We start from the raw sequence: 72,089 nt of genomic DNA on the forward strand, positions 1-72,089 counted from the left end.
GATTCTGTCAGTGTTTTGATCTGTTCACCATCAACATTGCGTGCAGCAGCAACCACAGCCTCCCAGACACTGTTCAGAGAGGTGTACTGTTTTCCCTCCTTGTAAATCTCACATTTGATGATATACCACAGGTTCTCAATGGGGTTCAGATCAGGTGAACAAGGAGGCCAATGTCATTAGATTTTCTTCTTTTATACCCTTTCTTGCCAGCCACGCTGTGGAGTACTTGGACGTGTGTGATGGAGCATTGTCCTGCATGAAAATCATGTTTTTCTTGAAGGATGCAGACTTCTTCCTGTACCACTGCTTGAAGAAGGTGTCTTCCAGAAACTGGCAGTAGGACTGGGAGTTGAGCTTGACTCCATCCTTAACCCGAAAAGGCCCCACAAGCTCATCTTTGATGATACCAGCCCAAACCAGTACTCCACCTCCACCTTGCTGGCGTCTGAGTCGGACTGGAGCTCTCTGCCCTTTACCAATCTAGCCACGGGCCCATCCATCTGGCCCATCAAGACTCACTCTCATTTCATCAGTCCATAAAACCTTAGAAAAATCAGTCTTGAGATATTTCTTGGCCCAGTCTTGACGTTTCAGCTTGTGTGTCTTGTTCAGTGGTGGTCGTCTTTCAGCCTTTCTTACCTTGGCCATGTCTCTGAGTATTGCACACCTTGTGCTTTTGGGCACTCCAGTGATGTTGCAGCTCTGAAATATGGCCAAACTGGTGGCAAGTGGCATCTTGGCAGCTGCACGCTTGACTTTTCTCAGTTCATGGGCAGTTATTTTGCGCCTTGGTTTTTCCACACGCTTCTTGCGACCCTGTTGACTATTTTGAATGAAACGCTTGATTGTTCGATGATCACGCTTAGGAAGCTTTGCAATTTTAAGAGTGCTGCATCCCTCTGCAAGATATCTCACTATTTTTGACATTTCTGAGCCTGTCAAGTCCTTCTTTTGACCCATTTTGCCAAAGGAAAGGAAGTTGCCTAATAATTATGCACACCTGATATAGGGTGTTGATGTCATTAGACCACACCCCTTCTCATTACAGAGATGCACATCACCTAATATGCTTAATTGGTAGCAGGGCCGTCTTTAATATTGACTGGACCCAGGGCGAAAATTTTCTTGCCCCCCCCCCATGCAATTTCGCTCTCCACCCCAACATCCCAAAAAACAACTAAATCAATTTTTGTTTTTTAATTATTAGCCCAGCAGTGGATTATCCACTGCTGAACTAATCATTTAAAAAAATGAAATAAATTGCAATATGTGAAACTGGACCTAAGCAGTACTAATAAGTAAATAAATATATACATTCCTCCACTGTGGATTCATTTAATATTCCTTTGAATGCGATTCTGTTGTGAGGTTAGCTGGTTAAAGAGATTTAGGGCAGCCAACAGGAGCAAAGCAAGGTAAAGACTGAGGAGGAAGCATGGAGGTGCAGTATAAGTTTACTGACTGGAACAGAAAAACTACTATGGAAATCTGTAAAATCTGAGACAGAGAGAAAACAAAAACTATAAAAATAAACCTTACATTATTGCGTGAAGTATCAGCATGACACTATACATCAGCCACAGCAGCACATGTCACTTCTTTGCTAGGAACAAGTTCCCTTTCACCTTGCACTAGACAATGCTGCATGGGGAGGGGAGTGTGTGCACTCACTTATTCTTCTCACTGACACCTTTCTACAAAGCACTGTTCCCCTAACAAACTCTCAGTTAGTTGATCTTAGGGCCACAGCAGAAAGAGCAGGGCTAAGGGGACGAGCAGACTGGATGCCGTCTGTCCAAGGCTGCATGGATACAGTGTGAGATGAGTCACACAGCCTCAAGACTGAAGAGAGCAGTGTATGCAGCTGCACAGATGCTCAAATCCTCACGTGCTTGTCACTCCAGCTTTCTGCTGCATGCGCCTACAGTCAGCCCTACCCAGAAACAATCCCTACCACCAGAGCAGTTACCTGGTAACAGTGGTAACCCCAGTAGGACCTTTTATGATGCAGTGGGGATGGCTGGATGCTGAGTTAGGGCTTTGCATTCAGTGCTGCACAGTGCACATCTAAAACAGCACATGGCAATAGATTGGCATATCACATGACACCGGCACGGTCTGGCACAGTTTAAAATATATATATATATAAGCAGAGTACTTTTGACTGTGACAGTATTAGGGCTGAATGTGTGTGTTCCCCATGTCACATCAGCAGTCTGGTATGAACCTAAAAAAAAAAAAAAAAAAAAAAAAAAATTTTTTTTTTTGTTAGGACTCTTGGGCCCCTCAACAGAAACTGGGCCCTGGGCAGCTGCCCCTTTTGCCCTGTGTTAAAGACGGTCCTGATTGGTAGTAGGCTTTCGAGCCTATACAGCTTGGAGTAAGACAACATGCATAAAGAGGATGATGTGGTCAAAATACTCATTTGCCTAATAATTCTGCACTCCCTGTATGATTGAAAATGTACTGAATGAGACGATGACAATAATGTGGCCAGCCACAGTATGGCTGCAGGAAGTACTGCTATTGAGGATCACACGCCTGTTAACCCAATCCTACCATTACCTTAAATTGAGATTGCACTGGGATGTGAAAAGCTGTGAGATCTTAACATACACAAGGTCTCCCCATGGAACATCCTGGCCACAAGATTTTGGTTTGGGATCTTGTGGCTGCAAGTACCTAGAACCACAGTTCTTCTCAAATCAAGTCAACAAGTAGCCACACATTTGTTCATATCTATAAAAGTAAAGTAATCAAGACAGGCTGGCTGACCATATTTTCTCAAACTGTCCAAATAATATGGGATACAAGATGGTATTCTCTCTTGATAAGGAGGATATTTCTTTCATACAGGTGGTGAGAGTACTAAATTCATTATTCCTGGGAATTACTCTACCCTGCCACTAGGAGGAGGCAAAGATTCCCAAACCCCAAGAGCTCTATAAAACTCCTCCCACCTCACTGGAAAACAAGTCTTGTCTTTGCCTCCACTGGTGGAAGGTGAATAATGAAGATGTGCGTGATACTCTTCTGTGAGATGGGTCCTCAGGCTGAGTTGAGGCCCATTTCCCATCAGAGTGCAGTGTTTGCCAGAGGGTTGTGTATGAAGTATGGGTAGTGACTCTTTTTTTATCTCATGGGAAATGAATCACAAGCCTCCCAGGGACCTGTCCTTTGCCTCTTCCTGCTTGGTCTTCAGTATTCTCCTATTCCACTGGCTTCCTACTGGTTTTACAAGTAGATGAGGGTCTCCCGGTAAGTAGTGTTTTTCTATTATTCTGGTCTGTGCATGTCAGGTTAGCACACCTAAGCCCACGGGATTGCGTGCGTTGAGTTTTACCTTGCTTTCTCTTTATTCGCCATTGGATTTTGTGCACTTTCCCTATTAGCTCGCTCTTCCGTTGTCATTTTGTCAGTAATTTTTTTTTAAAGAGCTACTTTTGGAGGAGGGACATTTTCCCTTTCTTAAAGAGCTTTTCTTGTGAGGATATAACTTTTCATTTATTTATGCATTTTCTACTTTTTGTAGTTTTCAGCATGTATGGAACTTTCTGATTCTGTACCTAAATTTTCCATGGAAGCTGTACCCTCTGAACACGTTTTTACTGTCCCTGATGCTGTCTCTCAGATAGTTTCTAGGGAATAGTCTAAAACAGACAATTCTTTTAATCCTTCTGCTAGGTTTAAGAAACTGTATCCCTAATATTGAGCTTTGGGAGACTGTCCCTAAGGTGGATGAGGCCATTTCTACTTTGCCTAAGCGTACTACAATTCATTCTCAGCTATCTCAGGAGATTTTTCTGGATCGCAGAACAGGTCGATCCCTGTCTTGGTGGCTGAATCATCAGTTTATTATGCAGTGGGCTTCTTTTGCTAGCCCTGCTTGGACTGTGATCACTACAGATGCAAGTCTTTCAGGTTGGGGAGCACAGGGGGTAAGGTTGCCAATAAATATTTTAGAACTCTGTGCTATAATCATATAATGCCACAGTAGTGACATTTATCAATATTTAAGGGGCAACTCACAGTTCTCCAGCCATGAGGGAAGTGTCTTGATTTCTCTCATGGGCAGAAGCCAATAATTGTCTAATTTCTGCTGTTCATGTTCCAGGAGTGAACAACTTAGAAGCAGATTGTCTCAGTCATCAGTCTCTACATCCAGGGGAATGGTCTCTTAAATTAGGATGTTTTCTTTTAGACGTGGATCTTTTGGGTTCCCTAGAAATAGATCTGATGGCTTCTTGGTTAAAAAAACAAACTCCCCAGGTACTTTGCAAGGTCCAGGGGTCCTTAGGTGGAGTTTGTGGATGCTCTAGTAGCATCTTGGTCCTTTCAACTTGCCAATGTGTTCCCTCCTTCCCAGGAGCAGGCAAGAGGAATCAACAGTAATTCTGATTGCTCCAGTTTGGCCTTGCAGGGTTTGGTATGCAGATCTGGTTCAGATGTCCAATTGCCAGCCTTGGCCTCTTCGTCTGTGGCCAGAGCTTCTGCAAGGTCTATTTTTCAATCCAGATCTCAAGTCTGTAAGCTTTATGGTTTGGAGATTGAACAGTTAGTTCTTAGACATAGATGTTTTTCAGATTCTGTGGCTAAGACTTTGATCCAAGCTCGTAAGCCTGTGACTAGGAAAATTTACTATACGGTCTGGAAGGCCTTTATTTCTTGCTGTTTGGATCATGGTTTTTCTTTTAGAATTCCTAGGATTCTGCAGTTTTTACAGGATGGTCTGGATAAGAGCATATCTACCAGCTCTTTGAAGGAGCAGATGTCTGCTCTTTCAGTTTTATCTCATAGGAGGATTGCCAAAGTTCCTGATATTCATGGTTTTGTTAAGGCTTTAGCATATTGTAAGCCTGATATTAAGCCAATTTCTCCACCTTCAAATCTAAATTTTGTGTTGAAGGTTCTGCAGGCTCCTCCGTTTGAGCCTATGAGGCCTATTTATCAAATGTCTGCCGGACCTGATCCGACAGTGCGGTCGCTGAATGAGGAGAGCAATACACTCTCCGTATTCAGCATTGCACCAGCAGCTCTTGTGAGCTGCTGGTGCAACGCCACCCCCTGCAGACTCGCCGCAAATCAGCCGCCAGCAGGGGGGTGTCAATCAACCCGATCGCGTTGAATTGTGGTGATTCCTGTCCGCCTGCTCAGAGCAGGCGGACAGGGTTATGGAGCAGCGGTCTTTAGACCGCTGCTTCATAACTGCTGTTTCTAGCGAGTCTGAGGACTCGCCAGAAACACAGGCCCACAAGCTCCATTCGGAGCTTGATAAATGGGCCTCTATGCATAAGGTGGATATTTAGCTTTTTTCTTGGAAAATTTTGTTTCTTTTGGCTATCTCTTTTGGCTAAAATAGAGTTTCAGAATTGTCTGCACTTTCTTGTGACTTTTTGCCTAAGGTTGTGTCTTCAGACAATATAAGTTGGGAAACTGTTTTCCTTTCTTTGTGCCCTAATCCTAAGAAATTTTCAGAAGTGCTTCTTCACAATTGGATGTTGTTAGAGCCTTACAGTATTATGTTGATGTTACTAAGGATTTCAGACAAACTTCTAATTTGTTTGTCCATTTTTCTAGTTCCAAAAGAGGGCAGAAAGCTACTGCGGTTTCTTTTGCTTTTTGGTGGAAAGTTTTGATCAACAAAGCTTGCTTGGAGGTGGGACAACCACCATCTTAGCAGATTACTGCTCATTCTACAAGATCAGTTGCCACTTCTTGGGTTTTTGAGAATGAGGCTTCTGTTAACCAAATTTGACGGCATACTTTTACTAAGTTCTACCATTTTGATGTTTTTGCTTCTTCTAAGACAGCATTTGGTAGGAGTCATTCAGACAGTAGTCTCAGGCTATATTTTTGGGGGTGGGGGTCTGTGTGTCATTTTAAGTGTATTTAATGTGTGTCATTTTAAGTGTATTTAAAAAAAACTTCCAATTTATTTTTTGGATTCTAAATGAGTTGTGAATTTTGCTTTCTCTGTGAAAAAAAAATATTTTTATTCTGCCACTTTTTATTACTTGTGGACTCCACAGCTTGGATATTACTTCCCAGGAGTAATGGATCATGGACTATGACTACCTGTATGAAAGAAAACATAATTTATGCTTACCTGATAAATTAATTTCTTTCATGGTGGTGAGGGTCCACAAGACCCCACCCTGTTTATTTTTTAGTGATGGTTTATTTTTGTGCACATCTGTTTTCCCTAGTCCTATTTCTTTCTCCAAATCTCTTGAGAAAGTCCACTGAGTGGACAGACGAAACACTTAGAGGAAGAGAAGAGGGGTGGGATCAGGAGGAATCCCAAGTCAAACGGAAGCTCTGACCCTTGTGTTACAAAGGGAAAAGACAGGAGGAGGAACTGTGAGACGGAAAGACTCATGTACTTTACGTTTCTGTTTGCTTTTTATTAAGTGCAAGCACAATATTTTATTTGAATAAATATAATTGAGATGTTAACTTGAATCGGGGTGCACTTTTGTTTTGCTTATTTCCTCTGCATTATTTGTATCCCTCCCTTATTTTACATTACTTGTGGACTCCACAGCTTGGGTGTTAGTTCCCAGGAGTAATGGATTGTGGACTCTCACCACCTGTATGAAAGAAAGCATAAGTTATGCTTACCTGATAAATTCATTTCTTTCATGGTGGTGAGAGTCCACGAGACCCCACCCTCTTTATTTTCTGGTGACGGTTTATTTTTGTACACATCTTTTTTCCCTGCTCATATTATTTTGCTCTTATTACTTTTTCCTACCTCTTTTGCTTGGCTATAGCATACCTTCCAACATTTCAAAATTCAAAAGAGGGACAGCCCCCCAGGCAAAAAATTTAAATGTGGTGGGCAGGAGTAGGGATGGGGCTTAAAAAAAATCATAAGACCAAAGTAATATAAATACAATTCTAAATTAAGTCATATCTTTTAATACTCTTAGTATAGCTATGTGCGCTCTGTATTTAATTAGCCTTTGCAGAGACAGTGCTACATATTTTTAACTTAATTGGAAATTTAATAATAGATTCTTTAAAACTGCTCTCTGCATTCCCCATTAATATTCTAGATTAGCAAAAATGCACAGTAACACACTACATAGCATACACTTACACATGTAGATACACACACACTACATAGCATACACTTACACATGTAGATACACACACACTACATAACATACACTTACACATGTAGATACACACAATATATCATACACTTATACAGGCAGATACATACACACACACTACATAGCATACACTTATACATGCAGATACACACACACACTACATAGCATACACTTATACATGCAGATACACACACACTACATAGCTTACACTTATACATGCAGATACACACACACACTGCATAGTATACACTTACACATGCAGATACATACGCACACTACATAGTATACACTTATACATGCAGATACACACACACACTACATAGCATACACTTATACATGCAGATACACACTTATACATACAGATACACACACTACATAGCTTACACTTATACATGCAGATACACACACTACATAGCATACTTATACATGTAGATACACACACACACACTTATAGATACAGAAAGACACACACACACTACATCATATATGGGTATCTGTAATTCATTGTATGGGGTCCTGGGGTTGGCAAACACATTAGCTGGCAGTCTGAGGCTGCCACTGTTCATTACCCTGGTGTTATCACTGCTCATTGTATAAAACTGAAGGCATGCTAGTATTATCACCAGGGGTTAGACTGTCCCACGAAAATCGGGACAGTTGGGGGGTATGCTATAGTTTTCCAGTGTGGTGGGAGGGTTTTTATAGAGTTCTTTGGGTTTGGGAATCTTTGCCTCCTCCTAGTAGTAGGGAAGAGTAATATCCAGAAGTAATGGATTGTGGACTGTCATCACCACTAAAGAAATTAATTTATCAGGGAGCATAAATTATTTTTTTTACAAGATTTACGATTATATATAAATTTTTTAACAATCAATAGAAAATGTAAAGCAAACTTGCTTTAGTTTTCAGAAATATAGATGTGGAAGATGTATAATTATATCAAATAAGAAAAGCATGGTAAACCCAACAAACAAGCTGCCCAACTCCACCCAACCATTGACACGAGCCACCAAGATTTGGTCCCTGACTAGAAAGAGCCTCACAAGCTCGTTTTGCAACAAACTATTTATATTCATTTTGTCAAATGATTTGTACACTTCTTCAAAATTACTCAAAATACTCTTATTAGTTTAGGCCCTAGGAACTAAATCACTCATTGGACTATTTGATTCCGATATAATGTTTACTGGTTAATTAACTTCTAAAGACCTTTTAAAATGAGAAACTATGTTGTGGTCTTATCAACTGTACACGTCTTACCTGGCTACGACAAGGAAGTTGGTTTCTTATTCGTGATATTCTGTTTCTTATTCATGGAAGTTGGTTTCTTATTCAATTTTTTTTGTCAGTGCTTAAAATTAACTTTAAAATAAAAATATAGGTTTTATTTAAATAACCATCAGATAGATTACGAGTTTTGAGCACTATAGGGAAATTAACAAACGCAACAAAAGTGGCGTTATTTAATCCCCTATAGCGCTGCCATTACAAGTTTTAAAAAACCTGCTTGTGCGTTGCGTTATGGCTGCGTTGAGCTCCATACCGCACCAAAAACAAGTGCTGATTTGACGTGCTCGTGCACGCTTTCCTCATAGACATCAATTGGGAGAGCGGGTCAGAAAAAAACCTAACACCTGCGATTGCGGAAAGAAAAGCTACGTAACGCAACCCGATTGATGTCTATGGGGAAAAAAAAAATACGGTTTAAACCTAACACCCTAACATAAACCTTGAGTCTAAACACCTCTAATCTGATGCCCCCAACATCGCAGACGACTGCCTACAGTTATTAACCCCTAATCTGCCGTTCCCGATATCACCGCCACCTAACTAAAGGTATTAACCCGTAATCTGCCGCTCCCAATATCCTTGCCACTATACTAAAGTTATTAACCCCTATTCCGCCGCACCCCAACATCGCTGCCACTATAATAAATCTATTAACCCCTATTCCGCCACTCCCTAACATCGCCGCAACTAAATAAAGCTATTAACCCCTAAACCTCTGGCCTCCCACATCACTACCACTAAATAAACCTATTAACCCCTAAACCACCAGCCCCCCACATCGCAACAACCTAAATTAAACTATTAACCCCTAAGCCTAACGTAACCCTAACATTGTAATTTTAATATAACATTAGGGGGGGTGTTAGGTTTAGGGGTTACTAGTTTAAATTAGTTTATTTCGATGTGGGGGCTTCCGGTTTAGGGGTTAATAGTTTTATTTATTATATTTCGTTGTGGGGGGCTTTCGGTTTAGGGGTTAATAGGTTTATTATAGTGGCGGTGGTGTAGGGCTTAATAACTTTAGTATAGTGGGGGCGATGTGGGCGGACAGCAGATTAGGGGTTAATAATATTTAAATAGTGTTTGCGATGTAGGAGGGCGGTGGTTTAGGGGTTAATAACTTTAGTATAGTGGTGATGATGTCGGGGAGCGACGATATAGGGGTTAATAAAAAAATGTGGCAGCGATATTGGGAGTGGCAGATTAGGAGTTAATACGTTTAATATAGTATTTGCGATGCAGGAGGGCCTCAGTTTAGGGGTTAATAGGTAGTTTATGGGTGTTTAGTGTACTTTGTAGCAGTTTAGTTATGAGTTTTATGTTACAGATTTGTAGCGTAAAGCTCATAACTACTGTACTGACTTTAGATGGCATTACGGATCTTGTCGTTTTAGGCAGTAACACCGTTTTTTTAGCCGGAACGCAAAACTCGTAATACCAGGGCTATGGGAATCCCATGAAAAAATTTCATTTTTAAGAGTGCGGTACTGACGTTGCGTTACAGGCTAAAAGGCTTGCGGTACACCTATACCGACAAGACTCATAATGGCTGCAGTACTCTTTAAACGCTGAAAAAAAAACATAATTTATGCTTACCTGATAAATTCCTTTCTTCTGTAGTGTGATCAGTCCACGGGTCATCATTACTTCTGGGATATTACTCCTCCCCAACAGGAAGTGCAAGAGGATTCACCCAGCAGAGCTGCATATAGCTCCTCCCCTCTACGTCACTCCCAGTCATTCGACCAAGGACCAACGAGAAAGGAGAAACCAAGGGTGTAGTGGTGACTGGAGTATAATTTAAAAAATATTTACCTGCCTTAAAAAAACAGGGCGGGCCGTGGACTGATCACACTACAGAAGAAAGGAATTTATCAGGTAAGCATAAATTATGTTTTCTTCTGTTAAGTGTGATCAGTCCACGGGTCATCATTACTTCTGGGATACCAATACCAAAGCAAAAGTACACGGATGACGGGAGGGATAGGCAGGCTCTTTATACAGAAGGAACCACTGCCTGAAGAACCTTTCTCCCAAAAATAGCCTCCGAGGAAGCAAAAGTGTCAAATTTGTAAAATTTGGAAAAAGTATGAAGCGAAGACCAAGTTGCAGCCTTGCAAATCTGTTCAACAGAGGCCTCATTCTTAAAGGCCCAAGTGGAAGCCACAGCTCTAGTAGAATGAGCTGTAATTCTTTCAGGAGGCTGCTGTCCAGCAGTCTCATAGGCTAAACGAATTATGCTACGAAGCCAGAAAGAAAGAGAGGTAGCAGAAGCCTTTTGACCTCTCCTCTGACCAGAGTAAACGACAAACAGGGAAGACGTTTGTCGAAATTCCTTAGTTGCCTGTAAGTAAAACTTTAGGGCACGAACTACATCCAGATTGTGCAGAAGACGTTCCTTCTTCGAAGAAGGATTTGGACACAAAGAAGGAACAACAATCTCTTGATTGATATTCCTGTTAGTGACTACCTTAGGTAAGAACCCAGGTTTAGTGCGCAGAACTACCTTATCCGAATGAAAAATCAAATAAGGAGAATCACAATGTAAGGCTGATAACTCAGAGACTCTTCGAGCCGAGGAAATAGCCATTAAAAATAGAACTTTCCAAGATAACAACTTTATATCAATGGAATGGAGGGGTTCAAACGGAACACCCTGTAAAACGTTAAGAACAAGGTTTAAACTCCATGGCGGAGCAACAGTTTTAAACACAGGCTTAATCCTGGCCAAAGCCTGACAAAAAGCCTGAACGTCTGGCACTTCTGACAGACGTTTGTGTAACAGAATGGACAGAGCTGAGATCTGTCCCTTTAATGAACTAGCAGATAAACCCTTTTCTAAACCTTCTTGTAGAAAAGACAATATCCTAGGAATCCTAACCTTACTCCAAGAGTAACCTTTAGATTCACACCAATATAGGTATTTACGCCATATCTTATGGTAAATCTTTCTGGTAACAGGCTTCCTAGCCTGTATTAAGGTGTCAATAACTGACTCAGAAAACCCACATCTTGATAAAATCAAACGTTCAATTTCCAAGCAGTCAGCTTCAGAGAAGTTAGATTTTGATGTTTGAAAGGGCCCTGTATCAGGAGGTCCTGTTTCAGAGGTAGAGACCAAGGTGGACAGGATGACATGTCCACCAGGTCTGCATACCAAGTCCTGCGTGGCCACGCAGGCGCTATTAGAATCACTGATGCTCTCTCCTGTTTGATTCTGGCAATCAATCGAGGAAGCATCGGGAAGGGTGGAAACACATAAGCCATCCTGAAGTCCCAAGGTGCTGTCAGGGCATCTATTAGGACTGCTCCTGGATCCCTGGATCTGGACCCGTAACGAGGAAGCTTGGCGTTCTGTCGAGACGCCATGAGATCTATCTCTGGTTTGCCCCAACGTCGAAGTATTTGGGCAAAGACCTCCGGATGAAGTTCCCACTCCCCCGGATGAAAAGTCTGACGAATTAAGAAATCCGCCTCCCAGTTCTCCACTCCCGGGATGTGGATTGCTGACAGGTGGCAGGAGTGAGACTCTGCCCAGCGAATTATCTTTGATACTTCCATCATTGCTAGGGAGCTTCTTGTCCCTCCCTGATGGTTGATGTAAGCTACAGTCGTGATGTTGTCCGACTGAAACCTGATGAACCTCCGAGTTGTCAACTGGGGCCAAGCCAGGAGTGCATTGAGAACTGCTCTCAATTCCAGAATGTTTATTGGCAGGAGACTCTCCTCCTGACTCCATTGTCCCTGAGCCTTCCGAGAATTCCAGACGGCGCCCCGTTGTTACAATTGTCCAGTCTGGTCTGCTGAATGGCATCCCCATGGACAGATGTGGCCGAGAAAGCCACCATAGAAGAGAATTTCTGGTCTCTTGATCCAGATTCAGAGAAGGGGACAAGTCTGAGTAATCCCCATTCCACTGACTTAGCATGCATAGTTGCAGTGGTCTGAGGTGTAAGCGAGCAAATGGTACTATGTCCATTGCCGCTACCATTAAGCCGATTACCTCCATGCATTGAGCCACTGACGGGTGTTGAATGGAATGAAGGGTGCGGCAAGCACTTTGAAGTTTTGTTAACCTGTCCTCTGTCAGGTAAATCTTCATTTCTACAGAATCTATGAGAGTCCCCAGGAAGGGAACTCTTGTGAATGGAACGAGTGAACTTTTCTTTTCGTTCACCTTCCATCCATGTGACCTTAGAAAAGCCAGTACTAACTCTGTATGAGACTTGGCAGTTTGAAAGCTTGACGCTTGTATCAGAATGTCGTCTAGGTACGGAGCTACCGAAATTCCCCGCGGTCTTAGTACCGCCAGAAGAGCACCTAGAACCTTTGTGAAGATTCTTGGAGCTGTAGCCAATCCGAATGGAAGAGCTACAAACTGGTAATGCCTGTCTAGAAAGGCAAACCTTAGATACCGGTAATGATCTTTGTGGATCGGTATGTGAAGGTAAGCATCCTTTAAATCCACTGTGGTCATGTACTGACCTTCTTGGATCATGGGTAAAATTGTCCGAATAGTCTCCATTTTGAACGATGGAACTCTTAGGAATTTGTTTAGGATCTTTAAATCCAGGATTGGTCTGAAAGTTCCCTCTTTTTTGGGAACCACAAACAGATTTGAGTAAAACCCTTGTCCCTGTTCCGATCGTGGAACTGGATGGATTACTCCCATTAACAACAGTTCTTGTACGCAGCGTAGAAACGCTTCTTTCTTTGTTTGGTTTGTTGACAACCTTGACAGATGAAATCTCTCTCTTGGAGGAGAGTATTTGAAGTCCAGAAGGTATCCCTGAGATATTATCTCTAGCGCCCAGGGATCCTGGACATCTCTTGCCCAAGCCTGGGCGAAGAGAGAAAGTCTGCCCCCCACTAGATCCGATCCCGGATCGGGGGCCCTCAATTCATGCTGTTTTAGTGGCCGCAGCAGGTTTCCTGGCCTGCTTGCCCTTGTTCCAGGACTGGTTAGGTCTCCAGCCTTGTCTGAAGCGAGCACCAGATCCTTCTTGTTTTGGAGCAGTGGAAGTTGATGCTGCTCCTGCTTTGAAATTCCGAAAGGAACGAAAATTAGACTGTCTAGCCTTAGGTCTGGCTTTGTCTTGAGGCAGGGCGTGGCCCTTACCTCCTGTAATGTCAGCGATAATTTCTTTCAAACCGGGCCCAAATAAGGTCTGCCCTTTGAAAGGTATATTAAGTAATTTGGACTTAGAAGTTACATCAGCTGACCAGGATTTTAGCCACAGTGCCCTGCGCGCCTGAATGGCAAATCCGGAATTCTTAGCCGTAAGTTTAGTTAAATGTACTACGGCTTCCGAAATGAATGAATTAGCTAGCTTAAGTATTCTAAGCCTGTCCGAAATGTCGTCCAGCGTAGCTGAACTAAGGTTCTCTTCCAGAGACTCAATCCAGAATGCCGCTGCAGCCGAGACCGGCGCAATGCATGCAAGGGGTTGCAATATAAAACCTTGTTGAACAAACATTTTCTTAAGGTAACCCTCTAACTTTTTATCCATTGGATCTGAAAAGGCACAGCTATCCTCTACCGGGATAGTGGTACGCTTAGCTAAAGTAGAAACTGCTCCCTCCACCTTAGGGACCGTTTGCCATAAGTCCCGTGTGGCGGTGTCTATTGGAAACATCTTTCTAAATATCGGAGGGGGTGAGAACGGCACACCGGGTCTATCCCACTCCTTAGTAATAATTTCAGTTAGTCTCTTAGGTATAGGAAAAACGTCAGTACTTGTTGGTACAGCAAAATATTTATCCAACCTACACATTTTCTCTGGTATTGCAACTGTGTTACAATCATTCAGAGCCGCTAACACCTCCCCTAGTAATACACGGAGGTTTTCCAGCTTAAATTTGAAATTTGAAATATCTGAATCCAATCTGATTGGATCAGAACCGTCAGCCGCAGAATGAAGCTCTCCGTCCTCATGCTCTGCAAGTTGTGACGCAGTATCTGACATGGCCCTAGCATTATCAGCGCACTCTGTTCTCACCCCAGAGTGATCACGCTTGCCTCTTAGTTCTGGTAATTTAGCCAAAACTTCCGTCATAACAGTAGCCATATCTTGTAATGTTATTTGTAATGGCCGCCCAGATGTACTGGGTGCCACCATATCGCGCACCTCCCGGGCGGGAGATGCAGGTACTGTCACGTGAGGCGAGTTAGTCGGCATAACTCTCCCCTCGTTGTTTGGTGAAATTTGTTCAATTTGACTTTTATTTAAAGTAGCATCAATACAGTTAGTACATAAATTTCTATTGGGCTCCACTTTGGCGTTATTACAAATAGTACAGGTCTCATCCTCTGAATCAGACATGTTTAACACACTAGCAACTAAACTTGCAACTTGGAAATATTATACAATGAAAAGCGTACTGTGCCTAAGAAGCACAGAAGATATATAACAGTTGAAAACAATAAACTTTGCAAAACAAAACACAATTTTAGCAAAGGCTTGTTCCCATTAGCAAAGAATAACTAACCCTGATGGCATAAAAAAGTTAAAGAATAAACGTTTCTTTATCACAGTCAACTACAATCTCACAGCTCTGTTAGATTACTTCCCTCAAATAAGCTTTGAAGACCCCTGAGTTCTGTAGAGATAAACCGGAACATGCAGGAAAAAACAATGAGCTTCTGACTGAAATTTTTGATGCGTAGCAAAAGCGCCCAAAAAAGTCCCTCCCCCTCACACACAACAGTGAGAGAGATCAGTAAACTGTCATAATTAGATAAAGCAACTGCCAGGTGGAAAAATAGTGCCCAAACATTTTATTCACCCAGTACCTCAGAAAATGAAAACGATTTTACATTCCAGCAAAAACGTTTAACATAAATTAGTAAAAAAACAAATAGGCTAGAGATTATATACACAGTGTAATTCTAGTGAAGTACCATTCCCCAGAATACTCAAATGTAAAAAATACATACATGATATTATGTCGGTATGGCAGGATTTTCTCATCAATTCCATTGTCAGAAAATAAAAACTGCTACATACCTCTTTGCAGATTAAACTGCCCGCTGTCCCCTGATCTGAAGTTTACCTCTCCTCAGATGGCCGAGAAACAGCAATATGATCTTAACTACTCCGGCTAAAATCATAGTAAAAAACTCTGGTAGATTCTTCTTCAAATTCTACCAGAGAAGGAATAACACACTCCGGTGCTATTAAAAAATAACAAACTTTTGATTGAAGAAATAAAACTAAATAAAATCACCATAGTCCTCTCACACATCCTATCTAGTCGTTGGGTGCAAGAGAATGACTGGGAGTGACGTAGAGGGGAGGAGCTATATGCAGCTCTGCTGGGTGAATCCTCTTGCACTTCCTGTTGGGGAGGAGTAATATCCCAGAAGTAATGATGACCCGTGGACTGATCACACTTAACAGAAGAAAACATATTTTTAGCGTTAAAAGACGAATGCACAAACTTGTAATCTAGCTGCATATGATTTATATACAAACTGGAAAAAAGGGCATACGTTGGCACCAATACAAATATTACAATTTTGAATAACTGATATTTTCAAAGGGTTAATGACCATTGGGCCACTGATTTTACTGTTAATATATGTAGGGTAGATCCCCCTCCATGACATACAATTGTTTTTAGCCTGGCCCAATGGTGTTTTGGGCACAAAAATGAATGCCAATCCTGGCATAGATGCTGTAATTCCCATTTTTGAATAAGTAACTGATATTTTGAAAGGGTTAATAACCATTGGCTACTGATTTCACTATAAATATAGACAGAGTAGATAACTCCATTAAATGCAATAGTTTTTAGCCTGGCCCAATGATGTTTTGGGCACAGAAATTGATGCCAACCCTGGCATAGGTGCTGCAATTCCCATTTTTTAATAAGTAACTGATATTTTCAAAGGGTTAATGACCATTGGGTCACTGATTTTACTGTTAATATATGTAGGGTAGATCCCCCTCCATGACATGAAATTGTTTTTACCCTGGCTCAATAGAGTTTTGGGAAAATATATTGATGCCAACCCTGGCCAAGGTGCTGTAATTTCCATAGTTAAATAAGTAACTGATATTTTCAATGGGTTATTAATAACCATCGGGCCACTGATTTTACTGTTAATATATGTAGAGTAGATCCCCCTCCATGAGATGAAATTGTTTTTATCCTGGCCCAATAGAGTTTTAGGCACAGAAATTGATGCCAACACTGGCATAGATACTGTAATTCCCATTGTTGAATAAGTAACTGATATTTTCAAAGGGTTAATGATCATTGGGTCACTGATTTTACTGTTAATATATGTAGGGTAGATCCCCCTCCATGACATGAAATTGTTTTTACCCTGGCTCAATAGAGTTTTGGGCAAATACATTGATGCCAACCCTGGTCAAGGTGCTGCAATTTCCATAATTAAATAAGTAACTGATATTTTCAAAGGGTTAATAATGACCATTTGGCCACTGATTTTACTGTTAATATATGTAGAGTAGATCGCCCTCCATGAGATGAAATTGTTTTTATCCTGGTCCAATTGAGTTTTGGGCACAGAAATGGATGCCAACACTGGCATAGATACTGTAATTCCCATTGTTGAATACGTAACTCATATTTTCAAAGGGTTAATGACCATTGGGCCACTGTTTTTACTGTTAATATATGTAGGGTAGATCCCCCTCCATGACATGCAATTGTTTTTAGCCTGGCCAATGGTGTTTTGGGCACAGAAATTGATGTCAACCCTGGCAAAGGTGCTGTAATTCACATTTTTTAATAAGTAACTGATATTTTCAAAGGTTTAAAGCAGGGGTGTCCAAACTTTTTTGGAAGAGTGCCAGATTTCATGAAGTGAACATGTGCGAGGGCCGACCATTTTGCCTGACATTCTTTGAACCATTTTAAAATAAATGCAAATTAACAATTTTATGCAAAGTTTATTGAAAACTGCATACTTTTACATTTTGTGACTTTTAAACTTTAAAAGCATGTATTTAAGACAGTTATTTAGCCTATGTGAGAATTTCAATATGCACCCTATGTAGCATCCATCTTCCTATCTATTTATAACCCACAGCATATGACTAAAACAGGCCGCTATTTCTTGTGTATTGTATGCCAAAACTGAGCAAGTTCTTTAGATTTTAAAACATTTGATTAACTTACTACACAGGAAGCCAAAAAAAACTCTGTAGAGATCAGCAAGATGGTGGAGGAGTACTAATGTGGCTCAGTACGGCTGAGCTTCCTGTGGCGTGTGACGTCAGACGGATAACGTCCGATTGCCGTGCACAGAAATAAAACTAGTTACTAGTCAATGCAGTTTGGGACTAAACTGAGCGGTGGTCGGGGACTCACTGGGTGTGAGCGGCGGTCGGGGGACTCACTGGGGGGCCGTATAATGTATATTTTGAAAATTATCTGTGGGGCCATATCAGTCCGGTACTCGTGCCGCAATTGGCCCGCGGGCCGGACTTTGGACATGCCTGGTTTAAAGGGACAGTTTACTCAAAAATATTCTCCTCTTTAATTTGTTCTGAATGATCCACTTTACCTGCTGGAGTGTATTAAATTGTTTACAAGTATTTCCATTACCCTTATATTGGCAAGTGAAATAGTTTATTTAGCCTGTGGTATCCCCACCCATCCTGGCCCAATAGAGTTTTAGGCACAGAAATATATGCCAACACTGGCATAGATACTGTAATTCCCATTGTTGAATAAGTAACTGATATTTTCAAAGGGTTAATGACCCTTTGGTCACTGATTTTACTGTTAATATATGTAGGGTAGATCCCCCTCCATGACATGAAATTGTTTTTACCCTGGCTCAATAGAGTTTTGGGCAAATACATTGATGCCAACCCTGGTAAAGGTGCTGTAATTTGCCAAGGCTGGCATCAGTTTCTGTATCCAAAACACCATTGGGCCAGGCTAAAAACAATTGCATGTCATGGAGGGGGATCTAAGTAGGAATCGAGGTGGTCTCGAGGCCATGCTGTGTTAACACTGCCAGTAGAAGAAATTACACTCCCAGTGGGTTATAGAAGAGATAAGGTAATAAAATGTTAATTTTCCTTTGTTCTCTCCAAGTATTGGTGATTGGTTTATGGACAGATATAAGACAAAGAAGCAGGTATATTTACACAATGTGATAAAATAATGAGATCTGATTATACCTACAAGTTCAACCCATTGTATTAGGTTGTGGCTTCAAAACACAAAATCAGCTAATTCATATACACAAATAAGCCTTAGAAAAGAAAATCTCATACATTTTATAATCTGCAGCTGGTAAAGTAATTGGAAACACATTAAGGGAAAAACAATGTTATAGTATACTGTCCCTTTAATAACCATTGGGCCACTGATTTCACTATGAATATACACAGGGTATATCCCCCTCCATGACATGCAATTGTTTTTAGCCTGGCCCAACAGTGTTTTGGGCACAGAAAGCAATGCCAAACCTGGCATAGATGCTGTAATTCCCATTTTTGAATAAGTAGCTGATATTTTCAAAGGGTTAATTACCATTGGGACACAGATTTTACTGTTAATATATGTAGAGTGGACCCCCCTCCAAGACATGCAATTGTTTTTAGCCTGGCCCAAATGTGTTTTCAGCACAGAAATTGGTGCCAACCCTGGCATAGGTGCTGTAGTTCTAATTTTTGAATAAGTAACTGATATTTTCAAAGAGTTAATAAGCATTTGGCCACTGATTTCACTATGAGTATACACACAGTAGATCCCCTTCCATGACATGAAATTGTTTTAGCCTGGCCCAATGGTGTTTTGGGTACAGAAATGAATGCCAATCTTGGCATAGATGCTGTAATTCCCATTTTTGAATAAGTAGCTGAAATTTTCAAAGGGTTAATAAGCATTTGGCCACTGATTTCACTATGAATATATACAGGGTAGATCCCCCTCCATCACATGCAATTGTTTTTAGCCTAGCCCAATGGTGTTTTGAACACAGAAATGAATGACAATCTTGGCATATATGCTATAATTCCCATTTTTTAATAAGTAACTGATATTTTCAAAGGGTTAATAACTATTGGGCCACTGAATTTACTATGAATATACACACAGTAGATCCCCCTCCATGAGATTAAATTGTTTTTAGCCTGGCCCAATGGAGTTTTGGGTACAGAAATGTATGCCAACACTGGCATAGATACTGTAATTCTCATTGTTGAATACGTAACTGATTTTTTCGAAGGGTAATGACCATTGAGCCACTGATTTTACTGTTAATAAATGTGGGGTAGATCCCCCTCCAAGACATGTAATTGTTTTTAGCCTGGCCCAATGGTGTTTTCGGCACAGAAATTAATGCCAACCCTGGCATAGGTGCTGTAATTCTCATTTTTAATAAGTAACTGATATTTTCAAAGGGTTAGTAAGCATTTGGTCACTGATTTCACTATGAATATATACAGGGTAGATCTCCTTCCATGACATGCCATTGTTTTTAGCCTGGCCCAATGGTGTTTTGGGCACAGAAATTGATGCCAACCCTGGCATAGGTGCTGTAATTCTCATTTTTTAATAAGTAACTGATATTTTCAAAGGGTTAATAACCATTGGGCCACTGATTTTACTATGAATATATGTAGGGTAGATCCCCCTACATGACATGAAATTGTTTTTAGCCTGGCCCAATGATTATTAACCTTTGAAAATATCAGTTACTTATTCCAAAATGGGAATTACAGCACCTTTGCCAGGGTTGGCATCAATTTATGTGCCAAAAACACCATTGGGCCAGGCTAAAAACAATTGCATGTCATCGAGGGGGATATACCCTACATATATTAATAGTAAAATCAGTGGCCCAATGATCATTAACCCTTTTAAAATATCAATTACTTATTCAAAAATGGGAATTGCAGCATCTATGCCAGGGTTGGCATCAATTGCTGTGCCAAAAACACCATTGGGCCAGGCTAAAAACAATTGCATCCACAGCACCAGGAATGTATAAATAAAACTTTATTGGAACATCGGAGTCAACAGAGAATGCAACGTTTCGGGTTATTCACCCTTAATCATGCATGATTAAGGATGAATAACCCGAAATGTCGCATTCTCTGTTGGCTCTGATGTTCTAATAAAGTTTTGTTTATACAGTCCTGGTGCTGTGGAAAAATATTAGATTTGGATGCAATTGTTTTTAGCCTGGCCAAATGGTGTTTTGGGCACAGCAATAATTTGGGATTTGAATACGAATTGGGAGCGTATGCAGTAGCTCCCCTCTGCGTGCACAGAACACGTAGTGAGGTGCTGTGTCTATTGTGACTTTAAAAACAATTGAATGTCATGGATGGGGATCTACCCTACATATATTAACAGTAAAATCAGTGTCCCAATGGTCATTAACCCTTTGAAAATATCAGTTACTTATTCAACTATGGAAATTACATCACCTTGGCAAGGGTTGGCATCCATTTCTGTGCCGAAAACACCATTGGACCAGGGTAAAAACAATTTCATGTCATGGAGGGGATCTACCCTACATATATTAACAGTAAAATCAGCGGCCCAATGGTCATTAACCCTTTGAAAATATCACTTATTCAAAAATGGAAATTAGAGCACCTATGCCAGGGTTGGCAACAATTTCTTTGCCCAAAACACCATTGGGTCAGGCTAAAAACAATTGCATGTCATGGATAGGTATCTACCCTGTGTATATTGATAGTGAAATCAGAGGCCCAATGGTTATTAACCATTTGAAAATATCAGTTACTTATTAACAAATGGGAATTAGAGCACCTATGCCAGGGTTGGCATCAATTTATGTGCCCAGAACACCATTGGGCAAGGTTAAAAACTATTGCATGTCATGGAGAGGTATCTAGCCTATGTATATCCATAGTGAAATCAGTGGCCCAGTGGTTATTAACCCTTTGAGAATATCAGTTATTTATTAAAAAATTGGAATTACAGAATCTATGCCAGGATTGGCATTGATTTCTGTGCCCAAAACAACATTGGGCCAGGTTAAAAACAACTGCATGTCATGGAGGGGGAATCTACCCTTTATATATTCATAGTGAAATCAGTGGCCCAATGGTTATTAACCCTTTGAAAATATCAGTTACTTATTAAAAAATTGGAATTACAGCATCTATGCCAGAATTGGCATTGATTTTTGTGTCAAAAACATCATTGGGCCAGGCTAAAAACAATTGCATGTCATGGAGGGGGATCTACTGTGTGCATATTCATAGTGAAATCAGTGGCCCAATGGTTATTAACCCTTTGAAAATATCAGTTACTTATTCAAAACTGGGAATAACAGCATCTTTGCCAGGTTTGGCATTGATTTCTGTGCCCAAAACACCATTGGACCAGGCTAAAACCTATTGCATGTCACGGAGGGGGATCTACCCTATTAATCAGTGTTCCAATGGACATTAACCCTTTGAAAATATCAGTTACTTATTAAAAAATGGGAATTGCAGCACATATGCCAGGGTTGGCATCAATTGCTGTGCCCAAAACACCATTGGGCTAGGCTAAAAACAATTGCATTTCATGGAGGGGGATCTACCTTACGTATATTAACAGTAAAATCAGTGGCCCAATGGACATTAACCCTTTGAAAATATCAGTTACTTATTCAACAATAGAAATTGCAGCACCTATTCAATTGCTGTGCCCAAAACACCATTGGGCCAGGCTAAAAACAACTGCATGTCATGGAGGGGGATCTACCCTACGTATATTAAAGGGACATTATACACTCATTTTTTCTTTGCATATATGTTTTGTAGATGATCTATTTATATAGCCCATAAAGTTTTATTTTTGAAAAAAATGTATAGTTTTGCTTATTTTTAAATAACATTGCTCTGATTTTCAGACTCCTAACCAAGCCCCAAAGTTTTATGTGAATACCGTCAGCTACCTTCTCCAGCTTGCTTCTGTTTGTGTAAAGGGTCTTTTCATATGCAAAAGAAGGCGGAGGGGGCGAGTGCCTTATTTCCCACTTGCAATGGGCTTTTCAACAGAGCTAAACTAAGTCTTTAAACAGTTCTATACTGGATTTTTATATCAGTATCTGAGCATCCTGTTCTTTATAGTAGTGTCTATTACATGCAGTTATATAAAAATGAGTGTATACTGTCCCTAAAATCAGTGGCCCAATGGTCATTAACTCTTTAAAAATATCAGTTACTTATTCAAAATTGTAATATTTGTATTGGTGCCAATGTATGCCCTTTTTTTCCAGTTTGTATATACAATTGTATAAAGAGAATTCACCTCTGTGTAACTACATTATAGGAATCATATTGTTATTTAAATAAAACCTATATTTTTATTTTAAAGTCAATTAAAAGCAGTCTGACAAAAATAATGAATAAGAAACCATCTTGCGTGAATAAGAAACAGATTATCACGAATAAGAAACCAACTTCCTTGTCGTTTCGTAGCTGAGCTTATTGACCTTTATCAGACCCATTTGCTCACCTCTATCAATCCTCATTATTTCACGCTTACTCTCATTATCTTACCACCCTATCAAGTAGTGTTTTTTTTCAGCAATGAAGCAAGACTATTTTATAGCCTGTCAGATATTTTTTTTTTTAACTTGACAAAACCTACAACCTAAAATATTATAAAGTAAAAATTTTTAGAGAAATTAGCTAATGTCTCACAGCAAAATAACACTAAGATCATAAACTTCAGCACTAAAATTGTTAATCTCTTGTCTGCCAGAAAAGGCTGCAAATAACAGATTGATAATATTTAGCAGTGTTAGTAAACAAAACCTCAACCCTCCTTTACTTTGTAACCACGGTACGACCTCTACACAGACATATGCGGGTTACTACGTGACTGAGGCAACTACAACAAACGTTGCTGTTGCCCTACCACACCCTAGCAACGTACTGTAAACTGAACGATGAACTATACAGGGAGGAAAACCGTACCCAAGTCAAGTTCCGGGGAAAAAAAGATATAGGAAGTGACGTATATCTCGGGAGGAGAGAAGGACGGGCGAGGTGAGAGCGATAAAGGAGGGGTGTGTGACGTCACGGCGGCCATTACACAGTACAGGACAGCCTGGGAAAGCTGCGAGCCCGGTCTCCTGACGTAGCCGGTCAAAGCACTTCAAGCACGGGTCATTGGTTTGCTTTCATCTGGTATCCCTACTTCTTTTATAAACTCTTTCGGGGGCGTACTAGGTGACGGTTTGATTGCCGCCCCCATCTTACTTGCTGCTTATTTTTCCATTCATCACACACTTCTCTCTTTGGAGGGCCCCCCGGTGCCCAGTCACCGGCTACCTGATCTGTCAAAATGGACGAGAAGGTGTTTACAAAGGAACTAGATCAGTGGATCGAACAGCTCAATGAGTGCAAACAACTAACGGAGAGTCAAGTCAAGACCCTGTGCGAAAAGGTGAGGACGACAGGGTAATGGTTAGATGTAGGCTTATGACCAAGGGATCTGGGCGAGCTCTAATGTCGTGGCGCTTGCAGAACCGCACTTAATAGTAGGTACCAGTGCAGAAGTAGGTACCGATGACTGTATTTGTAGTAAGTGGGCTACGCTATATATCCATCGGTTTATTATAAACCGTGTAGCATTTAACGTTGCGAGAATGCTGCGATATGTCTTTTTTATTATACAAAGCATTCGTGTCTGGCTTGTGGCAGTTCAGCGTCTTCCATGTGTGCTTACAAATGTATCATGTATGGTGTTCGACCGTTCCCTCACAAGGAGGGCTGCAGTGCTTTTTAATCAGTTAGTAACCAGAGTCCAATAGGTTCACAACTAAACTGATTGTTTTTTTGTGTGTATGTTCTGAAGTGTTTATGATTTATTTTTTATTGGGTATTATGTTAACATCAATATAAATGTGATAATTTCTTATAGCGCACAGGTTCATGGCGGCGTTTCGTAAGATGGCGGCCGCTCCTCCCTCGCCTCCCGTAGGAATGTACGGGGTCGCGCGCGCGTCCATGTAATGCGCATCTCTGGCATGCAGTGTCGCTTAACCAGTGCGGTGCTACTCTAGGCTCTACGATCTGCCTGTTTGCACGTACTGTTGTCTTTCAATTAGGAATTCCTCAGTGTTTATGCTCGATTATGTCACCTACGTAATGTTTAGGGATTTAAGTGACAGGCGAAGTTATATTTTTTTTAGTATTGTGTACTACAAGGTTAACTTTTTTTTTTTTTTAAATTTACGGTATTAAAGGTGAAAAAGTTAAGCCTTTGGGGCCTTCTGTTATTGCGTGCATAACTGTGGAAGCGTTAAACCTCCCTCTGAAGCTTTAAATGTACAGTGTACCCTAAAAAAATGTTCTCGTTCCCAATTATCTATCTTACTGGATTGTAGTAAATTGTTTACAAATAACTAATTTACCCTTTTTTCATTTGAGTTGATTCTGCCTTTGTATCCCCACCTAGACTGAACATTTCTGAGCTTAGCCGGTGAAGTTTTGATTAACTGGCTCCTCCCAAACATAAGGCATGATATCCCACCCAGTACCAAACTTAAAGTGAGTCAATTTTGATGCTAAAATGCCCGGTTTTTAAAAAGTCTATTTAAAAACGGGCAATTTAATTTAAAAAATTTACATTTCACTCCTGTTGAGAAAAACTTATCTTTTTAATCTTCACAGCAGCTCCAGCTTCCTCCACCTGGGTCTAAAATGAGGAATCCGGCTTCCTCCAATCACGGTGTTGAATCAGACACTGATTCCCCTGGGGGGAAGCTGTGTTTGGAGGATGACCTATCCATCATTTCTGACGTCAGAAATGGCTTGCAACGACCAGAGGAAGCTGGAGCTGCTGTGAAGATTAAAGGGACACTAAACCCAAAATTTCTTTCATGATTCAGAAAGACAATACAAATTCAAACAATCCAATTTACTTATATTTATTTTGCTTAATTTTTTAGATAACCTTAGTTGAAGAAAAATCAATGCACATGGGCGAGCCAATCACATGAGGCTTCTAAGTGCAGCTACTGAGCCTATCTAGATATGTTTTTTTCAGAAAAGAATATCAAGATAATAGAAGTAAATTAGAAAGTTGTTTAAAATTGCATGCTCTTTCTATATCATGAAATAAAATAAATGGGTTTCATGTCCCTTTAAAAGTTTTTTTTTTTGTCTCAACAGGAGTGAAATGTAAATTTTGATGAATTAAAGTGCCCCTGTTTTTAATTAAATTTTTAAAAACCGAGCACTTTAGCATCATAATTGACATTCACTTTAAAGGAACATTCAACACACAAATTGTTTTTTAAAAAAAGATAGGCAATTCCTTTACTTCCCATTCCCTAGCTTTGCACAACCGATGGTGTTATATTAATATTCTTTCTAAGCCACTAAAGACCTCTTATCACATGCTTTTTTTTGTACTAGTTCATGTCATCCATATAGATAACATTGCGCTCATGCCCTGTTGTACATGTTCTGTCATACTAGCGAATTCATCAGACTAGCGAACGGAAGTGATGTTTTGTCATCTGTCTGATAAAAAAATCTCATAGCAATCCAAATGCAACTAAGTCACAGCCCTTCAGAATAGTGAATGAAACGGCCGAGCGCACTAGCAACATTTTCTATTTGTAAATATAATAGTACATACGCTGCATGTTAACAGCTGTCACGTGTAATTGGTATTGTGCGGTACAGATTAGTACACATGCTGTCCTTCGTTGTTTTTTACCTATATAAAAACATTCTAACTATTGTAGAAGTCTACAATTTCTTGTTCTTCTGAACACAACTGTCTGGTCTCCACAAGCATTGGGCATACCTATCTTGAAATGTTACAGGGACAAGAAACCGTAGACTTCTATAAAAGGTGGAAAGTTTTGTATAGGTACGAAACAATGCAGGTCAGCGTGTGTACTAATCTCTACCACACAATGCCAATTGTACATGTGACAGCTGTTAACACGCAGCGTGTGTACTATATTTACAAATAGAAATGTTGCTAGTGCATGCAGCCGTTCCATTCACTATTCTGATGGGCTGTGACGTAGTTGAATTTGGAATGCTATGAGAAGAGCAGCGCATGCGCGGTATGGATTTTTTTATCAGACATCTGACGGAATGTCACTTCCATTCGCTAGTCTGACAGAACACCGCCCAACACAGCACTATTGGCTGAAATTCAATAGATAACCATGTGATAAGGGGGCTGTGAGAAGAGTCTTGGATACAAGGTAATCACAAAGGTAAAAAGTGTATTAATATAACAGTTTTCTGTGCAAAACTGGGAAATGGGTAATAAAGGGATTATCTATAGTTTTAAACAATACATTTTTTTTTTTTGAGTTGTGTCCCTTTAAAGGGACAGTGAACTGTAAAAATGTTATTGTTTAAAGATAGATAATCCCTTTCTTACCCATTCCCTAGTTTTGCATAACACACAATTATAGTAATTCACTTTTAACCTCTGATTACCTTGTATCTAAGATTCTTTTGACAGCTCCTTGATCACATGGCTATTTATGATCGATCGACTTGCATTTCAGCCATTTAGTGCAGTGTCATCCACAACCCACGGGCGTGAGCGCAATGTTATCTATATGGCCCACATGAGCTAGCAGTCTCCTGTTTAAAGGGACAGTCTATCTTATAATTTTTATTTTAAGATACATGATCACTTTATTGCACATTCTCCAGTTTTGCACAACCAACAGTTTTTATTTAAGTACATTATATTAATATACTTTTTACCTCTGATTACATTGTATCTAGGCATCTTCTGGCAACCCTCTGATCACATGACTTTGTATTTATTATCTATTGACTTTCATTAAGTGTCGTTGTGCTAACTCTTAAATAACTTCCTGTGCCTGAACACAGTATCTATATGGACCACATGAACTAAGTCTCTTGTGAAAAGCAATAAAAAAAGAAAAGCATGTGATAAGAGACAGCCTTCAAGGGCATAGAAATTAGCATTTGAGCCTACCTTGTTTTAGTTTCAACTAAGAATAACAAAATAAAGCAAATTTGATGATAAAAGTAAGTTGGAAAATTGATTAAAATTACAAGTCCTATCTGAATAGTCAAAGTTTAATTTTGACCAGACTATCCCTTTAAATGTTATAAAGTGTATTAATTTAACATTGTTGTTTTTGCAAAGCTGGGGAATGGATAGTAAAGGCGTTATCTATCATTTTAAACAATAATTTGTTGTTGACTGTCCCTTTAAAGTGATTGTAAAGTTACTTGATATGCTTAACGGGATGTGTAAGGAGGAAGCAAATTTAGAGTAACTTTCATTTACCAGCATCTTCTAAATTGAATATTTTTGAAACACAAACTACTTTATTTTTTTATACCCTCTGCCTGCAAAGCACTGGCTTTTATTTATTACAAATCGGTCTCTTTATCCAATCCTAGCATGCCACCTTTGGCGTCCATTGAGTTAGTAACACCCATGGTTTCTTTTGCACATGCACTTTTAATTCCCCCCCCCCCCCCTCACAATTCTCAACTGCGGGCGGCGTTACTGACTTGATGTGGGTCAAAGGGGGCATGCTATGATAGGATAAACACTGATTCGTCTTTATAACCAAAAACAAATATTTGTTTTCAAAAATATGTGATTTAGAAGATATTGATGAATGAAAGTTACCCTATCTTGCTTCCTTACACAACCCGTTAAGCATATCAAGTAACTATACAATCACTTTGCTTGTGTGGTGCACTATTAAGGTACAATCACTTTAAACACGCATACAATTGTACACAGTCTCAAACATATACAATAACATGGACAGACATTTTCACACGTGCTTTTGCACACATTCATGCTCTAGCAAGCATGCTAAAACACACGCACATACACCCATGCACATTTTCCCATATAAATATACTCTGTCACGTACACACATGCTCAAACACAAAACAGGGTTTATAGATCTAGCTCAGGAGATATTGGAAGCTCTGCATACTTTATTGTAATAAAGTATGGGTTGCAGTTCATAAACTTTCAATGCATTTATTGCAACAGTAAGGAACAACTGGGAACCTTTCATATAAAATGTTACTCATTGATGCTGCATCTAATAGGAACTAGTTTCTAATAAACAACCTCTATCCCTTGGATCTTTAGAGGGGCTGCATCTATAACGTCCAAAGCATAGTGTGGAGGATGGCTGGAGAAAAAAATAGGTGAAATTCTTTACACTGTTATACACCAAATGATCCCAAAGTAGTTGCTCTCCCTTTGACATCTATATATGGAAAAACTGATTCTGAACTCACTATTAGAGTGGTTACTGTATCTTGGATATGTCAGTATTTTAAATAAAACAGGATTTATTTGTACTATGCATTAACGGAATTTAATGTAGAACAAAGGGAGAGTAACTGCTTAATGCTAACATGCTGCTCTGTTTTCTGCTCCATGAGTATATATACAATCCATTGGAATGACAGTGACAAGTGGATTGGGGGACTCAAAATGCTATGAGTAATAGACATGGACACTTGTCAAAATTAATCGAGAGCATTAATTAATCGAGAGCATTACATTTTAAACAACTTTCCAATTTGTGCACATTTTAATGGAAGTACTCTTTATATTTACACTTTGAGTTACAAGCTGACACTGAGCATGTGCAAGAATTCACTGAATATATGTATATGCATCTGATTGGCTGATGGAAGTCACATGATACAGAGTGAGTGGAAATAGATGTAACTTAGAAAAAAGATCTACTCATTTACAGTTAAGGCTAACCTATTTCAAAGTGCTATTGCATTGTCTTTTTTATCATGTTTGATTATGCAAATCTACTGTATTTACTGGTCCTCTTAGCATTGAACAATAGCAATGAAAAAAAAACTTGCTGTGATCTTCAGCCATTTTTTTTTTCTTCCAAATTCTCCAGTTAAACATGCACTACAGCTTCCAATCATTTATTGCATACAATTCAACAATCACTCAGGGTTTGCATAGGATGCACTATGCAGTGTTTTAATGTTATTAAACACATCTGTGTACTTTTACAGTGACTGCATATTTTCTTTGTTCCATATGCTTTACCGTGAGCATATGGCTTTCTGTAAAATACAAATTAGTGATTACAGTGGTCAGTGGTGTTTCACTTTTCCCCCGCAATGTCGGAAATCACTGGAATGTTTCTATGAGACGAGTCTGCTGTCAATCTGTTGTGGACATCCAATCAGCAGCTGACTTACTGAGACATGCACCCGGGCAGCTGTGACAAGACAAAGCATTTTAATCTGCTGCTGCAGCACATGCTGTATGTTTGCTGTACATTTTTGTTGATGCCTCTTCCCTCTCTCCCCTACACTGCCTACTATAGTATGGTTAGCTTGCTTGTTGCGCCCTTCCCAAGGTACTCTCTTTGCAGAAGGGGTAATGTCTCCTTCACTTCCCCTGCACCTCTGCCAGCTTAGAAACTTTTTCTTTTGATAACATTCCCCACCCTCTGGAGACTGCCCCTTCTCACTCGTGCACCATTGTGACACGGACAAGTTACCCATGGCACCCAAGTAGAGGAGCAACTATAAGTGGATGAGATTGCAGCCCTGCTTGCCTGTTGTGCTATTAAAAAAAATAAAAAAAATCACCTGTTGGATGCCCAGGACTTTATGTCCTGGGCATCGGGTGATACAATTCACATGACCCTGGTGATGAGGTATTCTCTACAAGATCAGCCCGTTGTATTGGGTTGTGGTTTGTTAGAAACGGCTATTTCATATTCCAAAATATAACCAAAATTAACAATTCTAATACATTTAAAACTATTCAGTTTGTATAATAAGTTATTGGGAAAACTTTGCGAAACCAGTTTTACTGTACACTGTCCATTTTAATGCTCTGCTACCATGATCAGGGCCGCAACCATTGTTTTGACTTGTAAAACCAGTTAACGGGAATTAGAAGCATTGTAAAATGCTCCTTTAGCTTTGTGTTAGAAGATGCTGGATTTAATCTCACTCTTTACCCAAAGCCCAGTACTTGAGTGGTGGCTTCTGTTAGCAAAAACAACTATTTTGGTTTCTCAAATAAATGTAAAGTAACAATTTTCCATACATTAAATGCTCTCCTGATGGTATAACTAGTTTGGAATGCATTCAAGTGATGGTAAAGGATACAGTGTAACACTGAATATTATAGTAGTCCTTTTTTTCCCTTATGAAGCACTTAAAATATAAAAACTATTTTCAAGTATAGTAAAACAATACATTTTTATATAAATTTGGCCCCCGCTGCCTTCCCCCTTGTAATTGTTTTTATTTTTTCTCCCTTCGAAAATTTGCAAGTTGCACATCCAATGAGGTATATGTGCCGCATGGCTGATTCAAACCAATGCAGGTAGGCTCCTGATGGTCAGCAGTCACAAAAGATCGCTCCATGTGACTTAGATTTAAACTGAATCAGCAATGCATATTTTGATTCACTGCTTACATCGGAGTTGTCTTGACAGTGCTAAAGACAAACTGCACATGCACAGCTAATCTTCTTTAGACTGGTGCACATAAAGTATAGTTTATGGAGCAGGTGGGGACTGCTCCATATGTAATTATTCTGCATCAAGGAGATTGAAGGGGCGGAGGCATGACTTCTAGATAGAAATATTTAAGTTTAACCCTTTAAGGACACAGCTTTCTGTTTGTTCAATTGTTTTATGACGGAAAAATTCCGTCATATGTCCTTAAGAGGTTAAAACGTATGTTTTTTGTTTGTTTTTTTGTTAAAGGGACATGTAACCCAAAAATTCTTTAGATGAATACAATGTTAAACATTCCAATTTACTTCCATTATCTAGTTTGCTTCATTCTTTAGATAACCTTTGAAGTAATGGCAATGCACATGGGTGAGCCAAGCATATGTGGCATCTATGTAAGCCACCATTCAACAGCTATTGAACATACTTGGTTATGCTTTTCAGTAAAGGATATCAAGAGACTGAAGCAAATAAGATGATAGAAGTAAATTGGAAAGTTGTTTAAATTGCACGCTCTTTCTAAATGAGAGAATTTCTTTTTCATGTCCCTTTTAAAGAATGCATATCAACTATTCAGTTTTGCATGCTTTACAATCACGTTACAATATGTCCTGCTAGTCTGAAGTCTAAAGAGGTGAAAGTGAACCAAGCGCAAGACACAGTGCCTTAAGCCAACTCTCAAAGTCCCCTAGCGGACTTCGGACAAGCAAATTATACAAAACTGAGTGAGCGCTAGAAAGCTAAAAAGGCTGAATAAAAAGTATATAATTTAATGAACAATATAACATTTAAAAACAGTATATATAAAACAATATTAAAAGAAGCATGGATCCATGTTAAGTCTAAACAGCTGAGAATCTACAATTAGAAACGGTGTATGAACTTTTATCAAAAATCAGTAATAACTAAGTGAGGTGTAACACTAAAAATCAGTAAACCCTATGTAACACTGGAAACAAATATATTATTCAAATATGTAAAATACAGTGACGGTGTAAACAAATATAGAAAGTATATACAAATCTAATAGTCCAAAATAGCAATCCAAATGTGAAACTAGTGGAGCTGGTGTGTGGTCTGTTTTCCTTCAAAGTACCGTTATGGTGTGTTGAGTAGTGAGCAATGCTCCAACAGTGTGGTCAAAAATAGAAAAATAAAATAACTTGTGGCCAAGTGTAATTCCAAAATCAAAACATGTTGTGGTGGTGTAGACCAAAAAGAGCAAATCGGTGCAAAAATAAAAATACACAACAAAGATAAAAGTATCCAAAAAATGAACCTGTAATAAAACAAAAACAAATAGTGCAAAACAGTTTGTACACAGTTCGGAATGACTGAAAATAAGCTCACCAGTATGTCAACACGTTTCGGCCTTTAACAGGCCCTTTTCAAGACTATCTAGTCATAGTCTTGAAAAGGGCCTGTTAAAGGCCGAAACGCGTTGACATACTGGTGAGCTTATTTTCAGTCATTCCGAACTGTGTACAAACTGTTTTGCACTATTTGTTTTTGTTTTATTACAGGTTCATTTTTTGGATACTTTTATCTTTATTTTTTATTTTTGCACCGATTTGCTGCTCTTTTTGGTCTACACCACCACATGTTTTGATTTTGGAATTACACTTGGCCACGAGTTATTTTATTTTTGTATTTTTGACCACACTGTTGGAGCATAGTTCACTACTCAACACACCATCACAGTACTTTGAAGGAAGACAGACCACACACCAGCTCCACTAGTTTCACATTTGGATTGCTATTTTGGACTATTAGATTTGTATATACTTTCTATATTTGTTTACACCGTCACTGTATTTTACATATTTGTATAATATATTTGTTTCCAGTGTTGCATAGGGTTTACTGATTTTTAGTGTTACACCTCACTTAGGTATTACTAATTTTTGATAAAAGTTCATACACCGTTTCTCAGCTGTTTAGACTTAAAGGGACAGTCCACCAGAATTTGTATTGTTTTAAAAGATAGATAATCCCTTTATTACCCATTTTCAAGTTTTGCATAACCAACACAGTTATAAAAATATACTTTTAACCTCTGTGATTATCTTTTATCTAAGCCTCTGCAAACTGCCCCTTTTTTCAGTTCTTTTGACAGACTTGCAGTCTATCCAATCAGTGCCTGCTCCCAGATAACTTCACGAGCAGTGTTATCTATATGAAATATGTGAACTAAAACCCTCTAGTGGTGAAAAACTGTTAAAATGCAATCTGAAAGAGGTGGGCTTAAAGGTCTAAGAAATTAGCATATGAACCTCCTAGATTAATCTTTCAACTAAGAATACCAAGAGAAAGCAAAATTGGTGATAAAAGTAAATTGGAAAATTGTTTAAAATTACATGCTCTGAGTCATGAAAGTTTATTTTGGCCTAGACTGTCCCTTTAACATGGATCCATGCTTCTTTTAATATTATTTTATTTATACTGTTTTTAAGTTATATTCATTAAATTATATACTTTTTATTCAGCCTTTTTAGCTTTCTAGCGCTCTGTTTTTGTATAGTCTGAAGTCTAAAGGTGGGGATACAGCTTTTTGGCACTGAAACTATTGGTATGTTTACTATTACAAACCATTAAAGGGAGATAAAATGTTGGTACAGACCAATCATGGTTACATGCCTATAGTGTTTAACAGTGAGCAGCACAGGTGCTGATTCAGTGTTTTAAGGGGAAATTTTAGTTGATACTGATGTTAATCCGTGTATTAATTTCTCAATACGGAATTCTGGACTTGGGGATTTGTGTGTGTATTACACACACCTATACGTGACTTCACCTTAAGGTGTCCTTGAGTTCTCTCACTCGTTATAATTATTCATAACATTTGTGAAAGTGACTTTTTGCACTGCTTATGTGCCACATTTTTGTTTTGCATCCTGGGTATATTTAGTTTTCACAAATGTTGCCGTTTGCGTGTGTAGTAAAACACTTTTCAATATAATATTTTCTGTTTGTATATGGTACTTATTGCCCTGACACTTTTTTTTGGTAATCTTTATTTCTTTTTAAAGACCCGATGAGTCCACGGATCATCTTCATTACTTATGGGATATTCACCTCCTGGTCAGCAGGAGGAGGCAAAGAGCACCACAGCAGAGCTGTTAAATAGCTCCTCCCTTCCCTCCCACTCCAGTCATTCTCTTTGCTTACGTTAGTGATAGGAAGAGGTAAAGTGAGGTGTTAGAATAGATTCTTCAATTAAGAGTTTATTATTTTTAAAGTAGTGCAAGATTGTGCTGCTTTCTTCTAGGGTGTAGCCGTAGTCCATATCATTTTTTTCAGTAGAGCTTTTGGTGGCTTTAAAGCAATGGGAACTGGTGGGACATAATTCTCACTGCTCCTCCCATACATTTATGCTGCCCTTATCCTGATGGCCTAAGCAAGTCTAACTCAGGCCTTATTTTCCACTGGGCCATAGGAGGGAGAGGACCTCTTAAACCTGTTGGGCTGTCCTGCTGTCGGACAGCATTAAGGTAAGTGCTGATTTTTTTTTTTTTTTATTCTGGGAAGGAATACACACTCGGAGAAAATTGGCCACTTTGATTTTACTTCTATCTCATATAGTGCTCAGAAATGGGGCTCTTTATGAAGGGACTCAGGCTCTCTGTGTATGGAGGGTGTTTTTTCTGACTGCTTAAGTACAGGCACTGGGACTGGGAGTTAAGCTTATTTTTCCCTATCGGTTTATTTGTCTAAAGATGAAGCCGGTCGGGTTGTGTGTAGTATTAACGCCCACGATGGGCGGGGCTATTTTAACGTGCTTGATGATTACGCTGCGCAGTTTTTCAGCTTGTCTGGTACACGGAGCTCTTCTGGGTTGGCTATGAGGCGACTTTACTTCCCAAAGAAACAGGACAGTTGGAGAATCAGTGTCGCACTAGAACCGCATGGTTTTCAGTAAACTAGAAGCACTATAGCGCTATAGAGTCCTTATCTGCACTGCTGGGACATTGCAGTGAGACTGGTCGGCAGGTAGGCACCTCAGCAGAGCTGCTGAGTTGTCTGAATTTTGTAATTTTTATGAAGATACGTTTTTTTCTTTAAAGCGGAAAATAGTTTTCTGTTTAAAATTTAAAGACACATTATTGTTTTAGACAAAATTTGAGTTAAGGTTATCTGTATATATTTTTTGCCTTTCTTTTTGGAACATTTTTTCTCCCTGCAGTAAAAACGTTTAGTTTTAAATTTTAAAGGGCCAGTTACAGTTTATTGTAATAAAAAAATATTTTTGTGATTTATTGCATTGTTTTTCTGTTCATCATTATGGATATAGGAGCTGTGCAAAATGTTACTTGCTCCATGTGTTTGGATGCCAATGTGGAACCACCAATTCCTTTTTGTCCCTCATGTATTGAGGGCTTTAAGTTACAGAGAACAAATTTTCCATGAACAAAATTTTTCAAAAGCGGATGCTTCTCAGGAGTCTAATGATGAGAATCAGAGTATGCCGCAGCTTTCGCCCCAAGCGTCCCAAACTTTAACGCCCGCACAAGCATTGTCCTGTACTTCTGCTGCTCTAGCACCTGCTGGAGTTACCTTAAGACATAGCTGCGCTTAGGTCTTCCACAATTTCTGATGCATTATCTGCTTTTCCTATGTTACAAGGCAAGCGTAAGAGGAAAGACAACCATGTTATCAGTGAGGTTTCTGTTGCCATGGTGGCAATCTCTGATGTACCCTTCCAGTTCATTGCCTTTGACTGATTCAGAGGTTGTCTCTTTCAGGTTTAAACTAGAACACCTCCGCTTGTTACTCAGGGAGGTTTTGGTTACTTTAGACGACTGATTCCACAGTAGTGGTCGCTCCGGCGAAGTCTAGTAAATTGGACAGATATTTCGAAGTTCCTTCTTACTCTGATGTTTTTCCAGTTCCTAAGCGAGTTTCGGAGATTGTTTCTAAGGAATGGGAGAGACCAGGAATTCACTTCTCTCCATCTCCTATTTTCAAGAAGATGTTTCCTATAGCCGATGCTGTCAGGGAAGCTTGGAAATGGTTCCTAAGGTGGAAGGGGCTATTTCCACCTTAGCAAAGTGAACTACTATTCTCATTGAGGATAGTTGTGCTTTTAAAGATCCCATGGACAAGAAGTTGGAGGGTCTACTTAAAAAGATTTGTTCACCAAGCTCTGCTATTGCAGCTGGCTGCGTGCATTGCTACTGTCACTAGTGCAGCAGCTTATTGGTTTGATGCTCTGTCAGTCTCTCAAGACAGACTTCCTTAGAGGAGATCCAAGATAGGATTAAAGCTCTGAAGTTAGCTAATGCTTTTATTACAGATGCTTCTCTGCAAATTACTAAATTAGCAGCTAAGAGTTTGGGGTTCTCTATCCTAGCCCGCAGAGCCTTATGGTTAAAACCTTGGTCTGCGGATGTGTCATCCAAGTCTCTAAGCTTCTAGCGATTCCTTACAAGGGGAAGACCTTGTTTCGACCTTGACTGACAGAAATTATCTATCACGGAGGTAAGGGTCATCTCCTTCCTCAGGATAAGAGAAACAAAGGGCAGAGTAATTTTCGTTCCTTTCGTAATTTCAAGAGAAATTCTTTCTCTTCCTCTTCTAAACCAGAACAATCTAAGCCTACATGGAGACCCAACCAGTCTTGGAACAAGGGTAAACAATCCAAAAAGCCTGCTGTTGAATCCAAAACAGCATGAAAGGCATGCCCCCGATCTGGGATCGGATCTAGTAGGGAGCAGACTTTCCTTCGTTCAGGCTTGGATTCGGGACGTTCAGGATCCCTGGGCAATAGAAATAGTTTCTCAGGGATACAAACTGGAGTTCTTCTTTCAAGATTATCTGCAAACCAGATAAAAAGTGGCGTTCTTACATTGTGTAAGAGACCTCTCTTCCCTGGGAGTGATTATTCCCGTTCCAGTACAGGGGCAGGGTTTTTATTCAAATCGGTTTGTAGTTCCCAAAATGGAGGGAACCTTCAGACCTGTCTTAGACCTCAAGAGTCTAAACCTGTTTTTCAGAGTTCCATCTTTCAAGATGGAAACTATTCATACTATTCTTCCATTGATCCAGGAGGGTCAATTTATGACAGTGGATTTAAAGGATGCATATCTTCATGTTCCTATCTACAGAAATCATCACAAGTTCCTGAGTTTTGCCTTTCTGGACAAACCTTTTCTGTTCAGGGCTCTTCCTTTCGGTCTGGCCACAGCACCCAGAATTTTCACAAAAGTTCTGGGGTCTCTACTGGCGGTTCTAAGACCGCGGGGCATTGTGGTGGTGCCTTATCTGGACAGTATTCTAATCCAGACGCCATCTTGTCAACAAGCAAGATCTCATACCGATGTGCTATCCTTCCTGGGAACTCACGGGTGGAAGGTAAATCTGGAAAAGAATTCCTTAATCCTGAAGACAAGGGTGACTTACTTGGGAACTCTAATCGATTCTATATCTGAGGATTTTTCTGACAGAAGTGAGGAAATTAAAGATTCTAGATACCTGTCGAGCCCTTCAGTCCACTCCTCGGCCGTCAGTGGCTCAGAGCATGGAAGTAATCGGACTGATGGTGGCAGCAATGGACATCATCCCGTTTGCTCGTTTCCACTTCAGTCCTCTGCAGTTAAACATGCTCAGGCAGTGGAATGGAGATCATGCAGACTTGTCTCCTCGAATAACCCTGGAACAGGAGACGAAGGACTCTCTTCAATGGTGGTTGTCTCTGGATCATCTATCCCAGGGAACCTGCTTTCGCAGACCGTCCTCGGTAATGGTGACAACAAATGCCAGTCTTCTAGGTTGGGGAGCTGTCTGGGGTTCCCTAAAGGCTCAGGGAGTGTGGACTCAGGTGGAGTTTGTTCTTCCTATAAGCATACTCTAACTAAGGGCGATCTTCAATGCTCTTCTCGCCTGGCCTCAGTTAGCCTCGGCCCAGTTTATCATATTCCAGTTGGACAACATAACTTCAGTGGCTTACATCAATCAGGGAGGCACGAGGAGTTCCCTAGCGATGACCAAGGTAGCCAAGATAATCCGGTGGGCGGAGACCCATTCTTGTTTGTCAGCGATCCACATCCCAGTGGTGGACAACTGGGAGGCAGACTTTCTATCCGGAAGTGTTCTCCAAACTGATTCTCAAATGGGGTCGGCCGGAGTTAGATCTCATGGCATCTCGTCAGAATGCTAAGCTCTCGAGATACGGTTCGAGGTCCAGGGATCCCCAGGCGGTACTGATAGATGCTCTGGTGGTTCCTTGGTCCTTCAGCCTTGCATACCTATTTCCTACGTTTGCGCTTCTTCCTTGGGTCATTGCTTGAATCAAGCAGGAGAGGGCATCAGTGATCCTCATTTCTCCTGCTTGGCCTTGCAGGATTTGGTATGCAGATCTGGTGGACATGTCATCTCTGCCACCTTGGAGACTTCCTTGAGGATGGACCTTCTAATTCAAGGACAATTCCTTCACCCAAATCTAGTTTCTCTGAAGCTGACTGCTTGGAGATTGAACACTTAATTTTATCCAAGCGGGGTTTTTCTGACTCTGTCATAGAGACCATGATTCAGGCTCGTAAGCCTGTAACTAGAAAGATTTATCATAAGATATGGCGTAAATATCTCTATTGGAGTGAATCCAAGGGCTACTCATGGAGTAGAGTTAGGATTCCCAGAATTTTGTCTCCAAGTTTTTTGGAGAAGGGTTTATCGACCAGTTCCCTAAAATGTCAAATCTCTGCCTTATCGGTTTTGTTACACAAATGCCTGGCAGAGGTCCCAGATGTACAATCATTTTGTCAGGCCCTGGTTAGGATCAGGCCTGTGTTCAAATCAGTTACTCCTCCATGGAGTTTGATTTTAGTTCTTAAGGTTCTTCAAGGGGCTCTGTTTTGAGCCTATGCATTCCTTAGATATTATCTTGGAAAGTTTTTTTGTTTCTTGTTATTTCTTCAGCTCGTAGAGTGTCTGAACTCTCGGCGTTGCAACACACTTCGCCTTACCTTATTTTCCATTCAGATAAGGTATTTTTACGTACTAAACTAGGTTTCCTTCCTAAGATTGTTTCAGACTGGAACATTAATCGGGAAATTGTTGTTCCTTCCTTGTGTCCTAATCCTTCTCAGAACGTCTTCTGCACAATCTTGACGTTGTTCGCGCTTTAAAATTTTTATTTACAAGCGATTTAAGGACTTTCGTCAGTCCTCTTCTTTGTAATTTTCTCTGGGAAACGTAGAGGTCAAAGCTACGGCTACCTCTTTTTGGCTGAGGAGTATCATCAGTTTTGCATATGAGACTGCTGGACAGCAGCCTCCTGAGAGGGTTACGGCTCATTCCACTAGGGCTGTTGCTTCCTCATGGGCATTCAAAAATGAAGCTTCCGTGGAACAGATTTGCAAAGCTGCAACTTGGTCCTCTCCACACTTTTTCGAAATTCTATAATTTGATACTTTTGCCTTGGCTGAGGCTGTTTTTGGGAGAAAGGTTCTTCAAGCAGTGGTGCCTTCCGTTTAGGTTCCCTGTCTTGTCCCTCCCGTATCATCTGTGTCCTCTAGCTTGGGTATTGTATCCCATAAGTAATGAAGATGATCCGTGGACACATTGTGTCTTTAAAAATACAATTTATGCTTACCTGATAAATTTGTTTCTTTTTAGACACGGGTCCACAGCCCGCCCTGTTCTTTTACGACAGGTTATTAATTATTATAAACTTGAGACACCTCTGCACCTTGGCTTTTCCTTTCTCTTCCTAGCTTTGGTCGAATGACTCGAGTGGGAGGGAAGGGAGGAGCTATTTAACAGCTCTGCTGTGGTGCTCTTTGCCTCCTTCTGTTGACCAGGAGGTGAATATCCTATAAGTAATGAAGATGATCTGTGGACTCATCGTGTCTAAAAAGAAACAAATTTATCAGGTAAGCATACCTTTTTCTTTTTCCTGTTGCTTCTCATTTATGACATCACTCTTGGTTGGATTCAGATATTTTTAAATGTCACATCCATTTTTATTTTTTTATTTTTTGTTCATCATGCATTGCCCTTACATCCTGAGCTTGCTTTCTTCTTGATCAGCTGTATGGCTAATAAGAGCAGTTTGTTTGACCTGTGGAGGGTTGTTGGTCTTGCTGGCTGTCTATTTCTCTCTCTTTTCTATAAAATAAGGGCTTGACAAACACAGGGATCCACTAGTTTCCAGGATTCCCTGTCCATAGACACCCATGGGTGGTCCCCACTTCTGCTAAATGTATTTTGTGTATATACATAGAGCTATGAAAATACTATAATACAGGGCTCAACAAATCAAGGAGCCAGGGAGACTCTGGCTCCTATTAGTTTACTCCTGGTTCCTAAAGTTTTGGGGTTTTCTTGATATATCGATACACAAATACCTGTCTGGCGCCTAAATTTTAAACCAATATAATATAAATGAGATTATAATATGTCACAAATAAAGCGCTGCATTAAAGTACAATGTACTTTTTTTTTTTTTTTTTTTTTTTTTTTTTTTTTAAGATTTATATACATTGACAATTGGTAATAAACCACTTGAAACCTTGTATGTTTTGGTGTCAAGTTAATGCACAACTCAGTTAGCCCTTAACCCTTTGAGTGCTAATGACGGCTCTGAGCCGTCAGTTTCTCACTCTGGTGCTAATGATGGCTCAGTGCCGTCATGAGCACTCTCCCACCTTGAGGGAGATCTGGGGGCTCCTAACTGCTCCTACCCGGTGATCGTGCCTGTAGAGTGACAGGCATCGCCAGGGCTTTACGTGATGCGCAGTGACGTCACGAGCAATAACGTGATGACGTCACTGCTCAACTTTATTTATATTTAACAATGTTAAGTATAGGAGGGGGCATGCTGCATAGAAGCCTGTATCTCAGGCATCTAAGCAGCTACAGACCCCAAAGACCCGTTGTTTGAAAGGTAATCGCTTAAAGTGGATGTAAAGTCACTGATAGTAGACAATCCGAACTGCTGTATCTGTCAAAATTAGCATAAGTTTAAGTCATCGTTTTTTTTAAAAGTCTATATTTTATTGATGTATATACTTAGTTTGTCCAAATCGTCTTGCTCTCTCCCTCCGCCCGGCATTTTGGTCCGCGTTTATTACATTGATTGACACATCAATAAACTAATGATCGGTCTTACCCCGTGGCGTCCAGCCCCCTTTTCAAAACGTCACTATAACATTATGCGCATGCGTCCTTTGTATGCGCATGCGTAAACAAACTGTGGTATTTTGGAGCGCTGCGCTCACACGTTGTTAGCATGCGCATAAAAAGCTGAGAAGATTAGCACTCTGTACGCATGCGCTATCAAATTTCCAGTCAGGATCGCGAGTACACCAATGTTTAACAACGCATGCGCAATTTTGGATGTAGAAAGTAAACGCATGCGCAAAATCGAAAGTTGATTTGAAACGCATGCGCACAAAACGGGAGATCGTGAACGCGCTTTGGTAATACGTCATAGAGCGGATGGGACCGCTCTAGACGTTATGTGAAGGAAAGACAGGAAGTAATGGATGGGAGGAGCTCCAACTGAAAACGGAGCTAAGTTGAAAAATAAAATATAATGTTATATTGGGCATATTTTAATATAATAACAATGCGGTATAAATAAGAGTTAATAAGAAGCGATATTTATTGGGAATAAGTGTAAAATTTACATCCACTTTAACCTTTCCAGCAGTGTAAGTCTTGGGGGTCTGTAAAAAAAATAAAAGTTAAAAAAAAAAATGTTTTCAAAAATAAAAAAAATGAAATATATTAGCACCCAGGTGAGAAATGGCTTAGCAGCCAAAGGGTTAAAGGGACACTGAACCCAAAATTTTTCTTTCGTGATTCAGATAGAGCATGCAATTTTAAACAACTTTCTAATTTACTCCTATTTTTTCTTTGTTCCCTTGCTTTCTTTATTTGAAAAATAAGGTATCTAAGCTATTTTTTGGTTCAGAACCATGGAAAGCACTTTATTGGTTGGTGAATTTACCCACCAATCAGTAAGAACAGTGTGTTCACCAAAAATGGGCCAGCATCTAAACTTACTTTCTTGCATTTCAAATAAAGATACCAAGAGAATTTAAATTAATTTGTTAATAGAGTAAATTAGAAAGTTGCTTAAAATTTCATGCTCTATCTGAATCACGATAGAAAAAAATTGGGTTCAGTGTCCCTCTTCCATTTTGTAGCTGTGCAATTTTGAAACGACCATATGCAGGTTAAAGAATCTGAATTCCAAATGTAATTCAAGCACATTTTGCACCATAAGCAAACTGACTAGATTTTGTTTTCATTAGTTTTAACACATGGATAACACACTGAGTGTTAACAGACATAACCTTTCATGGTTCAAGGTGTACAACTTTCAATTTGTATTGGTGGAGTTTGTTTTAACATGTATAAATTGCTGGTTCTTTATGCATGAGTTGGGTGGTGTTTTTTTGTTTTGTTTTTTAATAACTTTTGGGCTGTTTTTTTTTTTTTTTTTTTTTTTTTTTATAGTCTTACCAGGCAATTTTGTCAATTTATACATGTTTTTGGCTTTACTTAGAATTTTTTAATTTTTTTTTAAATTTTTTTTTCTATTTAATTTTTTTGTTACAGGCAAAAGAAATATTAACAAAAGAATCAAATGTTCAAGAAGTGCGATGCCCGGTCACAGTCTGTGGTGATGTCCATGGACAATTTCATGATCTCATGGAATTGTTCAGAATTGGCGGTAAATCGCCTGATACAAACTATTTGTTTATGGGAGACTACGTCGACAGAGGTTATTACTCAGTGGAAACCGTAACACTACTTGTAGCTCTTAAAGTAAGTGACCTTTATTGTATTCTCCATTTATTTAGCACTGTTGTCCTATAATCTCAATGTTTTTAACTTTGTTGTGGGTCTGAAAGCTTATATTTGTAAGGGGGACCCTGCAAATAACTTCTTGCTCAATGAGCACTTAGAAATTCTCAGTTTAGCCAATGCCTACAGCAGACACTACAGATCTTGGATATATTGTCATATTTTTGCTACATAAGTAGTCTACTGAACATGGGCATTAAACAGATTACAACTAGATTAGATGGCTACTAGCAGCACTTCAAAGGAAAAACTGCTTTGCCTTCCTGTAGAGATCCCAGCCTCCTCCTAAGGGCTGTGACAGGAAGTAATGGACCATGCACAGATGTTGAAAAAGATGAAAGGTAAAATTATTTTAAAATGATAAAACAGATTGCAATAATTTCTAAGTTTACCCCCTGCTTAGTCTTAATTTTTTTTTAATTAAAACAATGAAACAGTTTTATATATCCCTTTTAATGATGCCGTCTTAATTTTGAGTCACCAGTGGACATGTCTGTTTAATTGTTGCAAATAAAAAACCCACTAAGCAGTGGTTTATACATAATAGAAATTATTGCAATATATACATTTTAAAGGGGTTTTACTGCTATTTCTCAAATTATATTATATATATTTTTTTTTTTAAACTTATTTTGTGCCAGGTCCATTACTTCCTGTCACAGCTGTACAAGGAGGTTGGGGGGGTCTCTACCGGTAGGGTTATCTAGCTTGATGTCAAAACTTCTAGTGTAACATGAGCTTGTTTTATATTAAGTTTCTCACCTCCTATAAATAAGTGAAGCTGCAGCTTTAGTGAGCCAGACATGTTGTTGACTTCCTGGCTGTAGGGAGTGAGGAGAAAACAATAGCTCAGTGATTAGAGTATAGGACGTACGTATTCATATTCAGTTAAACATCCAGCGTGTTTTGTTTTTTTTCCCCCTTTTTAGGAGAGTTGGCCGCAAAATAGTTAGTGTGTCTTTTGCAATTTTGATCTACACTTAATGCTTCATTTAAATAGCCCATATTAATTTTGTCGTACAAGGCCCTTTAAAGGGACACTAAAGTCCAGATAGACCGTGTAGTTTTAATAAAAAAACGAACTTTCCTATTTACTACCATACTTTCTGAGGTAGTCGGTCCTTCTGAGGATGGTCAATAGTTTAGTACGCTGGTTTTCAAACCTGTCCTCAGGCCTCCCCAACAGGCTAGGTTTTCGGATTACCTTGGATTAGAGCAGGAAAATAAGTTTACTAATCGGATGATTATTTCACCTGTGCTCCAGTTCAGATTCCTCAAAATGTGGTCTGTTAGGGAGGCCTGAGGACAGATTTGAAAAACAGTGGTTTAGTGCATACATATGTATCTTATAGCCACACATGACACGGGGCAAGAAATGTAATAACATTTTTAAGTTTATTAGAAAAAAATATATACTTATTTTAAAATTTTGTGTTAGTGCATTTATTATATAATTCTTCTGTATTTAGTGGTCCTTTTACAGTATGTGTATTCTTGCTCCTTGCAGTCATTTGCATTTCAGTAGACGGCTATGGGGTGAGGAAAAACATCTTTGCTTAGTCTTGGAGTGCATGTTCCACTTGCCATACTAAAACTTCACCTAGAAGATTCAAACCATATTCCTGCCTTTTTTAAAGCTTAAATGCTTTGTTGTAGACAAGTTAAAAGGTGGGGCAGACACACCAGTTATAAACGTCAGGCTTTGACTAATAAATGTGCATAGAAGACTAACAGAATATAGTTTGCCTTTCTCTTACTCCCTTGCCTACTTATGCAGATTCAGTATAGACAACAGCCACTTGGTGTGTTAAATGATCAGTCACGTGGAACAATATACATAAAAAGCAATGCAGATAATGAAAGCAAATCAAATATATTTGGTTAATTAGTTTTACTTTTCTTATAAATTTCTTAATGGGACACAATACAAGTTGGTATAGAGACAAAATATAATACGTCGTTTACTTGCAAATTTATACTGCAATGCCTCGCTATTAACTTTATTTTTAGTTTCTGAATTGTAAAGCAAAAATTATTTTATAAAAACTTGCCAGCAACTTTTAAACTTTTTTTTTTTTAATGCAAACTATTTTTTACTTAATTAGCCCTTTTAGGATATGCACAGATCTCAACATGTTTTATGGCACAATAATATCTGAGAAAGTTGAATGTATTGTTACCACATCATATAAAACTGGATTCATACAAGTCTTATAAATATGCATGTTATATAATGGCAATACATTTCCAATGTGTATCGCCAAGGCACATGGCCTTTGAGGGGTGAATGTCAGGTGGTCTAAATCACAGCAGGGTTCACCACACGTGTGTCCTAGCCTGGTTCCCCTTGCCCAGCTACTATATTTGTACGTGTCTACTTTATACTTCTAGAACAAAATATGTATGCTATTTAATTGGTTAAAGGGACAGTCTACTTAAAAAATAAAATAAAATTTGTTTAAAATTATAGACAATCCTTTATTACCCATGCACCAGTTTTGCGTAACCTGCACGGTTATATTAATACACTTTTCCTTAATACAAGGAGAGTCCACAGCTTCATTACTTACTGAAATACTGAACCTGGCCACCAGGAGGAGGCAAAGACACCCCAGCCAAAAGTTAAATACCTCTCCTACTGTCCCCATCCTCCAGTCATTATTTTCCTTTCGTCACAGGAGGATGGCAGTGAAGTGTCAGATTTTTGGAGTGTTCCTCAGGAAGGGTATAGGCCCTTTGATATGGGACTGGAGTTTTAAGTAGTCTTGTCAGCCTCTCAGTGAGAGCATTGACGAAAGTTAGTCTGGAGATGCAGGGAGAATCTTTCTGCGAACCCATCCAGACTGCCTAACAGCTCCTTAAAGGGATGGTACATTTTATGTATCTAATGTTGCAAATGCTGTATTACATATTTCAGTATCAAACCGCATTTACCTTTTTTTTTTTTTTAAACTTTTTATTTACTTTTTTTACGGTCAATCATTGTGCTGGCTCTGCCCCTCAAAGTATTCCCTCTCCACTGTGCCCTCAGTACATTACCCTATTAAGTGTTAATTTCATCTGACATTTTTTTTAATAGCATAAATTCTGTTTTTTTTAATGTGCTAGTGTTCATTTGTGCATGCACAGTCCTATCTCCTCTTCACTGACTAGAGGTTGCCATGATTAGTTGAACAACATTTTTTAAAATAAATTCTGTTTCAAATGTTTGATATAAAAAAAACACACTTTTTTTTTTTCCAATTTCCTTTCAATTCGCCCCCCCCCCCCTCCATTTTTCTCTTCACGATTTTATTGATGTAAACAGCAGTCCTGCCCCCTGGGCACTTCAGTAGAAAATAAACACTTTACAAAAAGTGAAGGCTTGTTTCTATGCATGTATGCGCATATATTACATTGTGCTTGCGCCTTCAAATACGCTGAGCGCTCTTCTTTTTACAGAGAATCACCTGTTTCTTCTGTTATGTGTGATCAGTCCACGGGTCATCATTACTTCTGGGATATAACTCCTCCCCAACAGGAAATGCAAGAGGATTCACCCAGCAGAGCTGCATATAGCTCCTCCCCTCTACGTCAGTCCCAGTCATTCTCTTGCACCCAACGACTAGATAGGATGTGTGAGAGGACTATGGTGATTATACTTAGTTTTTATGACTTCAATCAAAAGTTTGTTATTTTAAAATAGCACCGGAGCGTGTTATTACTTCTCTGGCAGAGTTTGAGGAAGAATCTGTCAGAGTTTTTTACTATGATTTTAACCGGAGTAGTTAAGATCATATTGCTGTTCTCGGCCATCTGAGGGAGGTAAAGGCTTCAGATCAGGGGACAGCGGGCAGATGAATCTGCATTGAGGTATGTAGCAGTTTTTATTTTCTGAATGGAATTGATGAGAAAATCCTGCCATACCGTTAAAATGACATGTATGTATACACTTCAGTATTCTGGGGATGGTATTTCACCGGAACTACTCTGTTAAAGGTCACTAATCCTTTTTAATAACTATTTATCATGTTAAACGTTTTTGCTGGAATGTAGAATCGTTTACATTGCTGAGGTACTGTGTGAATAAATATTTGGGCATTATTTTCCACTTGGCAGTTTTTTTGCTTTAATTGTGACAGTTTCGTTTCTCTTCACTGCTGTGTGGGAGAGGGAGGGGCCGTTTTTGGCGCTCTTTGCTACGCATCAAAAAATACCAGTCAGTTACTTTTATATTTCCTGCATGATCCGGTTCATCTCTGATAGATCTCAGGGGCCTTCAAACTTCTTTGAAGGGAGGTAAATTCTCTCAGCAGAGCTGTGAGAATTCTTATAGTGACTGTGAATAAAAACGTTGCTTTGTATTTTTTATGTCAAATTTAATTATTGTTATTTTACTAATGGGAACAAACCTTTGCTAAAAGTTTTGTTGTTTTAAAGTTTGATGCTATAACTGTTTTTCAGTTCATTATTTCAACTGTCATTTAATCGTTAGTACCTCTTTGAGGCACAGTACGTTTTTTTGCTAAAAAAGATTATAACCAAGTTGTAAGTTTTTTGCTAGTGTGTTAAACATGTCTGACTCAGAGGAAGATATCTGTGTCATTTGTTCCAATGCCAAGGTGGAGCCCAATAGAAATTTATGTACTAACTGTATTGATGCTACTTTAAATAAAAGTCAATCTGTACAATGTGAACAAATTTCACCAAACAGCGAGGGGAGAGTTATGCCGACTAACTCGCCTCACGCGGCAGTACCTGCATCTCCCGCCCGGGAGGTGCGTGATATTCTGGCGCCTAGTACATCTGGGCGGCCATTACAGATAACATTACAAGATATGGCTACTGTTATGACTGAAGTTTTGTCTAAATTACCAGAAAGATTTACCATAAAATATGGCGTAAATACCTATACTGGTGCGAATCCAAACATTACTCCTGGAGTAAGGTTAGGATCTCTAGGATATTGTCTTTTCTACAAGAAGGGTTAGAAAAGGGTTTATCAGCTAGTTCATTAAAGGGACAGATTTCAGCTCTGTCCATCTTGTTACACAGGCGTCTGTCAGAAAATCCAGACGTCCAGGCTTTTTGTCAGGCTTTAGCTAGGATCAAGCCTGTGTTTAAAGCTGTTGCTCCGCCATGGAGTTTAAACTTAGTTCTTAACGTTTTACAGGGTGTTCCATTTGAACCCCTTCATTCCATTGATATAAAATTGTTATCTTGGAAAGTTCTGTTTTTAATGGCTATTTCCTCGGCTCGAAGAGTCTCTGAGTTATCAGCCTTACATTGTGATTCTCCTTATCTGATTTTTCACTCAGACAAGGTAGTTCTGCGTACTAAACCTGGGTTCTTACCTAAGGTGGTCACTAACAGGAATATCAATCAAGAGATTGTTGTTCCATCCTTGTGTCCAAATCCTTCTTCAAAGAAGGAACGTCTTCTACACAATCTGGATGTAGTTCGTGCCCTCAAGTTCTACTTGCAGGCAACTAAAGATTTTCGCCAAACTTCTTCCCTGTTTGTTGTTTATTCTGGACAGAGGAGAGGTCAAAAAGCTTCTGCTACCTCTCTCTCTTTTTGGCTTCGTAGCATAATACGTTTAGCCTATGAGACTGCTGGTCAGCAGCCTCCTGAAAGAATTACAGCTCACTCCACTAGAGCTGTGGCTTCCACTTGGGCCTTTAAGAATGAGGCCTCTGTTGAACAGATTTGCAAGGCTGCAACTTGGTCTTCGCTTCATACTTTTTCCAAATTTTACAAATTTGACACTTTTGCTTCTTCGGAGGCTATTTTTGGGAGAAAGGTTCTTCAGGCAGTGGTTCCTTCTATATAATGAGCCTGCCTATCCCTCCCGTCATCCGTGTACTTTTGCTTTGGTATTGGTATCCCAGAAGTAATGATGACCCGTGGACTGATCACACATAACAGAAGAAAACATAATTTATGCTTACCTGATAAATTCCTTTCTTCTGTTGTGTGATCAGTCCACGGCCCGCCCTGTTTTAAGGCAGGTAAATATCTTTTAAATTATACTCCAGTCACCACTTCACCCTTGGTTACTCCTTTCTCGTTGATTCTTGGTCGAATGACTGGGACTGACGTAGAGGGGAGGAGCTATATGCAGCTCTGCTGGGTGAATCCTCTTGCATTTCCTGTTGGGGAGGAGTTATATCCCAGAAGTAATGATGACCCGTGGACTGATCACACAACAGAAGAAAGGAATTTATCAGGTAAGCATAAATTATGTTTTCTAGGTGGGCTTTTGCTCGCTCACATCTAGACATCTAGTAACAGGATCGCACTTTTTTTTTTTTTTTTTTTTTCTTCACAGTAAATGGAGTTTTTGGAGATGATCTGTTTACTTACTAGCTAAAAATACCGACTAAGCAAGTAGTCAATCCCCTAGCTAATAACAAGCACATTTTTAATAAAAACATGCACGTCTAATCATTCCATTATACAAATATTACTTATTTTATACAAACATATATATATATATATATATATATATATATATATATATATATATATATATATATATATATATATATATATATATATATATATATATATATATATATAATTTTTTTTTTATTTCTGTATGTGATTATTGGACTTGCATGCTTTTGATTAAAAATGTGTTAGTCAGTACTTTCTGCAAGTAAACAGCAAATCTCTAAATACTCTTTAATATGCAGATTGTGGGTCAAGTACAAAAAATAGGTGCATGCGTGATCATGTTACTAGACTAGCGATCAAAAGCTCACCTAGTAACGGGCATTTCTTTGGTCAGCAAAGCTTCGCTCAGTGAAGAGTAGAGTGTATTGGAACGTGCAAGCACAATGTAAGATACGCACAGACATACATAGAAACAAGCGTTCAGTTGAAAATAAACACTTTATAAATAGTGACGTGTACAGCGTGCATGACTGTACACGTCAATCTGCTCATGCAATGAGTTTGGAGAATGGAGATGGATAAAAGGAAAAAGTGTTCATGTGTTCTAAACGTGCGGCTCTACTCCTAGTGATGTGTACAGCTTTCCTCTTTCTATCGCAGAAAGAGGTTTGGGATACTGCTCAAACCTGTTCGTGGTCCCAACGGAGGGAACTTTCCACCAGACTCTTGACTTAAAGTGCTTAAACAAGTTTCTAAATGTTCCACTCGTTCAAGATGGAGACAATAAGGCCCATCCTTCCTCTAGTTCAGGAAGGACAGTTTATGACCACTATAGATCTGAAGGATGTCTACCTTCACATTCCAATTCTCAGGGTTCACTTCCAGTTCCTAAGGTTTGCGTTCTTGGATCAGCAATTCCATTTCATTGCACTTCCGTTTGCTCTAGCTACTGCTTCAAGAATCTTTACAAAGGTTCTAGGGGCTCTCCTGGCCATCGCCAGAACCCAAGGTATTGCAGTAGATCCCTACTTGGACGACATTCTGGTTCAAGCACCATCCTTTTGTCTAGCAGAAGACTATTCAGTATCTCTCTCTCGTCTTCGATCTCATGGATGGAAGATAAACTTGGAAACAAGTTCTTATTCCAAGCACCAGGGTAGAATTCCTGGGTACTATAATGGACTCGATATCCATGAGGATATTTCTAACCGACCAGAGACGTTGCAAGCTAGCTTCGGCATGTCTTGCCCTCTGGAGCTCCTTAAGTCCATCTGTGGCTCAGTGTATGGAGGTAATTGGTCTCATGGTGTACAGCATGGACATAATTCCCTTTGCCAGGTTCCGTCTCAGACCATTAAAGCTGTGCATGCTGAGGCAGTGGAATGGCGATCGTTCGTATCCGTCAACAGATTTCCCTGGACAGCCGGTCGGGAGAATCGCTTTCTTAATGTCCTGTCCTGATCATGTGTCCCGAGGGACATACTTTCTAAGACCATCCTGGGAGATTGTGATAGGGAGCGGTTTGGGCTGCCAAGAGGGCACAGGGCCTGTGGTCTCGGAAGGAACGCTCCCTCCCAATCAACATTCTGAAACTTCAAGCAATCTTCATTGCTCTGAAGGCTTGGCCTCTTCTGGGTTTGTCCTGGTTTATCAGATTCCAATCTGACAATATAACATCTGTGGCTTACCTCAACCTTTGGGGGAGGAAGTATCTCGGATTCTGGAATGGGCGGAGGCCCACAGCTGTTTGCTTTCAGCAATCCACAGTCTGGGTTTGGACAACTGGGAAGCGGACTTTCTCAGCAGACAATCCTTTCATCCGGGGAAATGGTCTCTTCATCCTGTAGTGTTTTCAGAGATATGCAACATGTGGGGGACGCTGGAGATGGATCTCATGGCGTCTCGTCTCAATACCATGCTACCCAGATATGGGTAGAGGTCCAGGGTTCCTAATAGATGTATTAGCAGTGACCTGGAAGTTCAGTCTAATCTACCTTTTTCTGCCATTACCTCTCCTTCCTCTGATAGTGGCCCGACTCAAGCAGGAGCAGGCTTCTGTAATACTGATTGCTCCATCATGGCCGTGAAGGACTTGGTTCGCGAATCTAATGAGGACTTCGTCGTCTTCTCCACGAAAGTTACCTTGTCGCAGGGATCTGCTGGAACAGGGTCCTTTTATTCATCAAAATCTCGATTCTCTGAGGCTGAGTGGAGATTGAATGATTAGTCCTTGCCAAGAGAGGGTTGTCTGAGAGAGTTATTGAGACTCATACTCGTCGCATTTATCTCAATGTTTGGAGAACCTAATTATGTGTGAAGAGATTGGATTTCCTTGGCATAAAGTTAAGGTTGCCAGGATTCTATTTCTCCATGTTGGACTGGAAGGGTTTTTCGGCCAGTTCCCAAAGGGGACAGATTTCAGCCTTGTCTGTTTTACTGCACAAGAGGCTCTGAGCTTCCAGATGTTTAGTCTTTTGTTAAGGCTCTAATTAGGATCAGACCTGTGTTCAGATCTTTGGCTCCTCCTTGGAGTCTGAATCTGGTTCTTAAGATTTTGCAGCGGGCTTAGTTTTGAGCCTATGCTTGAAATTGACATTAAGTTGTCCTGGAAGGTTCTTCTACTGGCCATTGCTTCTGCGCACAGAGTATCTGAGATTGCTGCCTTGCAATGTGAGCCTCCTTATCTGGTATTCCATTCAGATAAGGCTGTCCTATGTACTAACTTAGGGTTTCTCCCTTAAGGTCATATCAGACCTTTCTTTCAAGATTGTGGTCCTTTCTTTGTGTCCTAATCCTCCTTCAAAGGAATGTTTACTTTATGATTTGGACATGGTTTGTGCCTTGAAATGTATCTTCAGGGTACTACAGATTTCAGACAAACATCTTCCTTGTTTGTTGCTTGTTCTGGGAAGCGTAAGGATCAGACGGTATTTTCGACTTATCTTTTTGGTTGAGGAGTCTTATCTGCTTAGCTTATTAAACAGCGGGACATAAACCTCCTCAGGGAATTACGGCTCATTCTACTAGAGCAGTGGCTTCCTCTTGGGCCTTTAAGAACGAAGTCTCTATGAATCAGATTTGCAAGGCGGCTATCTGGTCCTTACATACTTTTTCTAAATTTTACAAGTTTGCATTTTTTGCTTCAGTTGAAGCAGCCTTTGGGAGACAGGTTTTGCAGGCTGTGGTGCCCCACTTTTTGTCTCCCATTATCATTCAGTGTTCTCTAGAGCTTGGGTAGAAGTCCCCCAACCGTAAGGAATGAAGCCATGGACTCTCCTTGTATTCCTTCTGTACAAGGAGAGTCCACGGCCCCCGCACATGTTCTCTGATGGGCGCGCCCCCTGGCACCTTTTTATACCCTGATTTCTCCTACTGTTCAGTGTTACCTCGGCAGAATGACTGGGGAAGTGGGAGAGGTATTTAAGCCTTTGGCTGGGATGTCTTTGCCACCTCCTGGTGGCCAGGTTCAGTATTTCCCAACAGTAAAGAATGAAGCCGTGGACTCTACTTGTACAGAAGGATATTAAATTATCTGGTAAGCTGTGTGATTACCTTGTATATAAGCCTCTGCAGACAACCCTTTATCTCCATTTTAGCCAATCAGTGCTGACTCCACAGGAGTGAAGCACAATATCTGACAGTTTTTCCAGTCAGTGAAAGTTCATCAAAATGCACCGATATGGGGCAACCTTTAATTACTTAGAAATCAGTATGTACCTACCTATATTTAGCTTTTAACAGAGTACAAGGCAAACTTAATTATAAAAGTAAATTGGATAATTGTTTTAAACTGTCATGATTCAGATAGGGCATGCAATTTTAAATGGACAGTATAGTTAAAATTACTCATTCATATAGGTATGCAATTTAAATAACTTTCCAATTTACTTTTATTAGGAAATTTGCTTTGTACTCCTGGTATTCTTTGTTGAAAGTTAAACTTTGTTAGGCTCATGCTAATCTCAAAGTTCCTGAAGGCCGCCTCATCTTGGTGCATTTTTACCTCCTTTTTTTTTTTTTTCTGCGCTATTTCATATGTGCAATAAAGATATTTGTGCTCACTCCTGTGGAGTTACCTTGGAGTCGGCACTGATTGGCTAAAATGCAAGTCTGATAAAAGAACAAATAAGGGGGTATTCTGCTGAGGCTTAGATACAAGGTAATCACAGAGGTAAAAAGTATCAACATAAGTGTTGATTATGCAAAACTGGGTAATAGGTAGTAAATTGATTATCTTTTTAAACAATAAAAATTCTAGAGTGGTTTGTCCCTTTCATTTTAACTTGACTACGGTCCCTTTTAGAGTTTTAAACTTCACAGTAACATTTCCTGGTAAACTATTCATTGCTAATATTTTAGGTACGCTATCGTGAACGTATCACAATCTTAAGAGGCAACCATGAAAGTAGACAAATTACACAAGTATATGGTTTTTATGATGAATGCCTAAGAAAATATGGAAATGCAAACGTCTGGAAGTATTTCACCGACCTTTTCGATTACTTACCCTTAACAGCATTAGTGGATGGTCAGGTATGTAATTTTTTTTTTTTCTTCCTAATTTGATATGTCCTTTGGTAGCTTTCAATGAGTTCTTATAAAACACTACTTCATTCCAAACTATTTCACTTTTAAGCAAATTAAGCGAGTTAATTTAGTGTATATGTAATGACTTGTGTTTAATCCTGGTGACTGTTCTGGTCTTGGGTGTAAAAAAGTTATTTCTGGGACTTTGAAATTAGAATAAAAACCCACTGTACTGAAGTTTCTTATAAACCGCTGTATTGTCTACTACATTTGATCGTGTTGGTGGTTAAAATGCTGAATTTTTGGCTTTTATTTATAGATCTTCTGTTTACATGGTGGGCTTTCACCATCCATAGATACACTAGACCACATCAGAGCTCTTGATCGTCTGCAAGAAGTCCCACATGAGGTAATTGCACTATCTTTGCAGCAGTAAAATAAAGTACACAATTACAAATTAATGCATGGTAAACAAACTTCTGCAATGTTCTCCCCAGGACCTCTTTAGTAGGTGCTCCACCCGGCTGATTTTACTGACCATCCTGCTAAAAATTTTAGCCAATATTAAGCCCTTTATGCTGTTAGGACAGAATGGAACATCCTATCAGTGCTGAGTTTTAGTATGGCATGGAACTTCCTACCATATACAGCATCCTGCAGCTTCCCCCTTTGATGTAGGCAAGGATTGGCCTGGGCGGCGGGCAGTCCTCCATGAGCTGATCCTGGCCTTTAAGTCATGTAATCTCATCAATCGCATTTCATTTTTACTAAGTGTTCCGATGTGAACACTGTTGTGCCACCATGAAGGGATTAAGCTAAGTTAGACGGTATTAAAATAAAAATGTTATTGCGCAAATGTATAATTTAATACATTTATTAAATTATGCAACTTGTTGGGGCTTTATTTAGATGAAAATGATAGAATATTAGAATACTAGTCTTAAAGCCCGTGTACACGTGCCAAAATGAGTCCACTCACTACCGCTATAAAAAAAAAATCTGTAGCATTGCGGTCCCACCCACTCTCGGCCGCCTCCCTCCTACGCCACCAATGCAGAGAGGGACACGGATTACCCCACTCTGCCGGTCTATTTCTGCACTGCCCCATTTGTGGGGCATGCAGAAATAGTGCGATCTCGCTACTTTTAGCAAGATCACGGCAGAGGCCCTGGGCTTAACTAACAAAAGGCCAAGTATGTTTGTCTCGCGCTGCAGTCTCGACTGCATCGGACAAACATACTTGGCCTTTTATAATATAGGGTATATAGGCCCCCATTCGGCTACTTCAAAATGACACTCGGCTGGCAAACTTTTGTGATAAACACTCCTATAAAATCCTGTTCAATCTCCTGATATTAAGGCCATTATTTAGTTGATTGCCTCTTCACTCACTTTCCTCCACAATTGGGTATATTTTGGTGCGTTATTTGTATTTTATCCCTGAATTATTATTTTATTTTTTTAAAAATAGTTTTTATTTAATAAAATATTAAAGGGACACTGAACCCAAATGTTTTCTTAAGTTATTCGGATAGAGCATGCAATGTCCTAATTTACTCCTATTAAATTTTCTTCATTCTCTTGGTATATCTATTTGAAATGCAAGAAAATAAGTTTAGATGCCGGCCCATTTTTGGTGAATAACCTGGGTTGTTCTTGCTGATTGGTGGATAAACAAATGCTGTCCAGAGTACTAAAACAAAAAATAACTTGGATGCCTTTTTCAAATAAAGATAGCAAGGGAACGAAGAAATATTGAGTAAATTAGAAAGTTGCTTAAAATTGCATGCTCTATCTGAATCACAAAAGAAAAAATGGGTTCAGTGTCCCTTTAAATATGCCTTTCAATAGCACTTCCCACCTGTTTAAATTGATGGAAATCCAAGAGTTTAACCGCTAGGATTTATTGCCCTTAAAAATAAACTGGACTTTCAGTGGTTGGGGGAAAAAAAGTGCTGCATACAGTTGACTAGCACAGCTATTGGTTTAGAGGTGGAAACGTCACTTCATTGATATTTACGTGCCGTTGGCGGCCACAGCACAGAGGTTAAGTTTAGCGCTTTTTTTTTTCTTTCCCCCAAACACATCACTGAAAGCCAAGTTACACATATAGAGTTGCTAGTTAAAAAATTACAGCATGTCATTTTTCAACTATTATGATTATTTAAAAACACAATATAGGGTCCTGCAGTGTTGGTATCAACCAGAGGGATTGTTTATGGAACACCCTGAGATCTTCCTACTGTACAGTACATCTTCTATGGGGACATCTACCTTATGTTTGGCCATCTTCATCTATATTTCCATTTCAATTCATCTTAGGATGGGGAGTCAAAAATAAATTGTGTGCAATAATTTGCCTATAGGGAGAGAAGCTCACTGTCCTAAAACTGAGCTTTAGATATTGGAAACAATATTAAAGGGGAGTTTTAGCTGTTAATCTTTCACTTTACCATATGCGTGCCAGGTGTCTTAGTTGCATATTTAGATTCCCTTCTAATCATCATAAATTTGTGCCCCCTGAAAGGGTTTTGGTAGCCTTGAAAAAGTTAGCCTTAGTGTTAGATTTTTGGAAATCTTTTTAAAATATGGGCTGATCATTTTGTTTGTTTCACAGGGTCCAATGTGTGACTTGTTGTGGTCAGATCCTGATGACCGTGGTGGCTGGGGCATTTCTCCTCGAGGTGCTGGTTATACTTTTGGCCAAGACATCTCTGAAACTTTCAACCATGCCAATGGCCTTACCTTGGTTTCAAGAGCCCATCAGCTGGTGATGGAGGTATGTAATTCCTTTGACTTCTGGTTCTTTATAAATACTGCCTCCTCAAAAATGTTTAGCTTTTCTAAAACATGGTAGTCTAGTTGTAGATTAGGATTTTAGAAGTTTTAAATGTGTGTTTATGAACTTTTGTGTTTACTTTGCAGGGATACAATTGGTGCCATGACAGGAATGTAGTTACAATATTTAGTGCGCCAAACTATTGTTACCGATGCGGAAATCAGGCTGCAATAATGGAACTTGATGACACTTTAAAATATTCCTTGTAAGTATAATTGTAGATTCACTTATTCACTTCTGTCTTTTTTATAAATGTGGTTATCCCTTGATTAAAGGGATATGATTCCCCCCTGCATTCAAGTAGTATCCTTTGTTTAAAAGCCAGCAGGTAGAGTCAGGCACATGCATGTGTCTGGAGAACTACATGGCAGCAGTGCACAGTGCCTAACTCTAAAAAAATTAAAAGCATTCTTGCCAAACTGCTGTCATACTTCTCGAAACATGTGCATTTTACCTACATTGGCATTCTCTTACAAAGAATACCACAAGACCAAAGTACTTCTATTATAAAATTAAGTTTAATATTTTTTTGTTTGGATAATCTGAATCGTGAGAGAAAATTATGGTTTTCTGTCAATTTTAAAATTTTACTGTAAGTGTTTATAGCCAGCAACTGGTATGACAAATCATTTAAAGTATATCCAATAGCTGACTTTTGGTTTGTATATGAAATAGCTGTTTTTCCTATTTGGAAAGGGCTGAGCTTGCAGCTTAGGTATAAAACTCTATACACATACACCTCATCTTCTGTCTAAACTGAAAGTCTGATACTGAGCGCAAAGGACAACTGTTTTATTATCATTCTAGGGCTGCAACTAGCGATTTTCATAATTGATTAATCGACTAAATGTTAGGTTTAAAATAAAATCGACGCTATTTTGCCTGCAGCAGAGAAGAGACGCTTAGTTGGTGTTGAGATGCATAAGTAGGGTTTTGCCAATTTCACCAAGGTGAGATTATTTATCTTTTGCTAGCTCCACAAATGCAAGTGACCTCTTAACAAAGTAAGCATGGACTTCATTCTAACATAAAAATGTGTGTGTGTGTGTGTATATATGTGTGTGTGTGTGTGTGTATATATATATATGTATGTGTGTGTATATATATATATGTATGTGTGTGTGTGTATATATATGTGTGTGTGTGTGTGTGTATATATATATATATGTATATATATATATGTGTGTGTGTGTATATATATATGTATGTGTGTGTGTGTATATATGTGTGTGTGTATGTATATATATGTATATATGTGTGTGTGTACATATATGTGTGTGTACATATATGTGTGTGTACATATGTATGTGTGTGTGTACATGTGTGTGTACATGTGTGTGTGTATGTGTGTGTGTACATATGTGTGTGTGTACATATGTGTGTGTGTACATATGTGTGTGTGTGTACATATGTGTGTGTGTGTACATATGTGTGTGTGTGTACATATGTGTGTGTGTGTACATATGTATGTGTGTGTGTGTACATATGTATGTGTGTGTGTGTACATATGTATGTGTGTGTGTGTGTGTGCGCAATGGTAAACAATCAGCTACAAGGTTAGGGAAAAAATATATTGTCCGCTCTTAAATTAACAGATATTTAATTAGGTTGAATTTTGTACATTAATTTAAAAAAAAAAAAGGTAAAAGTGCGAAGGACTATATATTTATAACAGGACAAAGCCTTGCATATTTATCTATACAGTACCTATAATCAGCAATAGCAAGCGATCCGCTAATTGTGCACACAGATAATAGTGCAAATCAATTCAAATAACTCCCCTCAATCTAGGGCTTGGTGTAAATAAGCTGTGCACTATATCATGCAAAACACAGTCCCAAATCACCTGATTTAATATAAACAATCCAAATGATTGCTATTTCTGGGTTGTACATAAGCCAGGAGTATTTGTAAACTTAAAAAGAAACTTATACTGTCCATAAAATCTTTTAGACTAAGGACCTAATCATAAAACACAATACCATGTGCAGGAGCTCATTGGAGTGAAGCAGCTGGCGCTGTGTGCAAACCAAGTAATTGTAAACCAACTAATCGATTATGAGATTCGTTGACAACTATTTTCATAATCGATTATTATCGATTAGTAGTTGCAGCTCTATATCATTCCCAGCCCCACTGGGCTGCTGCTGATTCTCATTTACATAGCTTTTTTTTTTAAGATAATATAAAAATGGTAACTTTCAGTATAGGTTGTGTGGGTTTTAAGAGGCAAAATTTGGTTTTTCAAATTGCAAAATAAAGTTAATTCATCTATTTGTAATCAATGTAAAACACTCCAGAATGCAACAAATTACTTGTGGTTGTTTTCTTTTCGATACAGTTATCCAGTTTCATATGTTTTACCACTAGAGATAAATGTACAATCTAAGCTACTTTAGACACTAAAGCCACTTTCTTGTATTCAGCTTGCAGTTTGATCCAGCACCTCGTAGAGGAGAACCACATGTGACTCGTCGTACCCCTGACTACTTCCTTTAAAGTGAATTTTACACTTGTACAGTATTGCCACAAACAGGACTTTAACCTGAAAACCGGGAAGAGCAGCAGTAACTTCAGTGTCAGGAGAGAACATGTTCACACATACTTGTTCTCAAATGGACCAAAAGATGTGCCATATAAAATGCAAAGCTTCGTCTCAACAGCTGTGACGACATTAGATAGACCCTGTCCAATGCATGCTGAAGTGACAGTCTGTCAAAATCTCCGTTTTCTGGCATAGCACTACTTGTAGTTACTTTTGCTTTCTCGGAGGGACTTCAGAAACATAAAATGTAGACATTAACACCTCATGAAAACAATTAACTTTCCATTTAGCTATAGCTTTACTCGGCATGATTGTAGATAAAGATAGAAACAGTCCGAAAGATTAAGCCCTTCACTTCTACTGGGGGCCACATGTTGCTGACTTCTTGAGTGCAAAGGGGTTAATGGACTTTTTAAAGAACGGATTACATGGCCTCAGCCACCTCCTGTGACTTCAGAAATGTGTTTATTTTTCAGGGAATACAGTAATTTAATTCTTTTGGTTTCCGTCTGCACTTTTTCTTTTTTTTTTTTTTCCTTGTTCCCTTCTTACCTTTAAGTTGTTCTTGTCTAAAAATAGTGTCAACCAAATTGGTTTCTGTATGACATTGCTATGGCAAAACACAGCCATAGCTACATTCTTTTTTTTTTTTTTCTTTTTCTTTTTTTTTTTTCATAATAAACTTGTGAACGAAGTCCTTAGAAATGTGAAATTTAATTGTTCTGCAAATGTTGACCACAACATATGAGAACTGCACTGAGGTGGTTTGTAGAACTGTATAAACATCCGGAAACCAATAAAGATTTAAGACCATTACACATTAAGGAGTTTGAATTTGTAGAGCCAGTTCATTTTGTAATTGATTTCAGACCCCTTTTGTTTCAATACTGGGTCTATATTACTAAATTTAACTGATAGGTATTAAAGTAGGAAAACTAGTATCGCAGATCTATGCTAGGCTATAAAAGTGCCACATTAAACCTACGTTTTTTTTAAATCTGCTGTCTTTCTAATGACGTGGTGAGTCTACGGATCATCTAATTACTATTGGGAATATCACTCCTGGCCAGCAGGAGGAGGCAAAGAGCACCACAGCAAAGCTGTCAAGTAAGTATTGCCTCCCTTTCCTCAAACCCCAGTCATTCTCTTTGCCTACGTTAAAGCTAGGAGGACAATTCTTCAATCAAGATTTTATTATTTTAAAGCAGAGCAGGTTTGTTCTGATCTTTCCTGAGCTTTAGCCATAGCTTACGTCTGTCTCTTCAGTAGAGCAGTGGTGGCTTTTAAGCAGTTAGGAACTTGTGGGTTATAATCTTCACTGCGCCTCCCAAATAGTTGTTGCTGCCCTGTCCTGAAAGCCTGATATGATTCCGTTTTTCCTAATTTTCCCATGCGTCCATGTGAGGGAGATGCCCGCTCTTACCAAGTGAGCTGCCCTGCTGCCGGCCAGATTGATCTTCAGGTAAGTGCCTAGTTTAATTTTCTTGGAATGGAGAATATGATACTTAACAGTTGTCTGTTTTTGTGACGTTAAGTTCTAGTAATCCTATTTGGGGTTAATAGGATTTAAGTAGGCAGTGTTAGCAGGCACTGGGGACGTAAAATCTTTTGGAGAGGCTCGGATTTATTTAATCTTGTTCCGGTTTGATTCAGGACTTTGTGGTGCAGCAGTAGTGTGTTTTACTTATGTGAAATCGACATTGGTAGTAATGGCGACCGGTCACTTTTCTATTTAGGAACGCCCACGAATAGGAAGGGCGGGTTTTCTGAGGCGGCAATTTATTTTTGCGCGCCTTTCCGGAGCATTTTCTGTTCCTGTCCTGAGTGGTTGTTTTGCTGCGTCTCTGCTTAAACGAGAGCATTTGTTTCGTAGCCATTTTGAACAGTTATATATTGAGTCCGGATCGTAGTCAAAGCTTAATCTGGTTCCCAGGAGATCAGGTAGGCACCTCAACCAAGAGTGCTGAGGTTTATAGTGAACTGCTGCTTGGCGGTAGTTTAAATTTTAAAAGTAAAACAATTTTCCTTTTATTCGTTAAGTGACAGTAATGTTTTTTGTGCTATTTTTCAAACCTAAATAAGAGCAGTTGGGTTTATTTTATTTTTTTTAATATTGGGCAAAGATGGATCAAGAGGCCCTGCAAAACCTTTCATGTAGCTTGTGTTTTGATTCTATTGTGGAACCTCCAATCCCTTTTTGTTCCTCGTGTATTGAAAGAACATTACATTTACAGTGATAGACTTTTTGAATCTGAGCCATCATTAGCCAAGACGGATGCTGTTCAGGGGTCTCCTGTTCAAGATATGCCGCAGCTTTCTCCTCAAGCTTCCCAAACATTATCGTCTACACATGCAGTACCCTGCGTTTCCTCTCACACTCCAGTTGGGGTTACCTTGCAAGACATTGCTACCCACATCCTCTGCGGTAACTGATGCGCTGTCTGCCTTTCTCATGCTGCAGGGAAAGCGCAAGAGGAAATGTAAAGAATCAGTGAGTAAGGTTTCGGATAAAGTCATGGCTATTCCAATGTTCCCTCTCAGAAGTCTGAGGAGGATACTTAGTCTTCAACCTCAGTTGAGTTTAGATGCCGGCCGATTTTTGGTGAACAACCTGGGTTGTCCTTGCTGATTGGTGGATAAATTTATCCACCAATAAAAGTGCTGTCCAGAGTACTGAAACAAAAAAAGCTTAGATGCCTTTTTTCAAATGATGGCAAGAGAACGAAGAAAAATTAATAGGAGTAAATTAGAAAGTTGCTTAAAATTGCATGCTCTTTCTGAATTACAAATGAACAAATTTGGGTTCAGTGTCCCTTTAAGGTGGTTTTGGCCACCCTGGACGACTCCGACACGACTTGTAGTCAATCCTAAAAAGTCTAGTAAGTTAAACAAATACTTTGACGTTTCTTCTGCTGTGGAGGTTTTTCCGGTACCAGACAGGGCTACAGAGATTATTGCACGAGAATGGGAGAGACCTGGTATCCCTTTTTTCTCCGTCTCCAATTTTTAAGATGATGTTTCTAATGGCTGACTCTATAAATGAGTCTTTGCAAACGGTCCCCATGGTAGAAGGGGCAATTTCCACCTTAGCTAAGAGAACCACTATTCCCATAGAGGATAGCTGTTCTTTTTAAGTAACCCTTCCAACTTCTTATCCATAGGATCCTTAAAAGATGTATGTACACCAGGGTTTACAATGGCAACCTGCGGTGTGTATTGCTACTGACACCAGCGTGGCAGCTTACTGGTTTGATGCGTTATCTGAATCTATTCAGACGGTTACTCCTCTTGAAGAGATCCAGGACAGGATCAAGGCTCTTAAGTTGGCCAATTACTTTATCACGGATGCTTACTTACAAGTTACTAAATTGGGAGTGAAGATTTCTGGCTTTGCTTTTTTAGCGCGTAGAGCCTTATGGTTGAAATTCTGGTCTGCGGATGTGTTATCTAAGTCTAAACTTTTGGAGATTACCTACAAGGGTAAAACCTTGTTTAGGCCAGGCTTGGCTGATATTTCAGATATTATTGGAGGAAAGGGACATGCCCTCCCTCAGGATAAGAGAAATAAACAGAAAGTAATTTTCGTTCCTTTCGAAACATTAAAGGTACGCCTCCCTCTTCCAAACAGGAACAGTCTAAGTCTTACTAGAAGTCCAATCAGTTTTTGAACAAGGGGAAGCAATCTAAGAAGCCCGTTAATGACTCAGTCAGCATGATGGGTCTGCAACCGATCCAGGAGCGAATCTTGTTGGGGGCACACTTTCTTTCTTCGCTCAAGCCTGGGTGTGGGATGTTCCGGATCCATGGGCGGTGGACATAGTGTCCAGGGATACAAACTAGAGTTCAAGATTTTTACTCCCAGGGGCAGGTTCCTTCTCTCAAGATTATCTGTAGACCAGATAATGAGGCGTTCTTACATTGTCTGGGATCTTTCCGACCTGGGAGTGATAGTTCCTTTTCCAGTGCAGGAACAGGGTCTGGGATTCTACTCCAATCTGTTTGTGGTTCCCAAAAAAGAGGGAACTTTAAGGAACTTGTTTACTCGAGGTCTAAAATGATGGAAACAATGCGTTCCATTCTTCCCTTGGTTCAAGAGGATCAATTCATGACAGTAGATTTAAACGATGCGTACCTGCATATTCCCATCCACAGGGACCATAACAAGTTTCTGAGTTTAGCGTTTCTAGACGAACACTTTCAATTTGTGGCTCTTCCATTTGGCCTTGCCACAGCTCCCAGGATTTTCTCAAAGGTTCTGGGAGCGCTGTTGGTGCTCCGGTTGTGGTGCATTGCAGTGGCGCCTTTTCTGGACAACATTCTCGTTCAGGCACCATCTTTTCAACAAGCAAGCTCCCACACTGAGATGTTATCTTTTCTGCACTCTCACGGATGGAAGGTGAATTTGGGAAAGAGTTCCTTAATTCCAGCTACAAGGGCGGTGGTCTTGGGAACCATCATAGATTCTCTATCAATGAGACTGTTTCTGACAGAGGTCAGAAAAAAAAGATCTTCAACTCTTGTCTTGCCCTTCAGTCCTCTCTTCGGCTGTCAATGGTCCAATGTATGGAGGTAATTGGTCTGTTGGTGTCTGCCATGGACATTGTACCGTTTTTCTTGGTTCCATCTCAGACCTCTGTAGTTATGCATGCTCAGTCAATGGAACGGGGATTATGCAGCTCTCTCCAAGATTAGAGCTGGATCAGGCGACAAAAGCGTCTCTTCCATGGTGGTTGTCTCAGAAGCATCTCTCCCAGGGAAACTGCTTTTGCAGACCTACCTAGGTGATTGTGACCACGGATGCCAGCCTGGTTGGATGGGGAGCATTCTGGGGCTCGTTAAAGGCTCAGGGTCTCTGGACTCGGGAGGAGTCGGGTCTCCCTATAAACATCCTAGAGCTGAGGGCAAACTTCAATGCTCGCCTGGCCTCAGCCCGGTTTTTCAGGTTCCAGTCAGACAACATAACTTCAGTGGCTTACATCAACCATCAGGGAGGAACTCTGTTCCTTGACCATGAAAGAGGTAGCCAAAACTATTCAGTGGGCGGAGACGTACAATTGCTGTCTGTCTGCGATCCACATTCCAGGAGTGGACAATTGGAAAGCGGATTTTCTGAGCAGACTCACCCGGAGGAGTGGGAACTCCATCTGGAGGGGTTTTCCTACTTTATTTTCAAATGGGGACAGCCGGAGCTGGATGTCAAGGCATCTCAACAGAATGTCAAGGTATGGGTTGAGGTAGATGGATCCTCAGGCTGTGCTGATACGTATGCTAGACTAAATTTCCAAGGAACCGCTAGAACATGTTTCCTCAGTTTGCTCTCCTTCCTTGTGTCATTGCTCAAATCAAATTGGAGAGGGCGTTGGTGATCCTCATTGCACCGGCGTGGCCTCGCAGGATCTGGTATGCAGACCTAGTGGAGAACCCTCCCACCTTGGAGATTTCCACTGAGGAAGGACCTTCTACTTCAAGGGCCCTTCCTTCACCCAAATCTCGTTTCTCTGAAGCTGACTGGAGATTGAACGCTTAATTTTATCTGTGTGGTTTTTCTGAGTGGGTCATTGAGACCATGATTCAGGCTCTTAAGCCTGTTACCAGAAAGATTTACTATAGGATATGGCATAACAATCTGTATTGGTGTGAATCCAGAGACTACTCCTTGTAGTAGTTAGGATTCCTAGGAATTTGTCTATTCCTGGAGGGTCTGGAGAAGGGATTATCTGCTAGTACCTTAAAGGTTCAGATTTCTGCCCTAGCTATATTGTTGCCTAAGCGTCTGGCGAACGTGCCAGATGTGCAATCCTTCTGTCAGGCCTTGGTCAGAATCAGGCCTGTGTTCAAATCTATTACTCTTCCCTTGAGTCTTAACCTTGTTCTTAAAGGGACAATCTACCATAGAATTGTTGTTGTTTTAAAATATAGATAATCCCTTTATTACCCATTCCCCAGTTTTGCATAAGTTATATTTATATACTTTTTACCTCTGTGGTTACCTTGTATCTAGGAACCTTCTTCCAGCCCCCTGATCACATGACTGTTTATTATATATTACTTTCTGTTATAATTTTCAAGCTAAACAACTAACATATTAAAGTTAATAAACATTAATTAAAACCTACTGACCTATATTTTCTCCAAAACAAAGTTTCATAATCTAAAAGTTATATTTTATTCACCGATGTCACGTTATCCTGCCCACTATTTTCAGCACTGCATGTTCAAAATACTTAAACCTATAACTTTGTGTTTAAAGCGCCATTTTGAAACCTAGGTACTGTAAACGGATTGGTACAGAGCAAAGGATACCCACGGAGTGGGTTTGGAAAACAATTAAATTTGCAGACAAGATTTCTGATATACGGTAGAGATATGTTAATGAAATGCTATTGATAAAAAGCGTATTTGTGGTAGTTAGTATCAGGCATAGAAAATATTTACTTTCAGTGGCTCTTTAAATTTAGCATTGGTTTGTGATAAATCTTAAATAACCCCCTGTGCCTGAACAGTGTTATCCATATGGCCCACGTGTACTTTGTCTTTGTGTTGAAAAGAGATTTAAAAAGCATGTGATAAGAGGCAGCCCTCAAAGGCTTAGAAATTAGCATATGAGCCTACCTATGTTTTTAGTTTAAACTAAGAATACCAAGAGAAAAAACTAATTTGATAAAAGTAAATTGGAAAGTTGATTAAAATTACATGTCCTATCTGAATAATGAAAGTTTAATTTATACTAGATTGTTCCTTTAAAGTTCTTCAGCAGGGTCTGTTTGAGCCTATGCATTCATTTAGATATTAAGATGTTAACTTGGAAAGTTTTTGTTTCTTGTTGCTATTTCTTCAGCTGGAAGAATTTCTGAACTCTCGGTTTTGCAGTGGGAATCTCCTTACCTTTTTCTTTCGGATAAGGTAGTTCTGCATACTAAGTTAGGTTTCCTTCTTAAAGTGGTTTCGGATAGGAATATTAACCAGGAAATTGTTGTTCTCCTTTGTGTCCTAACCCTTCTCTTAAAGAGCGTTTACTGCACAACCTAGATGTGGTACGTGCATTGAAGTACTATTTGCAGGCCACTAAGGCTTTTCGCCAGTCCTCTTTATTGTTTTCTCTGGGAAACACAAGGGTCAGAATGCTACGTCTAAATTTCTGTGGCTGAGAAGTATAATCCATTTGAAACTGCTGGACAGCAGCCCCACAAGAGAATCACGGCTCATTCCACAAGGGCTGTTTCCTCTTCCTGGGCATTTAAAAATAAAGCTTCTATGGAACAAATTTGCAAGGCTGCAACTTGATCCTCTACACACTTTTTCAAAGGTCTATAAATGTGATACTTTCTCTTGCAAGGTGTATCCAGTCCACGGATTCATCCTTACTTGTGGGATATTCTCATTCCCTACAGGAAGTGGAAAAGAGAGCACCCAGCAGAGCTGTCCATATAGCTCCACCCCCCAGTCATTCTCTTTGCCGGCTCTAGCAGTAGGGCCTCTCCACGGGAGGGTAAAGTGAATGTGGTGTTAGATTTGTAGTTTTATATCTTCAAGAGTTTATTTTTAAATGGTACCGGTTTGTACTATTTACTCTCTGGCAGAAAAGTGATGAAGACTTCTGCTGAGAGGAAAACGATTTTAGCATGTTGTAACTAAAATCCACTGCTGTTCCGACACAGGACTGAGGAGTACCAGAAAACTTTAGTTGTGGGGAACAGTTTGCAGACTTAACTGCATTAAGGTATGTTTCAAGACATGCTAATGCTAGAAGACTGACAGGAATCCCCATGTGGGAAGGGTAAGCCATGTTCTGAGACTCAGTATAGAATTAAGGCTTATTTAACAGGGCTCAATAGGCTGGTTGACACTGTAGCAGGGCAATCGATTATTTTATTTCACAAAATACTCATTGTAGACACTTTTAAACACTTAGTGTGTTTATTACAGGGTTTTTTTTTTTTTTTTTTCCACATGGCATAATTTTAGTCACCTAATTGGGATTTTGAAGGCCTCACAACTCTGGAGTGGGAGGGGCCTAATTTTGAGCCTCAGTTGCGCAGTTACTATTGAAAGGCTGTTGATGCTGCTTCACATGGAGGGTCCAGAGACTGAGGACTTCAAAGAAGCTTGTTTTCCCCAGAACTAATCCCTAAGGGCAGGTAGGGCCACAGCAGGTTGCTGTGGCAAGGTGCTGTAGTTTGTTAACCGGTTGTGGGCTTTAGGCTGCTCCGGTTTGGGCATTAAGGGGTTAATCAGGCTGAAACTTGTGCAGTCATATCGAAGCATTAGGCACATACTGTGAGAATTTCAAAAGATTTGCTACATTTTTCACTTTTGTAAAATTGTGTGCTTTTTATTTCTTAAAGGCGCAGTACCGTTTATTCAAATTGTGATTTTTATTTGATTAAAGTGTTTTCCAAGCCTGCTTGTGTATAATACTAATCTATTAAACATGTCTGACACTAAGGAAAAGCCTTGCTCTGTGTTCAGAAGCCATGGTGGAACCACCTCTCAAAATGTGTCCCAAGTGCACTAATGTGTCTATACACTTTAAAGATCATATTGTGTCACATAAAAATATAGCTCTAAATGATTCTCTGACAGAAGGTAATGAAGATAGTCTGCCTTCCTCTCCCCATGTGTCATCACCAGTTACGCCCGCTCAAGCGATACCTAGTACCTCTAGTGCATTGGCACCTATTACATTGCAACAACTAGCGACAGTCATGGATAATTCCCTTGCAGCCTTTCTATCCAAACTGCCAGTTTTTCCTAAAAAGCGCGATAGCTCTGTTTTAAGAACAGATGAGGAGCAGTCGGAAGCTTTGGGAGGTTTATCTGATGTACCCTCACAACACTCTGAAGTGGGTGCGAGGGAGGTGATGTCTGAGGGAGAAATTTCTGACTCGGGAAAGGTTTCTCAGCGGGCAGAATCAGATTCACTAGCGTTTAAATTTAAGTTGGAACACCTCCGCGTATTGCTTAGGGAGGTTTTATCCACTGTGGATGATTGTGACCCTATAGTGGTCCCAGAGAAATTGTGTAAGATGGACAAATATCTAGAGGTCCCTGTATACACTGATGCGTTTCCGATCACTAAGAGGGTGGCGGATATTGTTGCTAGGGAGTGGGAGAGACCAGGTGTCCCTTTTGTTCCCCCCCCCCCCCCCCATCATCTTTAAGAAAATGTTCCCCATAACTGATCCCAGGCGGGACGCGTGGTAGACGGTCCCTAAGGTAGAGGGGGCAGTTTCGACACTTGCCAAGCGCACAACCATTCCAATCGAAGACAGTTGTGCTTTTAAAGATCCTATGGATAAAAAGTTAGGTTTACTAAAGAAAATTTCTCCAATATTGGTGTGTCCGGTCCACGGCGTCATCCATAACTTGTGGGAATATTCTCTTCCCCAACAGGAAATGGCAAAGAGCACAGCAAAAGCTGTCCATATAGTCCCTCCTAGGCTCCGCCCACCCCAGTCATTCTCTTTGCCGCTGAACAAGCAGCATCTCCACGGAGATGGTGAAGAGTATGTTGTTTAGTTGTAGTTTTTTTATTCTACTATCAAGAGTTTGTTATTTTAAAATAGTGCTGGTATGTACTATTTACTCTGAAACAGAAAAAGATGATGAGTTCTGTTTGGGAGAGGAATATGATTTTAGCAGCAGTAACTAAAATTGTTTGCTGTTTCCACATAGGACTGTTGAGATGAGATAACTTCAGTTGGGGGAAACAGTTGGCAGACTTTTCTGCTTAAGGTATGACTAGCCATATTTCTAACAAGACTGTGTAATGCTGGAAGGCTGTCATTTCCCCTCATGGGGACCGGTAAGCCATTTTCTTAGTCTCAAACAGAATAAAGGGCTTAATATGGGCTATAAAACTGGTAGACACTTTTATGGGCTAGATCGATTGCTTTATTTGGGCATTTTATACAGCTTGATGTTGAAATTCACACTTTATAGCTTTGGGGAACGTTTTTTTACGTCAGGCACTGGTTTAGACACCTTCCCAGTCAGGAAGGGCCTTCTATGTAGTAGGCAGAGCCTCATTTTCACGCCATTACTGCGCAGTTACTTTTGAGAGCAGGACATGCAGCTGCATGTGTGTGGGTCTGGAAGTAGTTGAAAAGGTTCCTAGAAGGCTTCATTTGGTATCGTATACCCCCCTGGGTTTGGTAAAGTCGCAGCAAAGGCTGTAGCTGGGACTGTAGAGGGGTTAAAACTGTTAACGGCTCCAGCTTCGTCATTTTAAGGGTTAAAGGTCTGAAATTTGGGGTGCAATGCTTTGAATGCTTTAAGACACTGTGGTGAAAATTTGGTTAAAATTGAACAATTCCTTCATAGTTTTTCACATATTCAGTAAAAAAGTGTGCCCTGTTTAAAATTTAAAGAGACAGTAATGGCTTTGTTTTAAAACGGTTTTTGTATTTTATTGACAAGTTTAAGCCTGTTTAACATGTCTGTGCCTTCAGATAAACTATGTTCTGTATGTATGGAAGCCAATGTGTCTCCCCCTTCAAAATTGTGTGATAATTGTGCCATAGCGTCCAAACAAAGTAAGGACAGTACTGCCACAGATAGTAAAGTTGCCCAAGATGATTCATCAGATGAAGGGAGTAGAGAGAGTTCTACATCATCTCCTTCTGTGTCTACACCAGTTTTGCCCACGCAGGTGACCCCTAGTACTTCTAGCGCGCCAATGCTTGTTACTATGCAACAATTGACGCAGTAATGGATAACTCCATAGCAAATATTTTATCCAAAATGCCTGCATTTCAGAGAAAGCACGATTGCTCTGTTTTAAACACTGTAGAGCAGGAGGGCGCTGATGATAATTGCTCTGTCATACCCTCACACCAATCTGAAGTGGCCATGAGGGAGGTTTTGTCAGATGGGGAAATTTCTGATTCAGGTAGAATTTCTCAACAGACAGAACCTGATGTTGTGACATTTAAATTTAAATTAGAGCATCTCCGCGCACTGCTTAAGGAGGTGCTATCTACTCTGGATGATTGTGACAACCTGGTCATTCCAGTAAAATTGTGCAAGATGGACAAGTTCATAGAGGTTCCGGTGCACCCCGACGCTTTTCCTATACCCAAGCGGGTGGCGGACATAGTGAATAAGGAGTGGGAGAAGCCCGGTATACCTTTTTGTCCCCCGTCCTATATTTAAGAAATTATTTCCTATGGTCGACCCCAGAAAGGACTTATGGCAGACAGTCCCTAAGGTCGAGGGGGCCAAGCTCAGGCTTGGGCAAGAGATGTTCAGGATCCCTGGGCACTAGAAATAGTTTCTCAGGGTTATCTTCTGGAATTCAAGGAACTACCCCCAAGGGGAAGGTTCCACATGTCTCACTTATCTTCAAACCAAATAAAGAGACAGGCATTCTTACATTGTGTATAAGACCTGTTAAAAATGGGAGTGATACACCCAGTTCCAACTGTGGAACAAGGAATGGGGTTGTACTCAAATCTGTTTGTAGTTCCCAAAAAAGAGGGAACTTTCAGACCAATTCTGGATTTAAAGATTCTAAACAAATTTCTCAGAGTGCCATCGTTCAAAATGGAAACTATTCAAACGATTTTACCTACAATCCAGGAGGGTCAATTTATGACTACCGTGGATCTAAAGGATGCGTATCTACATATTCCTATCCACAAAGATCATCATCAGTTCCTAAGGTTCGCCTTTCTGGACAAACATTACCAGTTTGTGGCTCTCCCATTCGGGCTAGCCACTGCTCCAAGGATTTTCACAAAGGTACTCGGGTCTCTTCTAGCGGTTCTAAGACCAAGGGGCATTGCAGTGGCACCTTACTTGGACGACATTCTGATACAAGCGTCGTCTCTTTCAAAGGCAAAGGCTCACACAGACATCGTTCTGGCCTTTCTCAGATCTCACGGGTGGAAGGTGAACATAGAAAAGAGTTCCCTGTCTCCGTCGACAAGAGTTCCTTTCTTGGGGACAATAATAGATTCTTTAGAAATGAAGATTTTCCTGACAGATGTCAGAAAGTCAAAACTTCTAATCGCTTGTCAAGTTCTTCACTCTGTTCCACGACCTTCCATAGCTCAGTGCATGGAAGTAGTAGGGTTGATGGTTGCAGCAATGGACATAGTTCCTTTTGCGTGAATTCATCTAAGACCATTACAACTGTGCATGCTGAAACAGTGGAATGGGGACTATACAGACTTGTCTCCAGTGATTCAAGTAGATCAGAAGACCAGAGACTCACTCCGTTGGTGGCTAACCCAGGATCACCTGTCCCAGGGAATGAGCTTCCGCAGACCAGAGTGGGTCATCGTCACGACCGACGCCAGTCTAGTGGGCTGGGGCGCGGTCTGGGACTCCCTGAAAGCTCAGGGTCTATGGTCTCGGGAAGAGTCTCTTCTCCCGATAAACATTCTGGAACTGAGAGCGATATTCAATACTCTCAGGGCTTGGCCTCAATTAGCAAAGGCCAGATTCATAAGATTCCAATCAGACAACATGACGACTGTTGCTTACATCAACCATCAGGGGGGAACAAGGAGTTCCCTGGCGATGAGAGAAGTGACCAAAATCATAAAATGGGCGGAGGATCACTCCTGCCACCTATCTGCGATCCACATCCCAGGAGTGGAAAACTCGGAGGCGGATTATCTGAGTCGTCAGACATTCCATCCGGGGGAGTGGGAACGCCACCCGGAGATATTTGCCCAGTTGACTCAATTATGGGGCATTCCAGACATGGATCTGATGGTGTCTCGTCAGAACTTCAAGGTTCCTTGCTACGGGTCCAGATCCAGGGATCCCAAGGCGACTCTAGTGGATGCATTAGTAGCGCCTTGGACCTTCAACCTAGCTTATGTGTTTCCACCGTTTCCTCTCATTCCCAGGCTGGTAGCCAGGATCAAACAGGAGAGGGCCTCTGTGATCTTGATAGCTCCTGCGTGGCCACGCAGGACTTGGTATGCAGACCTGGTGAATATGTCATCGGCTCCACCATGGAAGCTACCTTTGAGACAGGATCTTCTAGTACAGGGTCCATTCGAACATCCAAATCTAGTTTCCCTCCAGCTGACGGCTTGGAAATTGAACGCTTGATTTTATCTAAGCGAGGGTTTTCGGATTCTGTGATAGATACTCTGG

The 72,089-nt window shown here is 40.0% G+C and overlaps 1 protein-coding gene across 1 annotated transcript; it reads left to right on the forward strand.

Annotated features, from left to right (window-relative positions):
* Positions 1–23,443: 23,443 nt before the first annotated feature.
* On the forward strand, positions 23,444–59,792 carry PPP2CA (protein phosphatase 2 catalytic subunit alpha). Its single transcript, XM_053717217.1, has 7 exons — positions 23,444–23,816; positions 42,439–42,648; positions 53,425–53,598; positions 53,912–54,001; positions 56,210–56,371; positions 56,518–56,636; positions 58,858–59,792. Exons 1-7 carry the CDS (start codon positions 23,715–23,717, stop codon positions 58,928–58,930), a joined length of 930 nt encoding a protein of 309 aa, XP_053573192.1. The 5' UTR covers positions 23,444–23,714; the 3' UTR covers positions 58,931–59,792.
* The last annotated feature ends 12,297 nt before the right edge of the window (positions 59,793–72,089 follow it).

This window comes from Bombina bombina, chromosome 6 (genome assembly GCF_027579735.1).
Source record: "Bombina bombina isolate aBomBom1 chromosome 6, aBomBom1.pri, whole genome shotgun sequence".
NCBI lineage: Eukaryota > Metazoa > Chordata > Amphibia > Anura > Bombinatoridae > Bombina > Bombina bombina.

Coding starts and splice junctions, on each gene's coding strand:
- PPP2CA (XM_053717217.1), top strand. CDS start 23,715: ATGGACGAGAAGGTGTTTACAAAGGAACTAGATCAGTGGATCGAACAG. Junction 53,599..53,911: donor CAGCATTAGTGGATGGTCAG/GTATGTAATTTT, acceptor TTTTATTTATAG/ATCTTCTGTTTACATGGTGG. Junction 56,372..56,517: donor CCCATCAGCTGGTGATGGAG/GTATGTAATTCC, acceptor TTTACTTTGCAG/GGATACAATTGGTGCCATGA.